At 39.7% G+C, this 66,176-nt stretch overlaps 2 pseudogenes; one reads left to right on the top strand and one right to left on the bottom strand.

Annotated features, from left to right (window-relative positions):
- Positions 1-20,110: 20,110 nt before the first annotated feature.
- LOC108424414 lies at positions 20,111-27,109 on the bottom strand (annotated as a pseudogene).
- Positions 27,110-51,344: 24,235 nt separating this feature from the next.
- LOC119262586 lies at positions 51,345-53,431 on the top strand (annotated as a pseudogene).
- The last annotated feature ends 12,745 nt before the right edge of the window (positions 53,432-66,176 follow it).

Genomic DNA, 66,176 nt, shown 5'->3' with positions numbered 1-66,176 from the left:
CGTGCAGTGAAACACCCACATACATGAACACTAGTGAACACACACTAGGGGGCAGGGAGCACACTTGCCTGGAGCAGTGGGCAGCCCTAGCACCCGGGGAGCAATTGGGAGTTAGGTGCACTCAAGGGCGCTCAGTCACGTACTGCCAGCCGACAGGATTGAACCGGCAACCTTCCGTTCACAGGGCTGGTTCCCTAACCTCCAGCCCACGACTGCCCCGTACTGTAGCTAACAAACACTGGAAGTCAGGAGTGACCTCAACCACATCAACTAAAATTGATTTTACAAACTGATTTAGTAAAATCAAATGAGCAGACCTTATTTACACATTGAAGCTAACACTGAAACTACATCATCATCCACATAACATCCTCTTTCTTATACTATTCTGCTATCAAACTCTGGGATGCTGCAGTGCAGGGGTGTCACTACTCAGGTATGTAGTATTACCACAGGTTTGCTGACTGTAACAGAGTCAGAGTTGAATATGGATTAATGATTAGCTTACATACAGTGGTGTGAAAAAGTGTTTGCCCCCTTCCTCATTTCCTGCTTTTTGCATGTTTGTCACACTTAAGAACATCAAACCAATTTAAACAATAGTCAAGGACAACACAAGTAAACACAAAATGCAATTTGTAAATGAAGGTGTTTATTATTAAAGGAGAAAAAAAATCCAAACCATCATGGCCCTGTGTGAAAAAGTGATTGCCCCCTAAACCTAATAACTGGTTGGGCCACCCTTAGCAGCAACAACTGCAACCAAGCGTTTGCGATAACTTGCAATGAGTCTTTTACAGCGTTCTGGAGGAATTTTGGCCCACTCATCTTTGCAGAATTGTTCTAATTCAGTTACATTAGAGGGTTTTTTGAGCATGAACGGCCTTTTTAAGGTCATACCACAACATCTCAATAGGATTCAGGTCAGGACTTTGGCTAGGCCACTCCAAAGTCTTCTTTTTGTTTTGCTTGCTGGTGTGTTTAGGATCATTGTCCTGCTGCAGAACCCAAGTTCGTTTCAGCTTGAGTTCACGAACAGATGGTCGGACATTCTCCTTCAGGATCTTTTGGTAGACAGCAGAATTCATAGTTCCATTTATCACAGCAAGTCTTCCAGGTCCTGATGCAGCAAAACAGCCCCAGACCATCACACTACCACCACCATATTTTACTGTTGGTATAATGTTCTTTTTCTGAAATGCAGTGTTCCTTTTACGCCAGATGTAATGGGACACACACCTTCCAAAGAGTTCCACTTTTGTCTCATCGGTCCACAGAATGTTTTCCCAAAAGTGTTGGGGATCATCAAGATGTGTTTTGGAAAAATTGAGACGAGCTTTAATGTTCTATTTGCTCAGCAGTGGTTTTCTTCTTGGAACTCTGCCATGCAGGCCATTTTTGCCCAGTCTTTTTCTGATGATGGAGGCATGAACGCTGACCTTAACTGAGGCAAGTGAGGCCTGCAGTTCTTTGGACGTTGTTGTGGGGTCTTTTGTGACCTCTTGGATGAGTCGTCGCTGCGCTCTTGGGGTAATTTTGGGCGGCCGGCCACTCCTGGGAAGGTTCACCACTGTTCCATGTCTTCGCCATTTGTGGATAATGGCTCTCACTGTGGTTCGCTGGATTCCCAAAGCTTTGGAAATGGCTTTATAACCCTTTCCAGACTGATAGATCTCAATTACTTTCTTTCTCAATTGTTCCTGAATTTCTTTGGATCTCGGCATGATGTGTAGCTTTTAAGGATCTTTTGGTGGACTTTACTGTGTCAGGCGGCTCCTATTTAAGTGATGTCTTGATTGAGAACAGGTGTGGCAATAATCAGGCCTGGGTGTGGCTGGAGAAATTGAACTCAGGTGTTAAAAACCACGGTTATAGTATGTTTTAACGAGGGGGGCAATCACTTTTTCACACAGGGCCATGATGGTTTGGATTTTTTTCTCCTTTAATAATAAACACCTTCATTTACAAATAGCATTTTGTGTTTACTTGTTGTCCTTGACTATTGTTTAAATTGGTTTGATGTTCCGAAACACTTAAGTGTGACAAACATGCAAAAAAACAGGAAATGAGGAAGGGGGCAAACACTTTTTCACACCACTGTATATGAGGTGTTGTGTTTTATTTTGAACACCTTGAGCAATAGACTTATGGCACATTTGGCTACCATGCCAAAAACAACCACACACAGGCTGTGAGTGACATGTCCGCAAGGAAAACAAGGCCACCTGGTTTAACGGCTGTCTGTGATTACTCACTTACTTGGTTTTAAACTAAATTCTTGAAAAACTTTTAAAAACGGGATAACATTGATATTTTTCAGGCTAGTAACTCTAGCTAAGAATCTCACAGGTGAAGAGATATTTAAATGGCTTACTACAATCACCTAGTGTGGTACACAATAATCTGTTTCCCACCAGTCTGATTAAACCCATATACAAAGCACAAATAGCCAAAAGAGGCCAGATTGTTAGAGCTGTGGTGATTTTAGCCAAATGTTGTAGATATCAGACCCTCTGTTTTTTCTTTTAATGTGATCAGACCCTCTATTTTAATGTAATCTCTGTGAGCAAATTGTCTGAGCTTATCTGAAACACAACAAAAGCTCTTTTGCAATGCTCATCTTATACCTCAGAATCCAAGATCTGTGACTCGTAGCAATTTGCTGACAGAATACTTTTCACTGGTGCCTAGAACAGTGTCTCTCTTTTTTTTACTCTAATAATAACAAGTTGACTTCTTTTTTGAATGACTAGTTGAACAGTTGTACAACCCCTAGAAGTAAAATAGAGAAATCAGGAATGCCTTTTGAGCTAAACATTTTACAGCTTAACATTTTTTGCTCCACAAGCTGGTAGTCCCATGGAGATAGATGTAATTTTGTAATGACAATACATGTCTCAGTACAACATATTAAACATTTGGAGATTATATTTATTATTCATCATCTACATGATCAAATAGGGGCCACACTTTTCCGCCACAATAATTACCTTTACATCTGTGGGCTGATGAAAGGCTCGTTGTCTTGCAGACAATGTTGTTGAGTGCACCATCAGTCCACCTTCAACCTTCATGAAGCAAGTGGATTGTTTTAGAAAGTTCACACTTAGTTTGTTCCCACCCTGACAAGTGTTATGCCCCCCTCCCCTTTTTAGTATTCCCTTCATGAGCCTTGTGCCCTGATTGGCCACATTGAGACACCCTCCTGTATAAAAGAGGTTACAAAGCCACCGCCTGAGAGATGTCCAGGGCTCTCTCCCCTCTGACCTGACCTGAAGGTACACCTGTCCAGACCAGCTCAACACTCTTCATTCCATTCTGCTTCACTTCACTTTGCATCACTTTACTTCGATTGTTACATTTGTGATAGCTCTACTGGACTCTGTGAACATCTGGGAAGTAGAGGAGGAGTGCTGTTTTTGTTTTGGGTAGTTTTACCTGGTTTTAAGTAGCCCCTTTGTGTTTTTGTTTCATTTTGGTTTCAGGATTAGTTAGCAGTCCCCTAAGCCAACATCCCTTACCGCTGAGCTTTTGAAGAAAATAAACCTGCAGTTTTCTGGTTTAATGGTGTCCGATGTCTGGTCTGGCAGCAGGTCTGGGAAGAGAGCCCACTCTCATTTTCTGTTATGGCCTGACCCTAGACGTCGTAACAGCCAACGTTTAGCCCAAAATTTCTCAGGGCTGGTACCAGATGTCTGGGCCCTTCGAGACTAGCAAGTTGGATGCTGAGAGAAAATCATTCAAATCAGAACCAAACACAGATCCACTGGTATACTTGAACTATATTTTAAGTGGCTATGAGCAGGTCAGCCGAGGGAAACAACAGCATTTCTTCATCATGGTCTTTATAGTTTATGCTACTGTGTGTGGAAAGACATGACCACACATTCCACAATCCGCAGCAAATACTGTGAAAATCACCAGACAATTGAACGGCTGAGCAAGACACATTTTCTTCTGTTTCATGTCAGTAGCCTAGATTTAACCTTGCTCCCCTACACTGACTCTGCTGCTTTCAGCTGTTGAGCCCAGCAATCAGAGCAGCTTTAATGATGCTTGTGCCCAGGAGAAGTGTTCCATAGCTGGGCTGTGAGATGAGGCTTACCGTGAAGATTTATCCACACAGTGGTTGAGTGTTTATGGGTGGTCTCTGCTCATCCATGTCCAAGCAGCTCACAACTGACTTCTGCTGGCAGGCTGTTTGCCAAAATGTCAAAATATTTAGAACACTGTGGAAAATGTGAGTACTTGGACCGAAAGCTCAGTCCTTATTGTCACAAAGGGTCAGGCTTGCGTTTGCATTGCTCTAACCTGATGTGAACCCAGTGTGGTGGGATTGTAAATTCAGCTGTTGCAGTGTGAAGAAGAAAAATACAAAAACCTCCCACTTTGATATCACCTGTGACAGACATTCTTCTTAGCCTTCTGAAACGAAACCTCTAAAATAAGCAAAGGAATACTAACATTCATGTATTTGACTTTGTTTACAGATTTCCTACAGCTTCCAGTTGAACTGATGTATCAAAATATATAATATGTCCAAAAATACTCAGACAGCCCTTCTAATTTGTGAACTTTAAGGTGCACCCATTGCTGATAGTTGTCCACACAGCTTGTATAATCTCCATAAAAAAACATGGCTTATTTAAATGGACATTCTAGAGAAGCTACACACAAGGTCAACATGCTTAATGCCAGGCATTGGCTAGAGGGGTATAAAGCCCCCTAGCACTGAGCTGTGTAGCAGTGGAACTGCATTCTCCCACCCAACTTCATCCTCATACCCAATACCAAAAAAAGTACTGCTAGTGTTACAAGTTCGTATCATAACAACAGCAGAACCCTTTTTGGTATTGGGTGGAGTTTGATCTGAAGAACATTTTCACAATGCAAAGAACCCTTTAATCATCCAAATCATTCTTTGAACATTTATGGTTCTATATAGAAAGATTTTCTTTACTAAATAACCCTTGAAAAACATCTTTCTTAAGTGTGTATGGTATTTAGAACCGTTTCAAGCTTAACAGGGTCTTTGCATGGTGAAATGGTTCTTCAGATTGATGGAGACTGTGTTGTATATGGTTCTACATAGAACCTTTTTGAAAACCATTTACAACACATTCTCCATCAATTCGAAGAACCCTTTCATGATGCAAAGATCCCTTTAATCATGTAAAGGGTTCTTTGAGTGTTCATATGTTTTCATATAGAACAATTTTCTTTACCAAAGAATCCTTGAAGGGCCATCTTTTTGGTTCTTTTGTAGTTCTAAATAGAACCAATCTCTTTACGAAAGAACCCTGAAGAACCATTGCTTTAGTAACCCATAAAACTGGAACCTTTTGGACTGATGGCCAATACAAAAAGCATAGTTCCAGTTTTTTGGTGCCAAAACTTCTGATACTTTGTGCAGTGGAAAAGCAGCCTTTGTGACCTCAGAACCGCCTCTTCTTATCATTCACTTTTAATGTAATGCACTAGGGCTGATTTAACACAACTCATTAAAGAACTCATTCAAAAGTCTAGCAGAATATGATATTAAAAGAATGTGTCAGGAAAATATTGGGGATATTTTCTTAATCCAATCCAGTGTTTCTGCTTTAGACCTCTTTGAAACGAATTCACACGGAAGATCTTTTGTATTCTGCTACGTGTTGGCTTGTTCAAATGAGATCTTTTATGTTCAAGAATGTCTCATGTTTCTGTGAGTCTAGCTTGACTCTTCTTCACTTATGCTGGATACTTTATTAATTAAAAATGATAAAAAATGATAAAATCCTTGCCATCTGTGTAGCCCCATGTACACATGACATAGGAGGTGGTCATGTCTTGTGCCATGTTACTTTAGCATGCCCTTATTACCGCTGCATGTTGTGCAACCATGGCAGTGTGACTTACTAAAGCCATGCTTCTCTCCCTCTCTCTTCTTTCTGATTAAAGTTCCTCTGAAGAAACTCTGTGAGAAATGGAGTCATGTAACTCAAATTTAAAAGAAAGCCCAAATTTCTTTCTTCTCCACCTGTAATGAACCATGCATACTCTTGTCACTACTTGTTTTTATTCCATTTAGTAGGAGCTCTCATCATCTCGCCTCCTCCCTGTTCTCGCTTTCTTTTTATCTTCTTTCACAGAAGCCATAAAATGCAATTTCCCCTTGTTTTGGAGATATCATGGTTGAACTATGAAAGAATTTTGTCCTTCAATAATGTTTATAGAATATATTTCAGTGGAAACACGCATGATTTACAAAACTGGAAGCAAAGCAGATTTTTGTCTTCATAGGTTAGTGAGCCAGTCAACATTTATTAAACATTTTATTGTGTTTAAACGCTGTTATTGTAGCAGTCATGCAGGATTGCAGGAAGCTGCAGCTATGCTTTCTGTTTTGTCTCAGCATTGCGGTCTTTGTGAAGAGGTGTGATTTGTTTTCACAGAAGAGGGTTCTCAGCCCTCCCATCATTGCTCACTAGCAGCTCAACGCACACTATTTTACACTTATGCCGGCCTTACACCAAATGACATTTCACGCGATTTCACTGTTGCAGACAAATATCCAACGTCTTGATGCCATGATGAAATCAACTGTGTTTAATATTATCGTACGTTTTAAGTCTTGGCTCATGCAAATAGTGACACGCCAAGGGCGCCCAAGTGCTTACAGGTGAGCATACGCCCGCTGCACAGTAGAAAGAGTGTGTGTGTGTGTGAGAGAGAGAGAGAGAGACAGAGAAAATGTAATGTGCATGCCTGAAATCTCTGTAAAAACAGCAAATCTGCTCCAGCGTAACAGTGATGTAAGGTAATGCACAGAGGACTTTAAGAATGACTTTATTAAAGAATCATCAATGTTTTTATTTTCCTTTTTTCTTCTTTGCTTCCTGTTACACTTTCTTTTTGTGGATTAGTTCATTATATCCACTCAGCAATGCTGAATCGCTGCATGTTGTGTTGATGTGTAAATCTTTATATCAAATTTAAGAAGTAACTACACATTTTACAGGTTAATTCAAATTCTCGGTGATGATCTGACAGAGTATACAGTTCTACAGGGACCTACGCTGAGCCTTAGATCGTCACATGCCCAGCCAGCGTGTCTTCCCATCTGTACCACGATATACTGGAAGGAAAAGTGTTTATCTGCTTAGAAATTTTCACCAGGTGCAGGAAGCGGAATAATCTCAAAAATCTAGTCGCAGTCTTAGAAATAGTGACACTGCAAGATTCCTAGTGTTTGCAAAATCATTGTCTGTGACTAAAAACCGTGACACTGTCTTTAGATCTGAGGGGGTGTAAGACTTTAGTCTTTCAAAAGTCTTTTCAGTCTTCTAGTGTGTGGTTAGCATTAGACAGCCAACAGTATCCTAGATTATATGACAGAGTTAGAGGAAAAATATTTTATTTCATTATATCAATTAAAAATATTCAGGTTTATTTCCATTCCACCAGCAGAATGACCACTATAGGGGCTACAGAAAGAGGGTAAAAAGAATTTTCTTCAATGTTCTTTTTGAATAAGAGCTTGATGTAGTATGTAAACACAGCATCGCTGTCGAAAACATGTATCTCCATTTTTTGTGGTTTTTACTTTTTTGCATCATTTGAACATGGCAGCTGTCCTGTGGGAAAATTTCATGATAGAAATTCCAATAGAAATGCTCCAAAATTACTTAATAAAAACACTTTCCATTAACTTACACTGTACAAAGTACATTTTTGCCCTCTCCTATGAAGTTACTGTTTTGGAGATGCTTGTTTTAATTTGGACAGCGATGAAATGTATGCTCCATATATGGAAATTAATCTACAAAAACATCCCATTTTGAATTAATTGTTAGCTGAAAGCTAGTACATTTACATATATTTGCCTATTCAGCCTACAGCAGGTTAGCCCCACTCATACACAGTTTCTCCCTTGACTGCTTTTTGAGTGAGACACAGTGAAGGGCAGCCAATCAAAACAGAGGTCATTTACATGCAGTAGATGCAGTAACACAACAGCCTGTGTAATTCTAAGGGATAAAGATAAGTTGGAAAATAAACCCATGAAAATGAGCCATGACCTCAGGGAAAATATAAAATCCAATAAAAATGGTAGGACATGGGCCCTTTGAGGCCTTAAAGAGGGAATCTTCAGCCTCTGTCATTTCAGAAAAGCTCTGCCCAAGTTTGAATCATTATGACTCTGCCCTGGCTCTTTGTCCCTCATCACTGCTCATCACTGTCATAATTTTTCATCTGTGTCCTGTTGATTCTGTCATTAGGGTTTATGTATAAATAGCCCTGTGTCTCCTAGTGCACCTCTGTTTGACCTTGTATCAGCAGAGATGTGAGTCAGTAGGGCCTGATGCATACTTGGAATATTATGCTAGATGTCCATGGCAGCAGGTTCAATTTCCTCCACTATCTGAGTTTAAGCATTTCAGTCCGATTCTAATCCCTGGAACTATTTCAATTGAAAGGAGATCTGATCCTGTGCCCCCCTGCTCTGGAAATCTCTACACTCATCCCTGCTCCATGCTCTCCACTGTACAGCAGTCTCAGGTACCTACAATCCTGCTTTAACTAACTAACTAGAACTAAACTCTACAGGAAGGCTTCAAGACCAGGGTTGGAGACCACTGCTTTAGGGTTTTGTCCAGCCCAGCACCAGAATCCTGTTGTGGAATTTTGTTTTTCTTGGTAATGCATTCTGTTTCCAACCTACATCTCCAACCAATCTATTGTCCTGGTCTTATCAGTCACAGGTTCTGTGAAGTCAACCTATTCAGCCTCCAATGTGGATCCAGCTCCCTGCTCCTGACCCATCTTCTGTCATGATCAAGCTTCTCTTGCTTCTAGTAATAATATAATAATAATAAGTTGAACTTATATAGCGCCTTTACACAAAACCCAAGGTCGCTTTACAAAATGCATATCACCTTACACAAGGCCCGGGAAGATTCAGGAGAAAAATGAAGGAGAAAATGATGAGATTTCAATAAAGATTTGAAATGAGAAAGAGAAGAGGTAGAGCGAAGAGAGAGAGGAAGAGAGTTCCAGAGCAAGGGGGCCGCAACACTGAAGGAACGACCACCCATAGAGCTGAGCCTGAACCTAGGGACCACTAGAAGGCCTGCTTCCGAAGACCTGAGGTTACGAGTGGGCTTGTAGGGTATTAGAAGTTCGAGTAAGTATGCAGGAGCCAGGCCATGAAGTGCCTTGAATGTGAGAAGTAGAATTTTATAGCGAATACGTAAAGTAATGGGCAGCCAATGAAGTCTCTGAAGAACAGGAGTAATGTGCTCAGATTTTTTAGTGTATGTGAGAATCCGTGCTGCAGAATTTTGCACTAATTGTAACAACCTAAGTGACTTAGCGGGGAGCCCATAGAGCAATGAGTTACAATAGTCCAGGCGAGAAGTAACAAAAGCATGGACCAGAGACTCAGCTGCAGCCGGGGACAGTAAAGGACGGATACGTGAAATATTGCGAAGGTGGAAAAATGCCGACCTAGACAGAGACTTGATGTGCAGTTCAAAAGACAAAGAAGGGTCAAAAAGAACACCTAGGTTTCGGACAGTGACAGATGGAGTGATTGTAATATCATTTACAGTGAGAGCAAGATTTTTGAGAGCGTTAACAGTTGACTTGGAGCCAGTAACTATAAACTCGGTTTTGTGTGCATTTAGAGAAAGAAAATTTGCCCTAAGCCAGGAGTTCAGGTCAGTAAGACATCTATTTAACTGGGGTGGGGGAAACAGTGCTGCTGGTTTGAAGCTGAGATAGATCTGAGTATCATCAGCATAGCAATGAAAGTGTAAATTGTGACTACGAAAAATATAACCGAGGGGGAGAATATAGATTATAAAAAGAAGGGGACCAAGGACGGAACCCTGAGGGACACCATGTTCAATGGGCACTGTGTCAGACGAATGGTTCCCAATTGAAATAAACTGAAGCCTGTTAGTCAGATACGAGTGGAACCAGGATAGTACGGTTCCAGAGAGACCAATCTCAGTGAGCCTAGTTAAGAGAACATTGTGATTTACTGTGTCGAAAGCAGCAGTGAGATCAAGAAGCAAAAGAATGGAGATGCAACCTGTATGCGCGGAAAGGAGAAGGTCATTTAGGACACAGAGAAGAGCAGTCTCGGTGCTATGATGCAAACGAAAACCAGATTGAAATTTTTCAAATAGATCATCATGCTTCTAGTGACTCTACCCCTCTGATTCTAGTTTCTGACAATGGCAGATGGTGTTCCTGAGAGTACAGTACTACTGCTACGAATTCTACTCCTGTCGCCTTGTGGCCCGGAGTATACAAACAGGTCATCGCCAGAAGCTACAGCTGCCTTCAGTCTTTAGCGACCAATATTTCAGCAAACACTGTGAAATCTAATCTTTTGAAACTACTGGTCATGCTGGTAATGTCATTGGCCAGCTCAACATGCTTGGAGGAGAACACTATCATGCGAATTCTATTCTATCAGCTCACAACCACCCACACTGGCTGGCTTCACACTGAGCGACAAAGAGAGCGTGGGGCCTCCTACACACCCAGAGCGAGTGAGACCAATTATGCCCTCTTAAACTCTCTGCCATGGAGGGCTGTGGAATTGCCAGGGATCCTAATGATAAGGGCAATGCCTCGAGTCTTGTGCCTTTTATGTACTTTCAACTACATGCACTAATGACTCTAATGTTTCTTTCATAAGATGTTACACTAACGAAGTGTAAAAGAGAGAGGCAATGTTCCTGCTTTATTTTTTCCTCATTTATGTACTTACTGCCATGAGAGTAGTTGTTGCTATTGTTGCTGTTGATGTTTTTTTCCTGGATATCGTTGTGAGAAAGCCCCAAACGATAGTATTTCCACCTGAGCACTGAATTTAACATGTATTCACAATGAAGCATTTCATGACATATTTTAGCTCTTTACTTTGATTTGTTAATTAGGCTGTCTTTGCTTTTCTGTTGATATTCCAGTGCTAACAGTTCGGAGCAAGGAGACATTGCCCTGTAGGAAATGTTGTAATGGATGATATTTATAAGTCATAAACATCATGTAAAATGTTTCACTTATTATAATATATTACAACTCAAAGTGCTGCACAAGCAAATCAAGGCAAACATTTTACAAAGCACTGCAGACACTGCAGGAAAGTCAAGGGTTTCAATTGCCAGGTAAATCTGACTTTTTTGCACAGTCAATGATGTTTACAAAGCAGATCTTTTCCGTTGTTATTAAACACATTTTTGTCACATATACTAGGGGCATTGTAAAGATCTGGGACTCAGCCCAGGTCATTGTAGAATTCCTTTGTGATATTGTCCCACAGTTTTCATTAATGTGTAAAATGGATGGTTCCTACTTTTTATTTAATATGAGGATTTACACATCAATGAAAGGTGCAGTGATTCAGGAATGTGGATTGGTGTGTCTTATAAGCAAAATCACAAAAATATAGGGAATAAACTGAAACAGACAATGGAAGAACATGTTTTTCCCAATAATGTCATATTATATATTATAATGTTATATATTATATTAGTGGTGGGAATCTTTAAGCACCTCAGGATTTGATTCGATTACGATTCAGAGGGCTGCGATGCGATTATGAAACGATTATCGATGCATCTTTTTTTTCTACACAGGATTTCTATTTTCCTAATGGCTGAGGACATGGTAGTTTTACAGCAAAGTATTTGTAATGATCCATAATGTAAAAGCATTATGGATCATTACAAATACTTTCCTTTAAATATCTAAATTCTTTGATTAATAAATCAAATGGAAGTGATGTGGCAAGACTAGAAGGGTCTCTCACTGAGACGCTGCTGCCATTCATCTGCGATAAAATGGGCTGTTTGGGTGAAGATCTATCGGCAGTGAGTGTCCAGCACATTACAGCCGTTCTGTCCGTTTATTTTAGTGATTTTATAACTTTGGTTGTGGTCTTGTTATAGAGAGTGGTAGTAAAATATTTTCCTGACTAGACGCTGAATCTCCGCTCCAATGTGTGCAACATAGCGCAAAAGCCCTGGTTCTCAACGACTGAGAAACAGACTGCAGGTCACATGGCAGCGAAGTCTTGCCTCATCAGTAGCGGATGAATGGACTTATTCTCATTTATAAGTGTAGTTGATTTCCTGGTACGTTAAATCTGCAACGAGAGACTGTCTCTCTCCAAAAAGTTGAGAAGAGGAAGTTGATTCTCTTTCGAATTTTCCAGTTCCACCTTAAATGGTGCAGAAGTTATATTCGGCACCTCATGCAGAATTTAAGCTGGAACGGGAAAATTTGAACGAGAAGCTGGAGAATGAGAAGCGACTTTAGCCTCATAAATCAGTTGAACGTTGAGAGACATTTTACAATATGCTGCTCTACTTTTGAGGAAAAGTTTTCTGGTGGAGACGTAAGAAAAACAATAGCTGAGCAAAACCTTAAAGCAGAGCAAAGTAAGTCTGCGCTCTCGTTTATATTTTTTAGCATATATTAGGACGCTAGCACATACTGAGACATACTGGACATTAAATGTTGTGGCTCCCAAGGTGGTTTGCCTTTGTTGAAAGGACAAAATGTCTCTTCTTAAGATTTGTTTTATGACTCCTGACCTAACCAGGCTTTTAATGCAGAGGGAGCTGGAGGGATTTCTCACTCATCCGTGTGTGTTTTTGTGCCACCAGAGACTGTGCAGGTGCTGCACTTACCCAAGTTCCGACTTTTTACGTTCCGTCAACATTACGTTATTAATTAAATACTTAGAAAATCGATTTTTGACAATTATGACTCGATTCAGAATCATTCCCATCCTGGATCGTTCATCGTGATGCATCGAAGAATCAACTTTTTCCCGCACCCCTAAATTATATATTTAAAACGTAAATAGTGATTGCAGTAAAACTATTCTTGCCTAAAACTGCGCCAAAAAACCCAAGCCTGCCGGGCTGTAATAAAAATATCGGGTAAACAGTTTTAAACACAGGACTTGGCTCAGGCATAAAGAAATGATTTTTTTATGTACACTATAAAAACTAATCTGGCTTTTTTATTGTTCTTCAAATAATGACTGAACAGAAGTGAACACATGTTGTTCTGTTAACTTACTGTTTGGTAGTCAAACAACCAAATTTTTAAAACCTTAAAATGATTATTTTTATCGAGCATAGTAGATGGGCTCATGCATTTTTTCTCTTTTATTCTCTTTCTCTCTCTGTCTCTTTATCTTGTGCTAGCACACTCTCTCCTTCTTTCTGTATTATGCTGTTCTCTCTCTATATATATTTTTTGTCTCTATGTACACAATATCACCATTATACATCCCATTCTCTATCCCTTTGCAACCATAACATCCTCCACTCTTTTGAGAAGGCTTTCCTTCTCAAAACATTCTTGACCATTCAGTCAAAAGATAATTTGTGAGGCCAGGCACTGATGGACAAGAAGGCCTGGCTTCCAATCAATGCTCCAATTCACCCCGGAAGCGTTCAGTAGGGTTGAGGTCAGGGCTCTGTGCAGGCCATTGGAGTTCACAGGAAATTCTTCAAGCCAGATCTTTATGGATCTCACTTTGCACAGGGGCCAGTTGTGCTGGAACAGGAAAGGTCTTTTCCAAACTATTGCCACGAAGTTAGAAGCATATAAATGTCTTTGTATGCTGTAGCATTAACATTACCTTTCACAGAAACTAAGGAGCTGAGCCCTGACCCTGAACAAAAGCCCACTCGACAAAAGATTAGTGGTAGCACTATGTAATTCTGCACCATACATTCACCCAACAATAAATATTGTTGAAATATTACTGAATTATAATTTTTTAAATTTAAAGTTCAGTTATTGTTGACATAAGATGTTGATATACCTACTAGGCTACTTCAGTACTGTTCAGTTGCTTGTTAACACAAATAGCTAATCAGCCAATCACACGGCCACAACTCAGTGCATTTAGGCATGTAGAGGTGATCAAGACAACTTGCTGAAGTGCAGACCGAGCATCAGAACGGGGAAGAAAGGTGATTTCAGTGACTTTGAACGTGGCGTGGTTGTTGGTGCCCCTTGTTGAAAGTATGCCATGAAGAATTAAAGCAGTTCTGAAGGTAAAAGGTGGTCCAACCTTTTACTAGCAAGGTGTACCTAATGATGAGTGTATATGCACTTAATACTAGACAGACTCCAACAAAAAGCACGAGTATCACTGGTCCTCTGTTGTACGCAGTCATTGGTGTAGAGAAAATGAAGAGCAGTAGGGATATTAAACATCCTTGAGGATCACCAGTGCTAACTGTCTGTATACCAGAAGTTACTTCCCTCAGCAATACCTGCTGTCTCCTGTCTTTCAGTTGATATGGCATTTGCCCCTGGGCAGTGTTGCAGGATGTAGTGCAGTCCCATGTTGACTACATCATTCACTGACCTGTTTGTCTAGTAGGCAAACTGCAGGGGGTCCAGCAGATGTCCTGTGGCATCCTCCATGTGAGCCAACACCCATCATTCAAAGGACTTCAGGACCACATATGTCAGAGTGACAGGCCTGTAATCATTCAGTCCTGTGCTGAAGGGTTCCATGGGGACCAGGATGATGGTGGAGTGTTTGAAGTAGCAGTGGACTTCACACTGCTCCAAGGTTCTACTGAAGATCTGTGTGAAGACTGCAGCCAGTTGGATAGCCCAGGCTTAGACAGGAGGGTGAAACACCTCCTGCACCTGGTGTTTCCTGGTCTTATGTCTCTGGAGGAGCCGGCTCATATCCATTTCACAATCTTATGTGGAGCCTGAGTGTCTTGGGGGAGGGGAGGGGGTTGCCAGAGGTATGATGGAAGCTGATGATTTTGGGCTGGAATAATTAAGGAATATGAATTTGTCTCTCTCAAATCCGCAATAGAAGGTTTCTTTTTGTAGTTTGTAATGTCTGCAGGGCCTTGTCACACTGATGCAGAGTCATTGGATGAAAACCCATTTTTCAGCATAAATTCTTTTAGCCACTTTGAATTCATTTCTAGCCTGTTTGTATAATAGTATATAATAGTTTGTATATAGTTTGTATAATAGCACTTACAGTTGACTGGGGCAGATCTAGCAGGGCAGAAATTTTACAAACTTATATGTGACAAAGGTGGCAAACTCTGCTACATTTTGTATGACCAATTCTACTGGAAGTATTTGTCTATGGAGATGGCATGGCTATGTGTTTGAGTTCATACAGTGGTTAGCAATAGGTGTGTCTGAAACTCCTGAACTCAATAACTAGGAAGGCCATCAGCTTGCTTTTGGCCACAGAGTGCATCTGTTTCTGTTGTCCCCTACTTCTCTCTACATGGCTTCAATATGAAGATGATATGTTTCCTGGTCCAACAGACAGTTTTTCCCCTGATGAAGTTGGGGGAAGAAATCCTGAGAAATAAATGAATTAACAGAGGCCCACTAAAAAGAAATTAATCATGGAATGGCAAAGCAGGATGCCTTTGTAGTCTTTACAAAGAACCACTGACAGATAAAACACAAACAACAGTGGGTTCATTAAACAGTGCAAACATGTTATGATGGAGGATGATGGCTAATCCCCAGTCATTTTCTGGCCTTGTTTGCAGGATCTTCAGAAGGACTTTTCAGTCTGGACCAAAGGCATGCTTCGCTTTAACATCTCTTTACCTCTAGCGTATACTCTCTGTATAATCAAGCATGAAAGACTTCATTCAAATGAATAAATACATAAAGGTGCCAAACTGGAATCAAATATGGTTTTCATTCTTATACATGTAAGTTCTTAATTTTTTTTGACTCATTCATTCAAAGGCATCCATTCATCCTTCACATCGCCTGTGTAGCCTCATATACATCTAACAAAGGACAGAAGTGTAACAGCGCTCTTCCACTCGCAGATCTTTTCATCCAGAAGGGCCTTCACTGAACCAGCATCAAAGTTGCTCTGCACTTTGATATGAGCATAGAGTCAGCAAACACTACTTGGTTCTAGAGTCTATTCCTCTGTCCACTGAGGCCTTTTTGAACTTCCCTTCATCCATTAATCAGAACCTGCCTTACATGTGTATGTCCACTTCTGTTTGAAAAGTTCAAGCTGGCCTTGCTCCTGTTGGTTAGAGACCCTTCCTGTATTTTCCTATCATTCCATCCTCCATGTTTTCCCGACAGGTCTTGTTGACCTCAGGTCAAGAACAGGCAAGACGTTAAATATTAGGATTCGTGTCTCATGATGTGAATAATCTAAAAGTGGGGAGCCGAATGTGGAACTGCCACTTTTAGAACTGGCATAAAACTTCAGTTTTTAACTTTTCCGAAAGGTTTTTAAGGGGGCTGCAGGTCTTTTAGGCAGTTTTTCTACCTCAAAATACTTTGTTCAAAAGCTACATTGTACTGCTTAGCTATGGATTTATGCGAACAAACAGCGCTGTTTGCATAAATGTGTGTGCACACTGTATATGCTAATTCAACCATTAAAGAGCGATGTAGGCCTCGGTGGGAGTTTCAGTGTAATAAAAAGTAAGAAATAATATGAAATGCAGAGATGATGAACTGGCACACCGATGAAAATGGTTGGCTGATTCAATAAGTCACAAGTGTTCTACTACTGTGACCACCATCTTGCAATTTGCAGGAGAGTCTTGGGAATTCCAGGTTTGTGCTACATTGTCAATTTCAATTGTCTTTACTCATATTGTTTGTTTAGATAATGATCATTAAAATATGTATAAAATGATCATTTAAAGAACTGATGAAAATGTCTGATGGAAACTGTCGTTACTGAGAAGGGTGGATGCAGATGGGGTCGACCTTGAAGTGTAGCAGAAACACTGCAGTTATCTCCTGAATAAAACACGACGCATTCTGGAAGAAAAAGATCAAGTGTTTTTTAAGAGAAGTTGTTGGATTACACAGTAATTAGATGTTATTTGCAGAGCATTTTGGGAAAGTGAGTAGTGGTTTGTGCAGGCTTGGGCAGCGGTCCTCTGAATATTGTAGTGATGGGGGCAGAGCTTCCCATTGTTCCATGAGGTTGTGTTAGTTCTTGTTCATTTTTATTTTTCTAATGAATGTTGCTTATTTTGGTTATTTGTACCACAAAGACACACAAATAATGCATTTTGGAATCCCCACCATGATCCACTGTGGTGTTTTGGGTTTCAGTTACTCAGTTCATCCAGTGATGGTTTGTGATTAGCACATTTGGTTGCGGCTGTATTTGTAGTTTTATTGGCTATCACAAGTGCAGGTACTTAATTGATGTAATGCGATGTTCTGTTCAAGGAGTGATTGATGGCACAGAAAGAAGGGTTAAATTCCCTGGCTGGGTGCCCAGCGTCCCCTCTGTGTTGAGATGGCATGTTCTCCAGGTGTCTGTGTGGGGGTCAAAACAAGCCCAACTGATAGTGTGAACAAGACACTGCATTTAATCCTGTGCCAGAAAGAAACTCACAATTGAAAAGCTGCAAATATACAAAAAGATCACCAAAAAGTGCAGCCAACAATCAAACTTACACACCCAAAGACATGATATCCAAGAAAAATTCAGAGTAAGTAAAGGCAAAGTCAATCATTCCAGGTTTTTCCTAACAAAAATCAACAAAACTAACTGGATACAAAACACATAACTTTGTGCAAAGCATGACAAAGCATTGTGAACTGCTGAAATAAAACTGCTCCAGTTTGAACATTTCAGTAAGATACAGACATGACATTCAGTCATCTGTTAAACTTCAGCAGCACTTCAGCCTCAAAATCCTCATCAGTGACTCTGGCTCTGTTTGGGGTGAGTATCAGGCCTGAATAATCTCTCCACTGCTGCAGCTCCACAGCAGAACTAGATTTCTAGGTAAAATAATAATAATCGTCCTTTCCTATAAAATCATTATAACACACAGCTCTAACACATTTCTCCTGCTTCTCGTTTGAATTCCCCTGTTCCACCTTAAATGGTGCAGCAGTACAATCTGGCGCCTCAGGCACCATTTAAGGTGGAACAGGACAATTCGAACGAGAAGCAGGAGATTGAAAAGTGACTTCAGCCTCTGAAAAAGTTGAATATTGAGAAACATTTTACAAGAAACTGGACTTCAGCCTCAGATTTTGAGCGGATTGCCTGTAGCCGCTACAGCCGTTAGCTACATTTCATAAACCTGTAATCGCTACAGCTGTTAGCTACAAAAACTGTAGCTAACTATAAAAAGTAGCATGTTACTAAGGTACTCCCCCATGGTGACCTGTCAAGGGTGTTTCCTGTGTGTGTGCGTGTTTCATTCTGCTTGATTTCCTTACACGTTTATGAATAAATGTGTACAGTAAACGATGAGGAAAAGCAAATGGAAAATTGTTTTACCTATTTTAAATGTGTCAGTCAGGCCATTTATGCAATTCAAGTTTATTTGCATAGCACTTTTTACAACAATGTTGTCACAAAGCAGCTTTACAGAAGTTTGAAAACATACCGTTACAAAATATATCCCCCAGTGAGCAAGCCAGAGGCGACAGTGGCAAGGAAAAACTCCCTCAGACTGGAGGAAGAAACCTTGGGAGGAACCTCACAAGGGGAGACCCATCCTCCTCTGGTCAATCAGTGTTTACAATTTAATAAGGTAAATATTAAATAAAAGCTAAGAGGATCTCTGTTTGAAGTCTGGATGGTAAAACCTTAGAAACTGCAGACTCTGACTGAGGCAGTCTCTAGAGGCAGTCTCTGACTGAGGCCCTGGCCCTAACCCTAACCCTAAGCCTAGAGTCTTTATGAAAAGTGGGAGTGAGCTGAAACGGTCCCATCCTATCTAAATGCTGGTACATCTGGATGGCACAGTGATGTAACTGAGGGTGTTGCAGTTGGCACAAATGAACAGCAGAGTGGGTTGGTGATGGTGAGGAGGAGGCCCTGATGGTCAGTCTTCCAACAGCATTCAGCAGGATGGGAGGGCAGTCATTATCTCAGGAAGAATAAAGAGACAAAATTAGTTCTGCTCAGGAGTATGACTGCAGAAAATATTTTCTTTCTCCCAGAGTGTGGCTGGTGACCGTGGCAGATCTAATTATAACAGCATAAACTAAAAGGAGAGAACCAGAAGGTGACATGGAAATGAGTGTACCCTGAGACACTGGGACCCCACTCCACTGTCAACAAACCTGTGTGATCGCGTGAAGTGGTGGGTCAACATCTCAGTTTACCATAAGCCTCTGTGTCCATGAACCCCTGGATCTCCTGCCTTTGTCTAAAGGGGAAGGCTAATTATTATCAAAAGCTAAACTAAACAAGTATGTTTAGTTTGTGAAATGTCAAAAACACGTTGCTTTTCCACATCAACAACATTTTCCAGCCATTATACAGAGAAATGCAAATGGAAAAAATTGCATTTGAATTTGTATGTTAGTAATGCATATTCACAACTGTAAATATTAGGGGTCGAGCAATTATCGGCCTAACTGATCAGAGCTGATATACATTATTTTTCTGATTATCAGATTATTCATAGTTTTTATTCTGAATCTGGGTTTTCTTCTTTACCTCCATATACTGAAAAGGCAAACTCCGCTCCTAATGTGTGCCTCGTCAATGCGGTCATTGACGTTAATTGTGTAGGTAAAATGTATTTGTATAAATTTCTGGATTAAACGTTTTTGAGCCCTTTTTTGAGCTTCCAAGTTTCCAAATATCAATGACTGCTGAAGTCATTGTGAGATATTCAACTAATTTAATCTGTTTATCTAGAATATACTGCCAGATTTTTAACTGTTGTGTTCTTTCAGTGTTATTGTCTTTTTTGTGTCATTGTTTTTTCTCGCGCCCTGTGATTGACTGGCGACCTGTTCAGTGTGTGTGTGTGTGTGTTTTTCTTGCTGTCAAATGTCATGGCGTTGTCCTTTTTTGTCACTGCTGTTTGCTTGTTTGCTTGTCTGGGGTCACATGGTGAAGTGTTTTGTTGCTGTTGTGATCTCCTCTTAACTGCCCCTCACAACCTGAAACATAAGCCAAGATTTGCAATAGTCAGAGGCACTTCTGAGGCTGTTTTGAAATACATCTTCATTTTAAAAATCTTAATCCATAATTTTCACTACACTGTCTATTTATTTGTCACTAGATATTTTAGGCTTACTGCTTCTTCTCCTAGCCTCCCTGGCTAACCTCATCCTAGGCTTAGACGGTGCGCTGGAACCACTCATGCTGCCTGATCTGCTCTAAACTGGGCCTCCTGGATTGGTCATGCTGGAGGCACCATTCAATCAGATTACAGCATTCTGTGCAGAGTGAGGAGACTGGATGTGAGAGAGAAGCTTAACCACAACATTAACCACAACAGAAGGACTACCGGTGAAAGGGTGGGATGTAACAACAACATGAAAAATACACTAATTTAAACATACATGTTTAAGGACATTTATCCATACCATACTGCAAACTCTTCAGCTTTTACCCTGCATATTCCCCTCTAACTATAGGTTAAGTTTTCAGTTTCTGTTCCTCTGTACTCAGTTACTAGATATGCCTCATCTACCTGGATGCTTCCATTTATCTTACCCTGAGATAGGCCACGTCTGGATTTCAGACGCCCTTGAACGATGTCCATTTTATCAAAAAAGGCAAAGTATCCACAAACCATCCTGAATAGCAGGACACCAAGTGACCAAACTGTAGCAGGATCAGCGTGATACCTGTGCTCCAGATAAAACTCAGGAGGGCAGTACAGGAATGTGCCTGAGAATATAAAGTAAAGAAAGAAGCACAGGTGAGCACAAAAATCCATTTTACAACTTGTGCTGAAACACACAATTCTCCATGGGACTATTTGGTAACTCAATCACTCTCTCACTTTTACCAGGCTAGAGATTCTCAATAAGGGGGAGCTATTAGCATTTCTATTTACCTTTAATTTGAGTGTACCCCATTCTCTTGATCTTTTCACCACACCCAAAGTCAATCAATTTACCTCTGGGGTGTCTGTGTTGATCAGAAGGTTTGCCAGTTTAATGTCCCGCAGGCTGCACTGGCTCGCTGCCTCCACGGCCTGGAGCATTATGGTTCGGGCCGTCTCTTCATCAGCGTAACCTGCTAAGGTGGCCAGAAAGCTCCTCAAGTCCACACAAGGGTCAGGGCGCTCCAGGGCCAGGATGTACTGGTCTGGCTCATCAAACCACTCGATGAGCCGGATGATGATCTTGCAGACAGGTGGCTGGTTCACCATTTGCATCAGAGCCACTTCTGCAGGCACGGCCCTTGAGTCAACAGGCTGCAGTAAAGTAGAGTTTGATGGTGAGGTGAAGAACATGGGGAGAAACTCATGGGGCTGTTTGTGACCATCACATGTTACTATAAGTAGGTGCACTTACACTTCTGAGATTTTCGGTACTGGTTTCCTGTTTTGACACAACTTTGATGGCCACCTACACATAAAGAAAAAAGATATTGATATTTCTAGCAATGAAAAGAGAGGAGGAGAAATAATGACTGTTAAAATTAAATTTGAGGAGTGAGCAGAACCTGTAGGCCATCGGAATTGTGTCTTCCCTTGAAGACAGACCCAAAGCCTCCTTGGTCCAATTTTTCTCCAATCACATAGTTGGAGGCAAAGGCATCTATGGAAAAAAAAATAATGCTACAAATGAAGGACAGACATCTTTAGATAATGTATCAGGAGTGTACAAATCAACATTACTGGCTATAAAGGATGCAGTGGAATCTACTTTGTGTCAACTTAATCTAGACTCTCTTAGAGCGAAGTGAAATGAAATATTTACAATTTACAGTTGTAAGACCAGTGAATGGGCCTGGCTCGGGGGCTGTCCTTTCTCCCCGAGACTTTCCTTTGTGTGGGTTCCCTGCCCCCTTCTTTCCTGGATTGTTAGAGTTGGGATTGTTGTGTGTTCTCTTTGCAACATTCTGGCTGCATCCCTCCTCATTTCTCTTTCCTTGTGGAGCATCTGAGCACAGAATGATCATTTGAATATTTAATGTTCTGGTCACTTTACCTACCTTTTCTACTCCACTGCCAACACTTTTGGCTGCATTTTAAGTCTATTTGTCCAATCATATTTCCTCAATGACAGCATTTAGATTTACAATACGGAGGCAGGTGGACTGACCAGGCTTAGTCGTTCTCCTGGGCTGGTTCACTGCTCGCTTCATCCTCTTCCCTGCCGGAGCTTCCATGTTGAGAACCTCACTTGTTCCCTCAGGGAACAGTCCAGAATTCCTCCTCCACTCTCTTTCTCTTTCTCTTTCCTCATGGAGCATCTGAGCACAGAATGATCATTTGAGTATTGAACGTTCTTTCATAAAACATGGGCTGAATATATCTGGTGTAATATTTTATTTGGCTACTATGGAATAATGTTTAAATGTGCTCGTATTGTTCTGGTCACAAAAAGAACCTGACAAACTGACAAAGGGCTATCCCAAATAAATAAACAAACAAATTAATAAACAAACCCAAATAAGAATGTATGGAACCTCTACCTGCTGCGTGCTGCTCCATCATCTCCTAAGTATGAAATTTCTTCTTCTAAACTTGATTACAACGTACACAACTCAGACGTGTGATAGTTGTTTGTCTCTCATCAAACTGATCAGAAATGACCAAATTCTGAGTGCATGAGGTTTTTAACATCACTCAGCCATTGAGACATCATAATAAAGGTGTTCTACTTGGACATGTTGCCATGGTGCTGTTTGTGCACACACACACACACGCACACACACACATACGCACACACACACACACATATATATGGCAGTTATACGCAAAGGTTTGGGCACACCTGGTGAAGTCCATGTTTTGTTCATTTTCTACATGAAATAACTGAACAGATCATCTACAGAACACACCTGTACAATTTAATACACTATTTTTGTTTATTTGCTACCAATTCTTGCTTTGGTTCAGATAAAAGGAACTGAAGTACAAGTATAAACACGCCCTAAAAAGCTCATATAGAACGTCTAAAACTTTTTTCATTCAGAAATAAATTGTCTTAGCTTGATATTCAGTGCAGGCGTACACATCAAATTACTGAATATAACAAACAGAAAAAAAATCTGCAAATCATGTTTACGTTACTCACAGCATGGAAATCGCTTAGTTACTCGACATTACAACTGCAGGTTTTAGAGTCGGAAGCCACACCATCAGATGAGCTAAAGCTAAAGCTAACACTGGAGCTAGTCAATGTTAGGAGTTCTTGTAATTTTTTTTTTTACACAAGATTTTTAAAAACACTTAAATTAAACAGTAGAAAGAACGTCGTGTGTTGGAGTGTGTTAATATTTATCTTTACACAAACAGACGATGCTGAAGTTGGCTGCTTATTTGTCAGCTTCTTCCAGTCCACCTTTAATCAACACAATAGCAATATTCAAATTTTACAGGTTAATATACAAAAGATTCATAAAACCAAACTGTGTAAAACTGACAAAGAGTGATTGCATGTTGGGCTCCTTTGCTGGAGATCTGGATCTAAACCACCAGATTGTCTGCATTGTAAAAAAAAATTAGCTTGTGCAGAAAAAAACAAAAACAAACTTGGTACAGAATTTTTTTTCCCAACTTTTGTAAATTCTTAGTTACACTGACATTTTTGTTAACACTAAATAATTCGTTGTATCAACGGAACATCATAAAGTTAACAATTCTTAAAGCTCACCTGTGTTCAACGGTATGTGGAAATGACCAGATTAAACCAGAAAGCTTAAAGCCATGGTTTAAACTGTCTAAACAACATATACAGAACTTACAATTCAGAAAAAAATGAGTAAAGAAACAAAATGAATAAAGAAAGAAACAGCCAAAGTGGCGTTTACCTAAAAATTACAAACCAAGTACTATATTGGTATGTGCAGTACACCACTGTACTTAATTATACGCCCATCAGGCACAACATTCATACCCAGCCATTACCATGTCTTGGGATGTCTTAAGACATGTCTAAAGACACATTATGAAGACATCTTAGAACATCATGAGGCATGTCTTAAGAAATGAAAACATGTCTTTAAGACATGGCTATAGACACAGATCTTAAGATGTCTTGGCTATAGTAACATCCCAAGATGTCTCAAGATGTAGGATGCATAATATGTATTTTTAAATCTTAGCTAATTATTTGTAAATAAATATTTTACTTTTAAATATTTTTAAGGGAATTTTAAAATGTAACATTATTTATAGCAAAAATTCTAGTAAATATATATTTTTTTCAATTATTTCATTTTTGTTCTATGTAGGATGCATAATGGTATTATTTATTATATATCTATAATATATATATATATATATATATATTATATATCATATATTATTTTATAAACATACAAACTCCTCTTAACTGCCCCTCACAACCTGAAACATAAGCCAAGATTTGCAATAGTCAGCTAGAGGCACTTCTGAGGCTTTTTTGAAATACATCTTCATTTTTTAAATCTTAATCCATAATTTTCACTACACTGTCTATTTATTTGTCACTAGATATTTTAGGCTTACTGCTTCTTCTCCTAGCCTCCCTGGCTAACCTCATCCTAGGCTTAGACAGTGCGCTGGAACCACTCATGCTGCCTGATCTGCTCTAAACTGGGCCTCCTGGATTGGTCGTGCTGGAGGCACCATTCAATCAGATTACAGCATTCTGTGCAGAGTGAGGAGACTGGATGTGAGAGAGAAGCTTAACCACAACATTAACCACAACAGAAGGACTACCGGTGAAAGGGTGGGATGTAACAACAACATGAAAAATACACTAATTTAAACATACATGTTTAAGGACATTTATCCGTACCATACTGCAAACTCTTCAGCTTTTACCCTGCATATTCCCCTCTAACTATAGGTTAAGTTTTCAGTTTCTGTTCCTCTGTACTCAGTTACTAGATATGCCTCATCTACCTGGATGCTTCCATTTATCTTACCCTGAAATAGGCCACGTCTGGATTTCAGACGCCCTTGAACGATGTCCATTTTATCAAAAAAGGGATAGTATCCACAAACCATCCTGAACAGCAGGACACCAAGTGACCAAACTGTCGGAGGACTGGCATGATACCTGCGCTCCAGAAGAAAATATTTTTAAGGGAATATTAAAATAAGTAAATATATTTTTTTCAATTATTTCATCTTTGTTCTATGTAGGATGCATAATGGTATTATTTATGTGAACACATATGGTTGCATATTATTTTATAAACATACAAACATTATATATATTAATACATGATACAGTCATAAATTTCAGAACAAATTTAACAACAATTGTAATAATAACAGGCACATGGTTCCAAGTCTGCAACTTTCTCTACAATGAGCCCTTTTATATGAAACCACTAAATGACTTTGTTTACATTGCCATGAAAGAAGTTTAGAAAAATGTGGAATTCCCCTAATAGTAATTTGCTTTTTTTACAATTACTAATTTACAGTTGCTTGCTGTTTTTTAACTAAAGTATCATTTTATCAACTTTTAAAATAAGAATAAGAAGGAGAACAAGAATAATATGTAATGTAATTTAAAGGGGTATGGAAAATTTTATATTTCCTTGTTAATGTGTTAAAAATGTAGATTGCTCCTTATTCAAATAATTTACTCTGCAATCCAAAGCATAACCCATGAAAAAGCAGCCACATAGCTTTCAAAAAATATTAATTACAATTATTGTTTATTGTTTTTACAACTTGTATATGCGTAATGAGGCCTAAAGAGAGGATGTTCCTTTGGAAGGATTGAAAACAACAAAGTTGATTAGATAATTCTCAATTCTATTGTCTTCATCCTCTAACATGCCTCAGTCAACACATGACAGAAATGATAATTAGCTGTTGAGGCAGGTATGAGATTAATACTGATATCCGTATATGTTAAAAGAGAATTCCACAATTTCATCATTTCATCAAGCACAATGTCATCATTAAGATGCAAAAAAGTAGTTTGATACAAAATGTTCCATTGTGGAAAAACTTAAAAGTCAGCGTATAATATAATAGTTCAGCATATAATAGTTCAATGCCTCTAAACTCTCTAACAATTATTGCATGACATGATTATTAATAAGAGCTAAACTCTTACAGCAAGTTTACCACATGCTGTGTGCTATAAATTGTAGCGCTCTGAGACTTGCAGTATTACAAATTAAAGTGCCATGAAGAAGTACATTTATAAACATTGATACAGTTCTGGTAATATTGCCATATCTATATTTTGAACACAGCTGTAATAGCAAATATGATATTAATAAATTGCATGAATAACGCACAGATATTTGAGTACTGTAACCCAGCTTTTCCCTAAATATTCTGCTCTACCATAAATACTTCATGAAATATTAGTTTGAAATACCCACCAAATCTAAACATCTGCCTGATATTCATATAGTTTTATTAAAAAAATTAAACTTGAGTCTCACCAGCTGCTCAGCTTCAGATGATTTAGATGAGAAACATCTAAAACAGAACAACACATGAGGTGAATGCAGCAAGACAATAATAACAGCAAAGCATAACAACAAACTTTAACACAATACAAACGTCATTATATATTACTGACTAAAATGTAGCAGAGTAAATGTAGATTATTAATATAAAGCGCAAATATCTTTTTAAAATACTTTCGAATGTACAAATCCAGAGTGTTACTAGAGTAAATGTAACTGAGCGAATTCAAATGATTAGCTTTACTGCCCCTCTCTGAGCTACACAAACTGACAGACTATGCTGAGTTTCATTGTTGTGTATTTCAGTGAGCTAGCCTTGCTGCGCTGTGATCAGTCTTAGGTTTCATTCTGAGGCAGCCTTTCATTTGTTCCAGCTACCTAAATGTTTCAACCAGAGGTGGCAAATCCAGGTTCAGAAAGTAAAATTCCTTCCCAGGATTTTGTTCCAACAGGCTGGACAGCTCTGCTGGTGGTGTGATCTAACTAGAGAAGCCAGCCTGTTGGAACAAAATCCTGGGAAGGACATTTACTTTCTGGACCTGAGTTTGACACCTCTGGTTTCAACTGACTGATTCTGCTGCACACTAGCACAGCATCTCACCTGTCTATACTGTCTGTACTATTATGAGCTTCCATGGCTGCACTGCTGAGATGAGACAGCTGTACAGCGCTGAAGCTGGGCGCTGTGTTTACTGGGCGCTGCTGCGAGCGGTTGCTAAGCGACATCTGACACAGTCGCGAGGCATAAACCGACAAGCCGCATAGCCGCTAGCTAGTTAACTAGCTACATACGCTAAACTACCGCTGGTGCCTTCCTTCGGCAGAAATATAGAAAAAAAATGACTCCAACTATCTGTTAGTGAGGTTGCTTATCTCATTCGGTCACTACTCACCTTTTAATAGCAGATTCTGACCCTTGCAGTCATAACTCCAATCGCCATTCCACTCGATCCAGTCGGTTAATGTTAGCTAACCTACAGAGCTGAAAAACCCGCGTTTCAGGGGAGCTGAAAAACGTCTCCAGGCAGGCGGCGTTGTCTTAATGAGGGATGTAAAAAACTGTCTGGACGAGGTTTAACCCTTGCTAAACAAACACGATAAAACTGCCGGCATTAGCGACATGACTGGGTCACTCACTGTAAACGGCTCGTAACGGTCGCGTTTAGCGTCAGAGAGGCGGAGTCCCGCGCTCTGATTGGTCTAAACTCCCGCCAGTCTTTCGTTAGATAGATAGATAGATAGATAGATAGATAGATAGATAGATAGATAGATAGATAGATTAGCCATTAGGGGTGTACTTTGTGTACTTCTGGTGCCGGTCATCTATCTATCTATCTATAAATCAATCAATCTATCTATCTATCTATCTATCTATCTATCTATCTATCTATCTATCTATCTATAAATCAGTCAATCTATCCATCAACCCTGACACCCGTCTCCACGTCATGAAGGGCATCCAGCATAAAACTTGTGCCAAAACTATCATGTGGATCACAAATATGTTTGCCATACCTCCGGTGCTGTTGACCAGCAGGGTGCCAGTGGAAATTGGACTACTGTAGGTCAAAGACCATCAAAGAGGAGAGGAGGAAGGCGGGTTAGAAGGCAGCGAGAGAGAAGGAAAGGCAGGAGTGTGGAGGTTAGATTAGGGACTCTGAACATAGGGACAATGGCTGGTAAAGGCAGAGAGCTTGCAGACATGATGGAGAGAAGGAAGGTAGATATTCTGTGTGTCCAGGAGACCAGATGGAAAGGAAGCAAGGCCAGGAACATTGGAGATGGATTCAAACTGTTCTATCATGGTGTAGAGAGGAAGAGAAATGGAGTAGGGATAATCCTAAAGGAACAGCTTGTGAAAAGTGTTCTGGATGTAAAGAGAGTGTCAGGCAGGATCATGAGCCTGAAGTTGGAGGTTGATGGTGTAATTTTGAATGTGGTCAGTTCATATGCACCACAGGTTGGTTGTCAGTTAGAGGAGAAAGAGGGATTTTGGAGTAAGATGGATGAAGTGGTAGATGTGGTCCCTAGAGAGGAGAGATTAGTGATTGGTGCAGACTTCAATGGACATGTTGGTGAAGGGAACAGAGGGGATGAAGAGGTGCTGGGTATGTATGGTGTGAAAGACAGAAATGCGGAAGGTCAGATGGTTGTAGATTTTGCTAAGAGAATGGAAATGGCTGTGGTGAACACGTATTTTCAGAAGAGGTAAGAACACAGGGTGACATACAAGAGTGGAGGGAGGTGCACACAGGTGGATTATATCCTTAGCAGAAGATGCCACCTAAAGGAAATTGGAGATTGTAAAGTGGTGCCAGGGGAAAGTGTAGCAAGGCAACATAGGGTGGTTGTCTGTAGAATGAGATTAAAAACAAAGAAGAGGAAGAGAGTGAAGACAGAGCCAAAGATTAGATGGTGGAAGCTGAAGGAGGAGGATGGTTGCAGGCAGTTCAGGGAAAAATTGCAACAGGCCCTTGGGGGCAGTGAGGAACTACCTGAGGACTGGGAAACTACAGCTAAGGTGGTGAGAGAAACTGGCAAAAATGTTTTGGGTGTTTCGTCTGGTCAGAGGAAAGAAGACAAGGAAAGTTGGTGGTGGAATGAGGAAGTCCAGGAGAGTATTCAGAAGAAGAAGGCAGCTAAGAAAAAGTGGGATAACCAGAGAGATGAAGGAAATAGGCAGGAGTACTGTGAGGCTAGTCGCACAGCGAAAAGGATGGTGGCAAAGGCAAAGGCTCAGGCCTATGATGAGCTGTATGAGAGGCTGGACAGTAAAGAAGGAGTAAAGGACTTGTATCGTTTGGCTAACAGAGAGATAGAACTGGAAGGGATGTACAGCAGGTTAGGCTGATAAAGGATAGAGAGGGAAATGTACTAGTGAGTGAACAGAGAGTGTTGAATAGATGGAAGGAGTACTTTGAAGAACTAATGAATGAGGAAAATGAGAGAGAGAGGACAATGATGGGGGGAGAGATAGTGGATCAGGAAGTGTAGAGAATTAGTAAGGTGGAAGTGAGGGCAGCTTTAAAAAGGATGAAGAATGGAAAGGCAATTGGTCCAGATGACATACCTGTGGAGGACTTTTTAACCAGGTTGTTTAACAAAATCCTGGAGAGTAGAGGATGTCTGATGAGTGGAGAAGCAGTGTACTGGTCCCCATTTTTAAGAACAAGGGTGATGTACAGAGCTGTAGTAACTACAGAGGTAAGTTTATGAGCCACACCATGAAGGTGTGGGAAAGAGTTGTTGAAGCAAGGCTAAGGCGAGAGGTTCAGATCACTGAGCAGCAGTTTGGTTTCATGCCCAGAAAGAGTACCACAGATGCAATTTTTGCATTGAGAGTGTTGGTAGAGAAGTACAGAGAAGGTCAGAAGGAACTGCATTGTGTCTTTGTGGATCTAGAGAAGGCATATTATAGGGTGCCAAGACAGGAACTGTGGTACTGTATGAGGAAGTCAGGTGTAGCTGAAAAGTATGTTAGGATGGTGCAGAACATGTATGAGGATAGTACGACAGTGGTGAGGTGTGCAGTTGGAGTGACAAATGGTTTCAAGGTGAAGGTAGGGTTACATCAGGGATCAGCTTTGAGCCCCTTCTTGTTTGCAATGGTGATGGAAAGGTTGACAGATGAGGTCAGGCAGGAGGCTCCATGGACCATGATGTTTGCAGATGACATTGTAATCTGTGGTGAGAGTAGAGAGCAGGTGGAAGAGAATCTGGAGAGGTGGAGGTTTGCACTGGAGAGGACAGGAATGAAGGTCAGTAGAGACAAGACGGAATACATGTGTGTGAATGAGAGGGAGGCAGGTGGAAAGGTGAAGATTCAAGGAGTAGAGGTCGTAAAGGTGGATGACTTCAAATATCTTGGGTCAACCATCCAGAGCAATGGACAGTGTAGAAAAGAGGTGAAGAAGTGGGTGCAGGCAGGATGGAGTGGGTGGAGACGGGTGTCAGGGTTGATGGATAGATTGATTGATTGATTTATAGATAGATAGATAGATAGATAGATAGATAGATAGATAGATAGATAGATTTATTCATTGATTGATTGATTGATTTATAGATAGATAGATTTATTGATTGATGGATAGATTGATTGATTTATAGATAGATTTATTGATTGATGGATAGATAGATAGATAGATAGATAGATAGATAGATAGATAGATAGATAGATAAATAGATAGATAGATTTATTGATTGATTGATTGATTTATAGATAGATAGATAGATTTATTGATTGATGGATAGATAGATAGATAGATAGATAGATAGATAGATAGATAGATAGATAGATAGATAGATTTATTGATTGATGGATAGATTGATTGATTTATAGATAGATAGATAGATAGATAGATAGATAGATAGATAGATAGATAGATAGATAGATAGATAGATAGATAGATAGATAGATAGATACTTTATTGATCCCGAAGGAAATTTAGCAGCCAGTAAAGCTACTTTAAGACAAAGTGATGTCTTAAGTCATACCTCATCTCCAACACACACAAAATAATGACTTCTTTGTCTTAACACGTTAACTTTCATGTCTCAAGACAGAGACAGTGTCTTCACTCAGTCTTCTTAAGACGTTCTTTAGATGTCTTGACATAAGAAAATGTCTCAAGGCATCTTATAAATACTGTCAAGACATCTTAACACACAGTGACAGCTGGGTATGTTATGACCCCCTCCTTGTTTCAGTGCTCTGTGTCCATTCTATCAGTTCTACTAACTATATAGGTGCACTTTGCAGTTCTACAATTACAGACTGTAGTCCATCTGTTTCTCTGCATACTTTGTTAGCTCTCTTTTACCCTGTTCTTCCGTTCTCCCATGGACTCTCACAGAGCAGCTACTATTTGGGTGGTAGGTCATTCTCAGCACTGCAATAACACTGATGTGGTGGTGGTGTGTTAGTGTATGTTATGCTGGTACGAGTGGATGAGACACAGCAGTGCAGCTGGAGTTTTTAAACACTGTCCACTCACTTTGCAGGAATCTGCCCACAGGATGCTTTTGGCTGGTGGACTACTCTCAGTCCAGCAGTGACACTGAGGTGTTTAAAAACTCCCAAGACCCCCCATAGGACCACAGTCTGTTAGGAGTACCTTTAAAAAGGCTAGTGACTGTATTTGTAAGTGTGGGAAAGAGAGACAGCAAGACAATAAACATCTGAAGCCCACCCTACTGTGCTAAACATACTCATCCCCTAACAGATGTGAAGGTCTCTGCTCAGTTTCTTTGCCACTTGCAGTTTGAGAGGGAGGATTCTTCATGGCTGCATTGAAATTGTCCAAAATCACTTGGTCTGCTGAAGCATTAAGAGTTCCCATCACTGAAACTAAGGGGTTGAGCCCAAATCCTGAAAAATAACCTCACACTATAATCCCCTCCACCAAACTTTACACTTGGTACAAAGCAGTCAGACAAGTACCGTTCTCCTGGCAACTGCCAAACCCAGACTCATCCACTGGATTGCTAGATGGAGAAGCGTGATTTCTCACTCCAGAGAACACGTCTCCACTGCTCTAGAGTCCAGTGGTGACGCTTTACACCACTGCGTTTGACGATTTACATTGCACTTGATGATATAAGGTTTGGATGCAGCTGCTCGGCCATGGAAACCCATTCCATGAAGATCTCTACACATTGTTCTTGAGCTAATCTGAAGGCCACATGAAGTCTGGAAGTTTCAAGCGATCGACTCTACAGAAAGTTGGCGAACTCTGTGCACTATGTGCCTCAGCGTCCGCTGACCCTGCTCTGTCATTTTACGTGGACTGACCATTCTTGGCTGAGTTGCTTTGATTCCCAATTGCTTCCACTTTGTTATAATACCACTGACAGTTGACTGTGGAATATTTAGTAGCGAGGAAATTTCACCAAAACTCTTGCTGTACCAACCCATTTTAGGTGAGAATACTCCAGTATCGCTCTTGTAATACAAATATTTTTATAGAATGTCATGAATTATTCTGACACTGATGTCTATTAAAATGATCATAAACACAAAACACTGAAGGCAAACAGTTTCCATCAGGTAGAACCGAGTGGCTCTGAAATCACTTTTTGCAAACAAGCATAATTTCAGTTTAAGATTTATTTACAACATAGTTACAAGTTTAAGTTTAATAAAAACTTGCCTTTAACTCAGGATCACAAATAAGTTTCCTTTACTATACTGCATCTGTAGGTCTCTGTTTGTAAACATAAACTAGCCGAACTAATTTACTATAAAATGAAATAGTGTTTGTAAAAAGTCAGTAAAGACACATGACAGTTATGACTGCATATGTGTACATATTTCCATATTGTGGTCTATTTACACAAAGTTAGGTTAGAGTCAGGAGTTTCTTCCATCGTTTATGTAGGAATAAGTGCTCCCAAACTTGACGTTGAACCATATGCTTGCACTGGGTCAGTATGTCCAACAGGCCAAAACAAAGTGTCCGCAGTGCCCTGATTGGTGTTCTTGCTTTGTGCTTGTTTCGTTTTGACATTACATTTTTATACACACATAAGCCAAAAAGAACGACAAATTGTAGTGGAGAAAAAAGTAATGTAGTGGAGTGAAAGTAAAAAGTCACCCAAAATGGAAATACTTCAGAAAACTACAGATACAGGAAAAAACTACTTTAGTACAGTATCAAATTACATTTTCTTTGTTGAAATTTACTGTTCACAATTGGTTTAAAGCCTAGGTTTGGTTTGGTATTGTACTTAGTGTTTCTCCTAGTTTGTTTTTGTTTATTACCGTTTGCTTGTGCTTACATCCAGCCTTATTACTCCCCACACACGACATATGCCCAGAGTGTTCCCTGTTCAAGTATGCAGAGAAAAAGATGGACTACTGCCAGTAATTGTATAACTACAAAGTGCACCTATAGAGTAAGTGGAGCTGATAAAATGGACAATAAACATGGAAACAAGGAGGTGGTCATATCGCTGTGTATATATACATAGACACACACACACACACACACACACACACACATGTATACACACACACATACATACATATATATACTCACCGGCCAGTTTATTAGGTACCTGTTCCGTTGCTAGTTAACACAAATAGCTATTTGTGTTATTGCAACTCAATGTATTTAGGCATGTAGAGGTGGTCAAGACAACTTGCTGAAGTGCAGACCCAGCATCAGAACGGGGAAGAAAGGGGATTTAAGGGACTTTGAACGTGGCGTGGTTGTTGGTGCCAGACGGGCTGGTCTGAGTATTTCAGAAACTGCTGATCTACTGGGATTTTCATGCACAACCATCTCTAGGGTTTACAGAGAACGGTCCGAAAAAGATGAAATATCCAGTGAGCGGTCAGTTGTGTGGACAAAAATGCCTTGTTGATGTGAGAGGTCAGAGGAGAATGGGCAGACTGGTTTGAGATGATAGAAAGGCAACAGTAACTCAAATAACCAACCAAAATCTCTGAGGAACGTTTCCAACACCTTGTTGAAAGTCTGCCACAAAGAATTAAGGCAGTTCTGAAGGCAAAAAGGGGGTCCAACCTTTTACTAGCAAGGTGTACCTAATATATATGCTATGGACAGTTCTGTTCTGTTCAGTTTCTTAGCTCTAACTAAAGACACTAAAGATGCTCAAGATTTTCTTGTACATTTCTGTTGCTTGCCTTGAGCACTGGAGGTGACCCTGCCATAGATCAGCAACTCTAATTAGATGCAAAATGCGGCCTGGGAGATGGCCTAGTGGACTGAGTGCCCTCTAGGCCTCGATTGCTATATATCATCTCATCAGTTATGATATGGCACAGGAGCATAATGTTGCAGCAAACACCTATGCCAAGAACATTAAGCCAAGCTTTCAAAAGACTGATTAAACGGCATCCTGGATTCCTTTTGAAACAGAATGAATGGTGCATAAACATTACAGACTGGGCCCAGCATGGGTTTAATTAGCCCTAATCAGATACACCTTTGAAAGAAATTATGGACACTGAATGCCAAGTCAACATTTTGCTCGTTCTTTAGCATACTACTTAATGCAATTAAGCATTTAAGCTGCATTTCCTCGCAGTATTTTAACAAAAGAAAAATAAGTGTCTCCAAAATGGTAAGCTTAAAGGAGAGGGCAATTTTTTTTTACTTTTGATGTAAGTTAACTGGTTCATTCATCGTGAAATTTTCACTCAATCTAAAGGGCCACTCAAACACTCAAATGATGTAGAAAACTAAAAGTCTGAAAAAAAAATGGAGATACATGTTTTTCTTTGGATAGCAATGATTTAAATGTTGATGTTGAAAATAAAATGTTGTTTCATGCCTCAAAGCAGAATAGCTACTATTACTGATGGAGACTGGAATAGCAGTTGCCACTGCCATGAGGGATAATCAGGAATTCCTGGTAGGTTGGTTTAATTTTGAGCTGGTCACTGTGGGCTGACAGCATATATAAATACATGAATACACAAATACATGATTAACATCTTCACTAAGTTTATTTTGGTAGTGATTTAGAGAGCCAGAGACGTCCATCCACAAATACTACAACCCTGGTTTGCTGATTGAAATTGGTCCTCTGTGAGTCTCAGAGAGGAAGAGATTAGCCTGTCCATAATCAGTGCAGCGTTATGACTGTGGTGGTGTTTAACACAACAGGCGAGTTCTACAGTTTTAATTTCAGCACTGCTAAACACTGTAGCTTCACACACGAATCAAATGTAGAGGGACAACAGTTTAAAAGCAACCAAACAAAGGTGGCGCACACGGGCAGGAAGAAGGAAAAAGCCCTTGAGGGAGATGCAGCGAAGTGCTCTAAAATATAGGATATAGCTGAGCAGATGAGCAGTAAGAATGCTGACAGAAGCTAAGACAGCAAATACTAGTTTGTAGTACTATGTCAGGATTATGTTATGTTATGTCATATTCCTATTTTTGCAATATAGCAAATTAAAAACGATAGTAGGCAATGAAGGACATCATGAAGAATTTTGAAAGAGTGGTTAGCTGGCCCATTCTGTGCTAAATTTAATTAAATTGAGCACCCCTGGGAAAATGACATGTTTTATTGATTTTCTAGGAGAAGAGTTAAAATATCCTCTATAGAAAACTTAAATATAGAATTTCTCTTCTACTTTCAGAGCACAGTTTTTATTTATTTGCTCAGCTTAACATATTGCAAAAAATAAAAATAGCATAAATATGCCATCATGTTAGTTCATGCTACATTTTGTTTTATTGTCCCCCCAGTATGTTAAGTGCTACTTTTTTTTTTTGATCCCAGAACCGGGGAAATTCCACCTCTGCATTTAACCCATCCATGAAGTGAAACACCACATACACACTAGTGAACACACACACTAGGGGGCAGTGAGCACACTTGCCCGGAGCGGTGGGCAGCCCTATCCACGGCACCCGGGGAGCAGTTGGGGGTTAGGTGTCTTGCTCAAGGACACCTCAGTCATGGACTGTCGGTCCTGGGGATCGAACTGGCAACCTTCTGGTTACAGGGGCAGATCCCTAACCTCCACGACTGCCCCCAAAAATTTAAATTTAGCAAATAAACAGCAGTGGTGCATTAAAATGTGCAGAGGTGTGTTCTTAATAGAGGGTGTTTTAACTTACTTCTATTCAGAAAGAATAGTCAAGAAAACATGTCAAACTGTTGCAAATGGCTACTTTTAAGGTGATGGGGTAACTCCTTGTCTGAAAACAAGGTCCATTTGCAGCTTCGCTCCTGTCAGCTTGTGTAAAGATGGTGTACAATTTAATCCTAAAAAGTGTTTTGATTGTGGTAACATTTTAATTGTTTGAGTGTTTGTTGGACATGAGCAGATACTCCTGGACTTGAACTGTGAGAATGACATCTGCTTTTTTTTCATGCAGTCCGACTGCCTGCAAAAGTTGGAAAAAGTAACCTGCAGCACTCTGTAGTGCTATGCTGACCACTGCAGTACATTGACCACTGAGGTAAGCTTTCCATCACTGCTCCATTGAAAGACATGTAATATCCATTTTGCCCTTGTCTGTCTACCATCAAAATGTAAATGCAGAATTATATTACGATGATATTATCAGCAATAAGCAAAACAAGTTGCAGTATTATTTTAGTCACTTTTTACTCATTTTAATCTGTATCACATTTGTTTTCAAAAAGTAGAAGAGATGTTTCAGTATGATTTGAATTTGTGAAATGTTATGATTGTGCATGAGATCTTGTTTCATTGGAACATTGAAACAAAGGAAAAAGTCACAACTGCAGAACGTCGTGCTGGATGCAAATGCAATTTATTACATAATAATGTAGTTTATTATGTAATTGAGAGATTATTAGGTCTCATATCCTACATGTCTTTACAACTTGTCGTTTGTAATATTTTTTTCCCCAAAATACAATTTTAAGAATTGTGGTTTATGTATCAATTCATAAACAGTCACAATTCATTTTGACATCACCATTTCTAACCTCTCTTTATCTCTTAAGGTTTGTCACTGTGCCTTTAAGACTGATGTATGCAAATAGACTCTGTTCTGAGTGGCTGCCCTGTATTGCAACTCATTCCAAAACAAGTCTAGCCTAAAAAACATCTCCTTATAAACTCAACATGAATGGGTGGAGCTAAACTGATTGTGACATTACAGAAACAAAGAATTCAAAACGGTATGTTTTTGCAGCACACATAGACTGTATGGACTGGAAAGTGAAACTTTCTTTACATGTTACATCAAACTATTTTATTTCAAGAAAGTAATGAAAAGTAATTTTTCTATGATATGGGCCCTTTAACCCCTTATGTGGTTAGGGCCTGCCGGCGGGCCCAGATTTTAGAATAGCTCAACCAGCTTGCACTGAAGTCCCTGTAGTTACTGACCAATAAACCTTAATATGTAATAAGCCTGAGATCTTAAGGGGTTGAGTAGAAGTGCAAAACAGCAGTAATAACCTCTTAATATAATACATCCAACCAGCCCCATAGAGCTCCCACCTGGAGTGCTTGATCTTCTAGAGCTACCACTTCTGTTGTTACAGACCTTCATGCTCTCGACCTTCTTTTTTCACAGACATTAACATACTTTTGATCGCTCTTGGCCCTCCTCCTCTGCCTCATAAATGCATCTCCCCTTAAAATTGTCTTAGCCCTAGTCAGCAGTTAGCGGTGTTCATTTCATAATTACTTTAGATGGAATTCTAAATAAAAGAAGACTTTGATATGCTAATATGAAGCGCATGGGGTCCTCATGAGAGAGAGCTACTTTTGACTTTCCTGATGAATAGGTGAGATTCCTAGACGTGACAGTGGGGCAGAACCAAACGCACGGTTCACACGTGCTCATCCGTGCTCAGGCACCACAAACAGAACTCTCAGTCCCCGAGGGCCTTCAGAAAGATCCTCCAACTCTACGCTTCCCTTTATAACTCCTACACTGCTTGAGATGTTGAGGTGTCATTTTGTTCTTCTCTTGTGCCAGCTCTCTCTCTCTCTCTCTCTCTCTCTCTCTCTGTCTCTCTCTCTCTGTCTGTAGAGCAATTATTTACCATTCATTAATTTCAAAGGAAATTGCATCTGTCACAGCCTTGATGGCACCATTGTCATTGAGGCAGACGTAACAGCGGCAGTTGCAGCGCAACTCTGGATCATTCTGCAGCTGTACATTCTTAAAAAACAGAGGTTCCTAGATGGTTTCTGACTAGGACCTTCAGGTTCATAAACATTCACTGGTATGAAACATTTACATTATATGGAGATTCTTTAAACCTTGAGTAGTATTTTTCTGTGTAACCAAATGACGGAGACATAATACAAGACACATTACATGTAATATAAAACGGATTACACATAACGCTGGTGATATTGAATTATTCTTCACCTCTGCGCCACACAAGCGTGGGCATGTACTTTAATTGTTTCTGGGAGTGCGGTCATGTTTTGTGATTTTGAAAATATAGGGCTCAGGATATTGATTTCTTAACATAAAATAAAAAGAGAACCCGTGTTATTTCTACTGGGTCTCCTGCTGACTAGAAACTGTATTCTTAACAACTGGCTGAGGGAATTGAACCCTTCTGTTATTCTTTGATATAAGATAATATTTAGGAGACTTCCTCATGAAGGACTAATAATCTGTTATTTATGAAAATCTGAAGCCCATTCATAGAGCATCTTCATCCTCATAAATACTGTAATAAAAGGTCAACCCTTTTTAGAATGGGAGTCAACCCATAATGTCAGATCAGCAGGCTACATGGTGAAACTCACTAGATTCGCAGCAGTGTTACAATTAGGATTAGGATTAGGACCAAGATAAGGTTAGATTTATGATATAAATGTAAGGTCACTGCAGTATAGGAATCTACAAAGCATATACAGTGGACTAGCCAAATAAAATGTTACTGAATTAGCTTTAAGACGCATTAAAAGGTTTAGTCCTCTGGTTCATATCACCATGACTGTGGTAAAATTAGTGGAGTTTCCTTTAAAAAAAAGTGCCAGAAAAGTTTTTTGTATTGTCATAGAAGAAGAAGAAGCACATTTAAGTCTCATGTGCTTTATGACCTCCTGCCCATCATCTATCTATCTATCTATATATATATATATATATATATATATATATATATATATATATATATATATATATATATAAAACCAAAGACCTGCTCCCATTTGCTAACTATGCCATCCAGGTTGCGTCAACATTATGAACCCTAACAAAGTTTAAATTACTAAAATTTTGGTATGACATGAGCCACAGAGAACTTACTCTTTTTCATATTTACAATTACTTTAATATCAAAGTTACATATCAAAACGCTGAAGACACGTGTAGGTTTACTGTTCATTTTAAAATAGTAAAAAAAAAACATGGCTCTATTTGTATTATAAACATGGAACCCTCGGCTCCTGTCAAAACTACTGTGAAGACAAAGTCAGTAAGTTTCTGTACAATGAACCATTTGAACATCATATCACACTCAGTGACTTGTTTGTATCTTAGACACTGAATTAAAAAAATCTGTGGAATTCCCCTTTAAGAGTGCTGTGTAGGCTCTAGGCTATAGAGTATCATTACTCATACTTTAGTGGGGAGAGCCTGGATCACACCCAGAGAGAGATGAGTTTAAATGACCTTGTCCATATAACTTAAACGGGCAGGCTGGACTGGTTGAAATTATACACAAATATAAAAATGGAATCGTGCCCCTGACTTGCATCTCAAGTGAGGGATGAGGTGAGACCCTTCTATCCCCACCTTTAACCCATCCACATCAGCTGAACTCCCCTGATTAAGTTTGATTTGACAATCAAACCATTTTACATGCCCCCCTCGCCACTCACCCTGTCTTAGCTAATGAGAGTTTGTTAATTAGGCCACTTGGCACTCAATTTAGGCACTGACCTAAATCTGAAGCCCAACACATTTAGATGCCATTGAGAGCAATAGTCATCCTGATCTTTCAGTAATTATCACAACGACGTTAATTAATCTCTCATGGTCAATCAGGCCCGTAATGATAGAAGAACATACAGAACTCATGCTCTTGACGGGTAATTCATTATAATTGGTCATACTTACTACAAAACCTCTAATGCTAATGAATCTTTAATGAAGTAATAAAGGATAACTGTCTTATCTCTTAATGTGCAAACATTCATTTTGCACTTAAAAACATGTCTTATAAACTTTAATATTTCAGAACTACTTTCCACAGTTTTAAGGATTTTTCTCTTTCTGTTAAGCTCTGTTTTAAAAATGGGATAATCCACTGAAAATCACTGAGACTGCTTTAGAGGGCTCATGTTGAAATAAAAGAGTTTTCTTGGTGGTCCAGTCCAATCTGCCAAAACAGCCCATTTGGAATTTGTTGTGTTTGTGATGTCACAAAAAACAACATATTTGCATATATCCATCTATTCAGCCTACAGCAGTTTAGCCTATCCATTCATCTTAGGTTATAAGGAGTGTTTCTGTTTTTTTTTCGAATAAAGCACAATACAAGCTAATCAGTGAGAGATCATTCAGGCTTGTCTGTCATGTAAAAATGAACTATAACTTTTTATCATAGATTAACACATGCCTGTGAAAATGCCAAAGACACCCTTCAGTTATTAAATATCCAGTCAGAATGGCCATTAAGTACAAGTTATTCATTTTAGGATATATTTCTAAGGAGAAATAAGGATTAGATGTAAAATAACCCATTTGCAGAGCAATGTGATAAATTAAAGTGAAAAGGATCAGACAAAATCCACATGAGTTTCTGTCCATCCTTCCACTGTGAGAAGACAACACAACATTATCGGTCTGAAAGGATGTGTTGCTGTCTAGAAGCCTTCACTGAGAAAAGGAAATAAACAAAAAAGAATACAATTGCAAATACAAGTACAAAGAAGCTGCTGATGTTCTTAGAACAATGGACTGACCACCCCAGATTCCAGAGCTCAACATCACCAAATATGTTTGGGATTTAGATTGTGAGAAGCAGAAAAAAAACAACCAACTTCTAAGACTGAACTTGTGGAAGTGTGGAAAAATATCCCCACATCATTTCTTCAAAAAACTGAAAGTCTCCTGAAAACACAAAAAGACGCTGCCAAAAAGTTAATATTGAGGCTTCTATACATGAAATGAACACTGGGGGGACTAGGACAAATTAACATTATCCATCCATTTTCTAAGCCGCTTCTCCGTCGGGGTGCTGGAGCCTATCCCAGCGGTCATCGGGCGGAAGGCAGGATACACCCTGGACAGGTCGCCAGTCCATCACAGGGCAGACAAACAGACACAGACAGTCACTCACACCCCATGTCCAATCAGCCTGACTGCATGTCTTTGGACTGTGGGAGGAGCCCGGAGAACCCAGAGGTAAACCAACACAGACAGAACATGCAAACTCCACACAGAGAGGACCCTGGTCACCCAGGCCCTCCTTGCTGTGAGGCGACAGCACTAGCCACTGTGCTGCCCCAAATGAACATAAGTGGTTATAAAATATCTGTATTTATCAACATACCAATATTTATCAGCCACTCCCAATATATTCTTTCCAGACAACTACTATGTAAACATACTGGCTACTTTATTAGAACCCCTCCTTATAAGCTCTATCTGGTGTTTGTTGATGCTCATTTGTTAATGCACAGTTTATCTTAGACATTAAACATCCTGAGCTGGCCATATTTGTCCTGATGCTGAAAAATAAGTAACTTGTGCTTACTGGCCATTTTGACTGGAAATTAAATAAACAAGTACAGAACACAGCAGTGCAACACTCTTTCTGTATCACTTTGTGGTGGCTGTGTGTGTGGGTCCACAGAGGTAAAGTAAGATTATAAATCCCTTTTTGAGGTAGAAGTGATGGAGAGATACTTCTATCTCTCTATAGGGAACACTGATGTTACCTGGCTCCATAATTAAGGTAAACTCCAGGTCATCTTTGCCTTCTCCCTGCAGTATCACAAACTCCTAAATAAAACTTTATCACTGAGACAGAGTCTTTTGATTAATTGTTCCCTTTGCACACAGCGTTAAATCACAAAGTTCGCCCAAACTCTGCGCAACTTCATTCAACCTTTTCTCGGCTTTACTTACGCTGCACTCACAGTCTGGAAACAGACCAACATGCATGAGGAAAAACACTGAGTTCAAAACTGCAGGCGATAACATTTAATTGCGGCGTATTTTATTCTGCTTGTTCATGTGGTGAGAAAGGTATTGTCTATGAACTTCTTCATGCCATTAGCAAGTTATTGATCAAAAACTACTTGATAATACATAAAACAAGATCCTTAGTCTTGTCACTTGGGCTGTAGTATAAATTCAGCCACAGATTTTCAATTAGAGAGTGCCAGAGGCTCTGTTTGTTTGGTCTAAAGGTAGTTGTCACTGTGGAATGGATTGGACAGCATCCAATAACGATAAGACCATTGTGCTATATTGGATTTATCCAACAGACACAAAGAGGGATGATCAATTATATGACTGCAAACAGTGGCTGAGAACAGTGAATTACCACAGTGCATGAAACCACACCAGAGTGGCCCTCTTATTATATTCTCTAACAGAAATGTTCACATTGATTAGTTCACACCAGTGTGATACAGTAGTGTCAAAATCAATGTAAAACAACTGTTGATCTATGGCATGTCTTTACTAAATTATTTTTTGGAGAGAAATAATATACTTGGGCACAAAAAATGCACATAATGTCACAGTATGTGTTTTCCTGATATTTTTCTCCATTTTGACCCTTCACAAGCTCATTCTCCAAACACTTTCCTATCTATTTATTAATTGCTTATTGCATTTGTTTAATAGCTTCCCCTTAAACACCCCAACGGCAGCACTCCATGGTTCATTTCGACATGACTTTGTCCATAGTGTGGGTATTTCACTGGCTTTAAAGGCTTCTAAATATGATACATACATCTGAGAGTACAGCAGTGACAGTGTTTTGGATGTGGAACAAGAGATGCACTGTTTGCTATGTAAATAATGGCAGTAAGCTGCATTATTGAGCATCACAGCATTGCTGTCTGAAGAATCATAAGAATCATATTATCTTACTCTTTTACCACATTTTACAGGCTTTTCACTTTAAACATACTGGCTTATTAATATTCCTTAGACATATGACTGACTACGAGGCCATTAGAATAAGAGGAAACATGAAAACTTTATAGCAAATGCTACCACAAAGCCACTTTATTTTACTGTACGTCTGTCACATTGGTTCATTTATGCAGTTGTATTGCCTGCTTGCAGCTTAACTCAAACTTGGTTGCTTTTCTCTGACAGCAAAATGAGGAAAAAACCAGAATACAAAGTAGCTTTTAATACATTCCCCACTCTAAAAATATTTACTCCTCTTGATCTGGGAAGAGCTATTATTTCTTAAGTGACAACAATCTATGGAAGTGAGGCCTAATAACTTACAATTCGTATGGTACCTCCATCCCTATCCGGGAAGAATTAGAGTCCAATTACTTTGGCAAGAGGAGAGAGAGAAGGCAGCTCTCTGAGATTTGTTGACTTTGTGGAGTGTGTGTATGAGTGCATGCTTTTACCAGAGTAAATATTTGACATAGAGAAAATGAGAAGTCATTTTGCATGACAGTGTGAATAATCTATGGCCCTTGCTCAGGATCTGCTTGCAGTGGCAGATGAAGTACACAAACCATGTACTTCAGTTAAAGTAGAGATACTCAAGGTAAAATATTACTCCAGTAAAAGTAGAAGGTCCTCCCATTAGACCTCCACTTAAGTAAAGTTTTAGATTTAATGTACTTAATTACATTAAAATGTACTTAAGTACTTTACCTAAGTAAAGTGAAGTTACTTAAAGATTAATTATTATTTTAATGTCCCATTATCCCATTATCAAGACTCTTGCTTTATCATTTTACTGAGATTGAGAATACTACAGCGTAACACTCTTGGTAAACCAGTCTTTTAATAGAATGTCATTAATTAATGACGCTGATGTCTATTAAAATTATCATAAGCATAAAACACTAAAAGCAAACAATTTCCATTAGGTAGGACTGAGTGGCTATGAAATAACTTTTTTTGCGAACAAGCAAAGTTTAAATAAAAATTTGTTTAAATTTAAACAAGTTTAAGTTTAATAAAAACTTGCTTAAAACACAGGTTCACAAATGAGTTTTCCTTTACTATGTTGCATCTGTAGGATTCTGTTCATAAACACAAACTAACCAAACATGTTGTATTAACAAATTTAGTAGAAAATGAAAGTGGTTGTATAAACTCTGAAAAAAGAAACATGCTTATGTGTACATATTTCTATATTGTGGTCTATTTACATGAAGTTAGATTAGTTCCATCATTTATGTTGGCATAGGCACTCCCAAACTTTTACGCTGCTGCACTGACGTTGAACCATATGTTTGCAATGAGTAGGTTTGTCCAACAGGTCAAAACATGCTCAAACCTCTGACTGGTGTTCATGCTTTACACTTCTTTTGTTTTGACATTAATTAAGATATTTGACTTTGAAATGTAATTGAATGAAAGCAAAGTCACCAAAAATGGAAATACTTCAGTAAAGTACAAACACACAAAAAAACTACTTAAGTACAGTAACGAATTTCATTTACTTGTTACTGTCCAACACCAGGGATGGGGGAGTAGCTAAGTAACATGCTACTTTTTGTAGTTAGCTACAAATTTCTCTAGCTAGTAGCTGTAGCCACTACAGTTTTATGAAATGAAGCAAATAGCTGTAGCGTAACAAATTTTTGTGTAGCTATAGCAGTAATTTTCACTGCAATTGTGCTACAGGCTTCAGACAATCTCCACAAAATCTGAACCACAGAACCCGGCTGTTAACTGAGCTGGTGGTGATTGTACAATCCTGACTGAGCAGTTTGAGCAAACGAGCTGATCACCCCTTACTATTTTTATATGAAATTTGATTTGTTGTCTGTGAGCGATGTCACTGAATGGCCAGTCAAAATCTGCCCAGCTCCACGTTATGTTCTCAACCCTTCAATCACCACATTAATTGTTGCTGTCTGCAATTACTTTAGTAATCAGTGCCTTGTGTTAGGACTCCGAGCTCCTCAGAAATGTCTCAGGGTTTTATGAGATTCAAAAAGTGATGAAACTACACAGTGAGCTAGGAGAGGTTCTCAGCTAGCCTCAGTACAGCTGAGACTGAACTGCCCACTCTGTTTATCTCTGTATGAGACGCTACACAGTCCAGGGAACCAGAGTAACTTTGACTTCTTGAGATATTCAAGTATGCAGCACACATGCTACAAGCTACAACACATAACATCGCTATGGCAAAAACATGGCTAGCTGAGAGTTTATGAGCACAATTAACACATTAAGATTGTAAGATGAAAACCCTATATTTCATTTTTTGGCTTGGGCTGCTCGTAATGTGGCTAGCCAAATCAGCTGCTTTAGTCCAGCTCTAGTAACTGCTCGGTTCAGGCTACAGGCTCCATAGTCTGCAAATTAGAGATTAGATGTGAAATTAAAGTTATACTGTGGATAACAGTTATAGACGGGTAAAAAAGGATCAGTGACTGAATAAGAAAAAACAAAAGCAGGTAACTTGTTGTTGCCGTAATTCTCATATTTGGTAGTTATTTTAATCACAGTCAGATGTTAGCTGTTACAGCCCTGTTAGCTGTTACACATTAGCTAAGAATAAATGGTTTAAGACCATTTATTGTTAAAACTGTGTTGAATGATCATCAGAGCTGATTATGTTATTTACCTAGTTCTGCTGTGGAGCTGTAACAGGGCAGTAAAAAAGCCATGTGTTGCCGACCCCTGACTTAGCTAAAGTGGAGAAAACATTTTCATAATTGACTATTACTAATAGTACTCTGCAGAGTCAGAGTCACTGATGAGAATTTTGAGGCTGAAGTGTTGCTGAAGTTTAACAAAGGACTATGAATGTCATGCCTGTACATTTCTTGCTGAAATGTTTAAATTGGAGCAGTTTTATTTTTAACAGTTGACAATGCTTTACGCAAAATTGTGTGGTTTATATTTGGTCATTTTTGTTGATTTTTGTTGCTTTTATTTAATCTACATTTTTGCTGGATATCACGCCTTTGGTTGTGTAAGTTTGATTGTTGGCCACACTTTTTGTATATTTTGCAGCTTTTCAATTGTTTCCTTCTGGCACATGATAAAATGCAGTGTGTGACGGAGCTGCCCTCCGCCACAATGTACATATGTTTGAACTTTCTAGGTAATGGGGACATTTCATACTCAGAGACACAAACTGTTTTTAAATAGCATTTATTGATTGAGTGGTTATGCAGGAGAATAAGAGCAAGCCTGCAGAGAGAGAGGAAAGAAACAAAACTTAATGGTGAATGTGAATGTTTTATTATTTGTAAATTTAGATTGATTTAGTGATGTAATGAAACATATATTATAAACTAATATTATTGAAACACTTGGGGAAGGCAACAAGTACTTACCTGTGAATAGACTCCAGAGGAAGGTAGCCGTGTTTTCAGTCAGGGAGGAAAACAGGACCCTTTGTTTGCTGCGTTTTTATAGTGAACTATGCCCCCCCCCCCCCCCCCCCCGCACGTCATAGCACTTCCTGTTTAGCTCTATAAAAGCCCTATATGGACCAGAATGACCTAGTCTTGTGGGAGAGGTAATGGAATGTGGTTGAAGCCTGAAACCCTCTCAAGTTGTGATTGAATAACTGACTATTCATATTAAGCTGTATATATTTGTAAATATTTTTCTTTTTGGCATTGGATAAATTGCATTTTTGTTTTTTGTTTGGTTTTTCACTGGGATTTAATAAACACTGATTTTTGCACCCCAAACTGGAACGTACCCACGTGTCTTTTCCGTCGGACCATCACACAGTGTCTTGTTCACACTATCAGTTGGGCTTGTTTGGTGTGTCAGGTGGAGATCCACAAACATTCTGACAATCGCGCTGTAAAAGTAATGCACTACTTTTCAAAAAGTAGCTAAATAGTAGCCATTATTCTTTCTATTTACGGTTTTCTTCGTTCTTTTATAATGATTCTGTTTAGTAAGCTTGAAATCTGCTACGTATATTTTATTTGTGTCTGTCAGTTACTTTAGTTCACAGGTGTTGCCCACAACCTACAGTTTACCATTTATACAGCCTAGTTTAGCTGCTGTTCTGGAGATTAACGGCTGTGAACGGCAAAAAAAATCTAGTCTACTACAGGTTCTTTGTCAACTCTGGACAGTCCTTCTGTCAGTGCTTTCGACTGGCCTGATTTGATCCCTTCCCACATCCCTGCCCTCTCTCTTTCTCTCTTCCTCTCTGTCTTCCATTCTCATCTTCTGCCTCTCTCTTCCTCTAACTGTCTCTCTGCCATTTCCTCTCTCTCTCTGTCTGTCTGTCTGTCTGTCTGTCTGTCTCTGCCTTGGTGTTTGTCTTTAACTGTGAGAGGCTGTGTAGTTGTTTGACTCTAAAATGAAGTAATTATGTCTGGTACTGTTTAAAGTGGCTAAATTGCTGATGTTACTGCTGATTGTAATGATGTAAATGTTCTAAACTGATATTGGTGAAAATATACAGTGTGAAGGCTGTGTATGTGTTTACTGTCTGTAGAGGTTCACACCTGTTAACGCAGAGTCCAGGGCGCTGATGGGCAGCAGGACTTTTTCTCTAAAGTAAAGTTAATGAAACAGTAACATCCTCTGCCCAGTCTCTCAGGGACTCTAAAATACTTTATTAGAAACAGATAAATTAGTATATCTTATACAATCATGTGTCAATGTGTGCTAGCAGAGCGAACTGTGGTCAGTCTCAGCGCTCAAAACTTTAGCTTTAATGTTTTCCAATGCAGATTATTTCTGATGATGTAGCCGCGTTAGTGTAGAAATATTTTCAGGTTGTGACAGCGGAAATACGGAAAGTTACTTAGTACTTAAGTAGTTTTTTAAGGAACTACTCATTTACTCTTAATGAGTAATTTTATTTACTAACACGTTTACTTGTACTTGAGTAAATTGTCACTATAGTAACAGTACTTGTACTTGAGAAGGGATTTTCAGTTCTCTTTACACCCCTGTATATTTATTTTTAAAAGTAATTGTAGTTGAAGATAATGGTAAAACAAGAATCTAGTATTTTATGCATAATTAATTGTGTTTAATATGATTGTGGACATTAGCGAACTACTTCAGTTATATTATTTTGATGAATACTTTTTCTGAAAAGGAGGTCTGAGGGGCTGGAGACCTCCGATTTACCAGTTCATGTGTGTAGCAAAGTCTCCTTAACAGGAAGTATTTATCAGAATTAACATATTTTTATAAAAACTTTTACTTCCGATAGTTATATAATTTAAAAGCGAGTATTCAGGCGCAAATGTTAACTGACAATTTCTAAACAGGTAATATTTAACTAGAGTGTTTCTCAAGACTCTAACTCTTTTCATCAAGAACAATCAAGAAGTTGTTTTCTTTGTCCTCCCAAATGAGGTCAGGAACTAAAAGTATTTTTCAGCAACATCTTTACTGGATTTGAGAGGCTTGACTATTTGTACAAGTTTAGTTAGTCAACAGAAATCTGCCTGCATCTGTTTCAGTCGTTTAGCATTTTAAAGCTTTATGAAATGTTCTGTCTTCCTACAGAGATCCATCTCGACTGGTTAGCACTTACAGCTTGTCCCAGGTGCTTTCACTTATAGTATTGTTTATAGAATTGCTCTTCATATTAGTATATATTTCATTATATATTTAGCTTTTTTAGCACTAGGTGTTGCCAATATTAATCAATTTTAAGATGAATTTAGAACTATGCAACAAACTTCACTTTGCACCACTCTTGCATAGCTTTCAAGGTTGTGTGCTGTTGTAAAAAACATAGCACACTATGTTTAGCTATGGCGAATGTCTTTTCTTTTTCGTGTTCATTTGTATTATTTATGTTTTATACTGTCTACCTTTTGCATTATTCTCATTCTTATGTTTTGTCTGCTGAGTGTTTATTGTGAACTTTTATTTTATTTTAATGCAGCCATGGAGAATCCACCCTCCCAAACTACAAGTGGCAAAGAAATTGACCAGAGACCTTCACATCTGTTAGAGGATGAGTATATTTTGCACAGTAGGGTGGGCTTCAGATGTTCACTGTCTTGCTGTCTCTCTTTCCCACACTTACATATACAGTCACTAGCCTTTTTAAAGGTACTCCTAACAGACTGCAGTCTATCTGTTTATTTGACTTTTAGCCCCCTTTCACCCTGATCTTCAGCGGTCAGAACCCCCACAGGACCACCACAGAGCAGGTGTTATTTGGGTGTTGTATTGTACACAGCAGTGATGTTGGAGTTTTCCACTCAGTCTCCACTCTGTTAGACACTCCTACCTTGTTGGTTCACTTTGTAGATGCAAAGCCAAAGATGACAGCTCATCTGCAGCTGCTCAGTTTGTGTTGGTGATCCTCTAGTCCTTCATCAGTGGTCACAGGACACTGCCCACAGGAAACTTTTGGCTTTTTTTTTTTTTTGGTATTCTCATTCAGCAGTGATACTCATACACTAGTACCAGTACCACACATACTATTATGCCAGTTTTCACTGCATTGCTGAGAATTAAATAATAATAAGACCTGCTCGGTGGTGGTCCTGTGGGGGGTCCTGGGAGTTTTTAAACACCTCAGTGTCACTGCTAGACTGAGAATAGTCCACCAGCCAGATGTGTCCTGTGGGCAGCTTTCTGTAACCACTGATGAAAGACTAGAAGATGACCAACACAAACTGTGCAGCAGCAGATGAGCTATCGTCTCTGACTTTACATCTACAAGGTGTATGTATAGTCTTATTTTCTTAGAACTGTGGCAGATCATTGATTGTTCAGCTGTGTTCACCTGTGTTGTACTACCTCTACGATTTCTTTACACATTCACAGTTTAACTGTAGACCTGGACATTCACTGTCTTCTTAAAGTTTAGTGACACAACTTACATGCCTTAGTACCGATTTCCAATGAGTAGGTTTAGGTAACTTCAGAAGGTTTTGTTTAGTGAAGGAGAATGTAATGGTTACATAATCTACATATTCTTTGTTTAAAAAAGGAAAATATTCATATAACTCAAAGAGCTTTAGTCAAGACTAATTTTACTTCTTAGTACAACCAATGTTCTCATGTTAGCACAACAAATTATTTGGTGTTAACAAAAAATGTCAGTGTAACTAAGAATTACAAAAGTTGAGTGAACAAGGAAAAAATTGGGGAAATTCTGAAAGAACAATGCAGACAATCTGGTTGTTTAGATCCAGATCTCCAGCAAAGGAGCCCAACATGCAATCACTCTGTCAGTTTTACACAGTTTGGTTTTATGAATCTTTTGTATATTAACCTGTAAAATTTGAACATTGCTATTGTGTTGATTAAAGGTGGACTGGAAGAAGCTGACAAATAAGCAGCCAACTTCAGCATCATCTGTTTGTGTAAAGATAAATATTAACACACTCCAACACACGATGTTCTTTCTACTGTTTAATTAAAGTGTTTTTAAAAATCTTGTGTAAAAAAAAAAATTACAAGAACTCCTAACATTGACTAGCTCCAGTGTTAGCTTTAGCTTTAGCTCATCTGATGGGGTGGCTTCCGACTCTAAAACCTGCAGTTGTAATGTCGAGTAACTAAGCGATTTCCATGCTGTGAGTAACGTAAACATGATTTGCAGATTTTTTTTCTGTTTGTTATATTCAGTAATTTGATGTGTACGCCTGCACTGAATATCATGCTAAGACAATTTATTTCTGAATGAAAAAAGTTTTAGACGTTCTATATGAGCTTTTTAGGGCATGTTTATACTTGTACTTCAGTTCCTTTTATCTGAACCAAAGTAAAAATTGGTAGCAAATAAACAAAAATAGTGTATTAAATTGTACAGGTGTGTTCTGTAGATGATCTGTTCAGTTATTTCATGTAGAAAATGAACAAAACATGGACTTCACCAGGTGTGCCCAAACCTTTGCGTATAACTGCCATATATATGTGTGTGTGTGTGTGTGCGTATGTGTGTGTGTGCGTGTGTGTGTGTGTGCACAAACAGCACCATGGCAACGTGTCCAAGTAGAACACCTTTATTATGATGTCTCAATGGCTGAGTGATGTTAAAAACCTCATGCACTCAGAATTTGGTCATTTCTGATCAGTTTGATGAGAGACAAACAACTATCACACGTCTGAGTTGTGTACGTTGTAATCAAGTTTAGAAGAAGAAATTTCATACTTAGGAGATGATGGAGCAGCACGCAGCAGGTAGAGGTTCCATACATTCTTATTTGGGTTTGTTTATTAATTTGTTTGTTTATTTATTTGGGATAGCACTTTGTCAGTTTGTCAGGTTTTTTTTTTGTCACCAGAACAATACGAGCACATTTAAATATTATTCCATAGTAGCCAAATAAAAGATTACACCAGATATATTCAGCCCATGTTTTATGAAAGAACGTTCAATACTCAAATGATCATTCTGTGCTCAGATGCTCCATGAGGAAAGAGAAAGAGAAAGAGAGTGGAGGAGGAATTCTGGACTGTTCCCTGAGGGAACAAGTGAGGTTCTCAACATGGAAGCTCCGGCAGGGAAGAGGATGAAGCGAGCAGTGAACCAGCCCAGGAGAACGACTAAGCCTGGTCAGTCCACCTGCCTCCGTATTGTAAATCTAAATGCTGTCATTGAGGAAATATGATTGGACAAATAGACTTAAAATGCAGCCAAAAGTGTTGGCAGGGGAGTAGAAAAGGTAGGTAAAGTGACCAGAACATTAAATATTCAAATGATCATTCTGTGCTCAGATGCTCCACAAGGAAAGAGAAATGAGGAGGGATGCAGCCAGAATGTTGCAAAGAGAACACACAACAATCCCAACTCTAACAATCCAGGAAAGAAGGGGGCAGGGAACCCACACAAAGGAAAGTCTCGGGGAGAAAGGACAGCCCCCGAGCCAGGCCCATTCACTGGTCTTACAACTGTAAACTGTAAATATTTCATTTCACTTCGTTCTAAGAGAGTCTAGATTAAGTTGACACAAAGTAGATTCCACTGCATCCTTTATAGCCAGTAATGTTGATTTGTACACTCCTGATACATTATCTAAAGATGTCTGTCCTTCATTTGTAGCATTATTTTATTTTCCATAGATGCCTTTGCCTCCAACTATGTGATTGGAGAAAAATTGGACGAAGGAGGCTTTGGGTCTGTCTTCAAGGGAAGACGCATTTCCGATGGCCTACAGGTTCTGCTCACTCCTCAAATTTAATTTTAACAGTCATTATTTCTCCTCCTCTCTTTTCATTGCTAGAAATATCAATATCTTTTTTCTTTATGTGTAGGTGGCCATCAAAGTTGTGTCAAAACAGGAAACCAGTACCGAAAATCTCAGAAGTGTAAGTCTACCTACTTATAGTAACATGTGATGGTCACAAACAGCCCCATGAGTTTCTCCCCATGTTCTTCACCTCACCATCAAACTCTACTTTACTGCAGCCTGTTGACTCAAGGGCCGTGCCTGCAGAAGTGGCTCTGATGCAAATGGTGAACCAGCCACCTGTCTGCAAGAACATCATCCGGCTCATCGAGTGGTTTGATGAGCCAGACCAGTACATCCTGGTCCTGGAGCGCCCTGACCCTTGTGTGGACTTGAGGAGCTTTCTGGCCACCTTAGCAGGTTACGCTGATGAAAAGACGGCCCGAACCATAATGCTCCAGGCCGTGGAGGCAGCGAGCCAGTGCAGCCTGCGGGACATTAAACTGGCAAACCTTCTGATCAACACAGACACCCCAGAGGTCAATTGATTGACTTTGGGTGTGGTGAAAAGATCAAGAGAATGGGGTACACTCAAATTAAAGGTAAATAGAAATGCTAATAGCTCCCCCTTATTGAGAATCTCTAGCCTGGTAAAAGTGAGAGAGTGATTGAGTTACCAAACAGTCCCATGGAGAATTGTGTGTTTCAGCACAAGTTGTAAAATGGATTTTTGTGCTCACCTGTGCTTCTTTCTTTACTTTATATTCTCAGGCACATTCCTGTACTGCCCTCCTGAGTTTTATCTGGAGCACAGGTATCACGCTGATCCTGCTACAGTTTGGTCACTTGGTGTCCTGCTGTTCAGGATGGTTTGTGGATACTTTGCCTTTTTTGATAAAATGGACATCGTTCAAGGGCGTCTGAAATCCAGACGTGGCCTATCTCAGGGTAAGATAAATGGAAGCATCCAGGTAGATGAGGCATATCTAGTAACTGAGTACAGAGGAACAGAAACTGAAAACTTAACCTATAGTTAGAGGGGAATATGCAGGGTAAAAGCTGAAGAGTTTGCAGTATGGTACGGATAAATGTCCTTAAACATGTATGTTTAAAATAGTGTAGTTTTCATGTTGTTGTTACATCCCACCCTTTCACCGGTAGTCCTTCTGAAATGTTGAGGTTAAGCTTCTCTCTCACATCCAGTCTCCTCACTCTGCACAGAATGCTGTAATCTGATTGAATGGTGCCTCCAGCACGACCAATCCAGGAGGCCCAGTTTAGAGCAGATCAGGCAGCATGAGTGGTTCCAGCGCACCGTCTAAGCCTAGGATGAGGTTAGCCAGGGAGGCTAGGAGAAGAAGCAGTAAGCCTAAAATATCTAGTGACAAATAAATAGACAGTGTAGTGAAAATTATGGATTAAGCAAATCTTGGCTTATGTTTCAGGTTGTGAGGGGCAGTTAAGAGGAGATCACAACAGCAACAAAACACTTCACCATGTGACCCCAGACAAGCAAACAAGCAAACAGCAGTGACAAAAAAGGACAACGCCATGACATTTGACAGCAAGAAAAACACACACATACACACACACTGAACAGGTCGCCAGTCAATCACAGGGCGCGAGAAAAAACAATGACACAAAAAAGACAATAACACTGAAAGAACACAACAGTTAAAAATCTGGCAGTATATTCTAGATAAACAGATTAAATTAGTTGAATATCTCACAATGACTTCAGCAGTCATTGATATTTGGAAATATGATGAAGCTCAAAAAAGGGCTCAAAAACGTTTAATCCAGAAATTTATACAAATACATTTTACCTACACAATTAACGTCAATGACCGCATTGACGAGGCACACATTAGGAGCGGAGTTTGCCTTTTCAGTATATGGAGGTAAAGAAGAAAACCCAGATTCAGAATAAAAACTGTATGAATAATCTGATAATCAGAAAAATAATGTATATCAGCTCTGATCAGTTAGGCCGATAATTGCTCGACCCCTAATATTTACAGTTGTGAATATGCATTACTAACATACAAATTCAAATGCAATTTTTTCCATTTGCATTTCTCTGTATAATGGCTGGAAAATGTTGTTGATGTGGAAAAGCAACGTGTTTTTGACATTTCACAAACTAAACATACTTGTTTAGTTTAGCTTTTGATAATAATTAGCCTTCCCCTTTAGACAAAGGCAGGAGATCCAGGGGTTCATGGACACAGAGGCTTATGGTAAACTGAGATGTTGACCCACCACTTCACGCGATCACACAGGTTTGTTGACAGTGGAGTGGGGTCCCAGTGTCTCAGGGTACACTCATTTCCATGTCACCTTCTGGTTCTCTCCTTTTAGTTTATGCTGTTATAATTAGATCTGCCACGGTCACCAGCCACACTCTGGGAGAAAGAAAATATTTTCTGCAGTCATACTCCTGAGCAGAACTAATTTTGTCTCTTTATTCTTCCTGAGATAATGACTGCCCTCCCATCCTGCTGAATGCTGTTGGAAGACTGACCATCAGGGCCTCCTCCTCACCATCACCAACCCACTCTGCTGTTCATTTGTGCCAACTGCAACACCCTCAGTTACATCACTGTGCCATCCAGATGTACCAGCATTTAGATAGGATGGGACCGTTTCAGCTCACTCCCACTTTTCATAAAGACTCTAGGCTTAGGGTTAGGGTTAGGGCCAGGGCCTCAGTCAGAGACTGCCTCTAGAGACTGCCTCAGTCAGAGTCTGCAGTTTCTAAGGTTTTACCATCCAGACTTCAAACAGAGATCCTCTTAGCTTTTATTTAATATTTACCTTATTAAATTGTAAACACTGATTGACCAGAGGAGGATGGGTCTCCCCTTGTGAGTCTTGGTTCCTCCCAACGTTTCTTCCTCCAGACTGAGGGAGTTTTTCCTTGCCACTGTCGCCTCTGGCTTGCTCACTGAGGGATATATTTTGTAACTGTATGTTTTCAAACTTCTGTAAAGCTGCTTTGTGACAACATTGTTGTAAAAAGTGCTATGTAAATAAACATGAATTGCCTAAATGGCCTGACTGACACATTTAAAATAGGTAAAACAATTTTCCATTTGCTTTTCCTCATCGTGGCGCTACAGCTCTGCCAAAATGAAAATGCAGTCTTGTTGGAATGTATATTTTTACCGTCTCTGGGGCTTCCTGATGATCAAAGGCTGTGGGTTGGACGTAGGGAGGGACTTTTTGAAATGGCGTGTCTCAAAGACGTGATGAAAATTTCTCAATTCTAGTGGTTCTGGAGCTGTAGAAACCACTTCTAGTGACATTTTAACACTCACTAACCAGGCCAAGCAGAATTCTGTCTAAAGGGATTTTAGTGTGGAAGTGATTCTCTACCGACCAGGAGAGCTTGTGGATCTACCAGCACCAATGTTAGTGACGCTGTGACCAGCCCCTGGGTAGAGGCTCTAAGGACTGTTGGAGGACCAGTGGATTAATTTTGTGCCTTCACTTCTTTAACACTTCCATTATAAGTAGTCAGCGCTGGGCAGCCTGCTTTTCCATTATATTGTTCAGTTTCTCCAGGAGCAGGGTTGGAAAACACCAGAGTAAACTCCAAAACTTCACCTTTCAATAGAAACAACTGGGAGACATAAGAGGACGTCCTCCAAGAACCACACAACGTTCTTCTGACCAGAACAAACCCTCAGAAACCCAAACACTGCAGCACTGCAGCTCTGGCCATTATGTGTTAAATTCAACACGTCATTAATGGTTAGTTGTCCCTTTGATGTTAACAGTAATGGTGCAATGTCAACAGAATCATTCATTTATTCATAAATGTGTAAGGAAATCAAGCAGAATGAAACACACACACACACACACACACACACACACACACACACCAGCAGGGATGGGGGAGTACCTTAGTAACATGCTACTTTTTATAGTTAGCTACAATTTTTGTAGCTAACGGCTGTAGCAGCTACAAGTTTGTGAAATGTAGCTAACGGCTGTAGCGGCTACAGGTTTATGAAATGTAGCTAACGGCTGTAGCGGCTACAGGTTTATGAAATGTAGCTAACGGCTGTAGCGGCTACAGGTTTGTGAAATGTAGCTAACGGCTGTAGCGGCTACAGGTTTGTGAAATGTAGCTAACGGCTGTAGCGGCTACAGGTTTATGAAATGTAGCTAACGGCTGTAGCGGCTACAGGTTTATGAAATGTAGCTAACGGCTGTAGCGGCTACAGGTTTATGAAATGTAGCTAACGGCTGTAGCGGCTACAGGTTTGTGAAATGTAGCTAACGGCTGTAGCGGCTACAGGTTTGTGAAATGTAGCTAACGGCTGTAGCGGCTACAGGTTTATGAAATGTAGCTAACGGCTGTAGCGGCTACAGGTTTGTGAAATGTAGCTAACGGCTGTAGCGGCTACAGGTTTGTGAAATGTAGCTAACGGCTGTAGCGGCTACAGGTTTATGAAATGTAGCTAACGGCTGTAGCGGCTACAGGTTTATGAAATGTAGCTAACGGCTGTAGCGGCTACAGGTTTGTGAAATGTAGCTAACGGCTGTAGCGGCTACAGGTTTATGAAATGTAGCTAACGGCTGTAGCGGCTACAGGTTTGTGAAATGTAGCTAACGGCTGTAGCGGCTACAGGTTTGTGAAATGTAGCTAACGGCTGTAGCGGCTACAGGTTTGTGAAATGTAGCTAACGGCTGTAGCGGCTACAGGTTTATGAAATGTAGCTAACGGCTGTAGCGGCTACAGGTTTGTGAAATGTAGCTAACGGCTGTAGCGGCTACAGGTTTATGAAATGTAGCTAACGGCTGTAGCGGCTACAGGTTTATGAAATGTAGCTAACGGCTGTAGCGGCTACAGGTTTGTGAAATGTAGCTAACGGCTGTAGCGGCTACAGGTTTGTGAAATGTAGCTAACGGCTGTAGCGGCTACAGGTTTGTGAAATGTAGCTAACGGCTGTAGCGGCTACAGGTTTATGAAATGTAGCTAACGGCTGTAGCGGCTACAGGTTTATGAAATGTAGCTAACGGCTGTAGCGGCTACAGGTTTATGAAATGTAGCTAACGGCTGTAGCGGCTACAGGTTTGTGAAATGTAGCTAACGGCTGTAGCGGCTACAGGTTTATGAAATGTAGCTAACGGCTGTAGCGGCTACAGGTTTATGAAATGTAGCTAACGGCTGTAGCGGCTACAGGTTTGTGAAATGTAGCTAACGGCTGTAGCGGCTACAGGTTTGTGAAATGTAGCTAACGGCTGTAGCGGCTACAGGTTTATGAAATGTAGCTAACGGCTGTAGCGGCTACAGGTTTGTGAAATGTAGCTAACGGCTGTAGCGGCTACAGGTTTATGAAATGTAGCTAACGGCTGTAGCGGCTACAGGTTTATGAAATGTAGCTAACGGCTGTAGCGGCTACAGGTTTATGAAATGTAGCTAACGGCTGTAGCGGCTACAGGTTTATGAAATGTAGCTAACGGCTGTAGCGGCTACAGGTTTATGAAATGTAGCTAACGGCTGTAGCGGCTACAGGTTTATGAAATGTAGCTAACGGCTGTAGCGGCTACAGGTTTATGAAATGTAGCTAACGGCTGTAGCGGCTACAGGTTTATGAAATGTAGCTAATGGCTGTAGCGGCTACAGGTTTATGAAATGTAGCCGAGGCAATCTGGGCTGAAGTCCCATTTCTTGTAAAATGTTTCTCAATATTCGACTTTTTCCGTGGCTGAAGTCACTCCTCATTCTCCTGCTTCTTCTTCAGATTGTCCCGTTCCACCTTAGATTATGCCTGAGGTGCCAGATTGTACTGCTCAGCTCAGGAGCTCAAGCTGCGCTTAATGAGAGCTGATGCTGATCTGGCTGGCAGCGTGAGCACCCGATTCAAGAGGGAACAAGAGCTCGCCAATCTGCCTCTCCGTTACTGCCCCCAACTGGCAGCTAGCTGTGTAACAGGGGGCAGGTTTCTGGGCGGAGGAGTTCAGTATTCACTCCTCCCTCTGGTGCCTTTCGTTAACGGTAGCAGCGTCCTCCTCCTCCGTCACTCTCAGGCTTTGCGCTCTGCCTCCTCCACACTCGCCGAGGTTCATCGCCGGTGGCTGTTTGGGCCCCGCCTTCCTGCCGGCTCTCGCGGCCGTCATCGTTGGGGCCTGGGGGGCAGAGATGCCACAGATTGACTTTGCCTTTACTTATTCTTATTTTTTGATGGACATCACTTCTTTGGTTGTGTAAGTTTGATTGTTGGCTGCACTTTTTGGTGATCTTTTTGTATATTTGCAGCTTTTCCATTGTGTGTTTCTTTCTGGCACAAGATTAAATGCAGTGTGTTGTTCACACTGTCAGTTGGGCTTGTTTGGTGCGTCAGGTGGAAGTTCACAAACATTATGATAGTCGCGCTAAAACATACTGCATTACTTTTCAAAGAGTAGCTAAAAAGTAGCATCTACTTTTATTGGAAAAGTAGCTAAACTGCAGCTTCTCCAAATTTTGGGAAAGTAGCTACAAACAAGCTAACTACAAATTTTTCAGTATCTATCCCAACTTTCTGCTTGTCGCATTGACAAGTACTTGTAGCCAGGGGCGTTGCCTGGGTATGTAAAGATCCGGGGCTCTGCCCAATTAATTATATATATATATATATATATATATATATATATATATATATATATATATATATATATATATATATATATATAATTTTTTTTTTTTTAACAATACGTACCCTGATATATAATGTTTCACACTATAATATGGAGTTATATTTTTTTATTCAACAGATTTAAAATTTAACAAAGGGTGCACAAATTCTGCAGAATGACTGTTGGTGACCTAAAGATAGTGAGCTTTTACTAAAGGACATGGACCAGGTATATTCCATCAGTAAATCCATTCCTCAATAAAGTATGCAAAACAGTATGTAAACAATGGATTTCATGCAACTGTAATAATGTAAACAATTCACTTGTTTCTAAATTGTTCTTTTACCTATGACACATTGAAACAAATTATTGAAAGAAATATTAATAATTATTAGTGCTAAGGGGTCTACACAATTAACACTCTTTAAGAATGACTTATTATCTATCCTGTATGTTTTTGCACAGTCTTTCTTCTCCTAACCTGTTCTTTCTTTAGATCAGTCCAGTCCTGATCAGTTCAGTTCATTTCAGGTCTCTCCACCCTCTCTTCTACCCTGTTAAATAGTAATTCAGGAAAGCATGCTTAAAATAAAGCTGGAAACAAGATTTTAAATACAAAAGACTGTGCTAAAACAAACTACATCTGGCATTATTTTGCTAGTCTTCATACTAAAAACATGTGTATTTTATTAATAATGTGTTTATTAGGCATTGTTTTCCATACCGCTTGTATTGTCTTCTCCCATCTCCTCTCCTCTCCACTCCTACTCTGTTCTCCTGTCCTGTTCTCTCCTCTTTCCTCTCCTGTTCTCTGCTCTCCTCTCCTGTTGTCTGTTCTCTTCTCCTCTGCTCTCCTTTCCTGTTGTCTGTTCTCCTCTCCTCTCCTCTCCTGTTCTCTCCTCTCCTCTCCAGGTCTCTGTTCTCCTGTCCTCTGCTCTGCTCTCCTCTCCTGTTGTCTGTTCTCCTCTCCAGTTCTCTCCTCTCAAGTTCTCTTTGTTCTCCTCCCTTCACTTGTTTTCTTCTCAATAGTTCATTCTGCTGCTCTCATCTCTTCTGTACTCCCTTTCTTGTCTGTGGTATTAGGAAATAAATTACACCACAATACTTGAGATTTGAACAAACTCTAACAAACCCTAACCCTCAACTATTAAAAGTAAATTATTTTTTGCAACATTCATTCATTTATGCATATTCTAAAGTTTTCTTTTAAAAGCACTTGATAAAGTAAGTGGTGATATGCTGTGCTGTGTAAACTCAATAAAGGATTGTTTATTAGCTGATCAGTTGGCTCCAGTGGAAAACACACAATTTTAGGGCAGTGACCAGGGTTAAGAAACTGCTTTAAACTACCATCATAAAGTATTGTACTAAATTCTGGCTATCCACAACGTCCACCTTCTAGCTAACTAGTTAACTGCTAGTTAGCTAAATGGATTTTCATTCATTATAGCTTACAGTCCTACAATCCCAAATTATTAAACACAATTTGAAAATGAAATAGTTATTAGCTTATCAGGTACATCAGGGCATGTTGAACATACTAACTATAACTATAACTAGCTGTAACATAACTAGCTATATAAGTTTTTTTTTCTCAAACCTTCACTACCTAAGCTATCTAGGTTAACTAGCTAGATAGGTTAACTAACTAGGTTAGCTAACTAATTCCGAAGCTGACTAGTGACAAGCTGCATTTTATTAAGCACACAGTGGGTTTGATCTGTGTGTTTTGATTGGGAGACGTGTGTTTTTAACCAGCTATCAGAGCTCCACAAACAATGTCATCACAGTTTACATAGTTAACTACCGTTACCTTTCTCCTTGAAAAAACGCCGTATATCCATTTTCTTTCACCGTCAGCTTCCTGCAACCTGCGGCCAAAAATGGCTAGAGCACATGTGCGCTCCCCCACGGGGGTGGGGGTGGGCTCTCCTCCGCGCCCGCAAAACCAGCAAGCTGATTGGCTGATTCTCCTGAAAGGCGGAACTTTATCCTTGAAGCGGCACTATGATTGGCGTTAAGAGATTTCCTATTCTCACAGCAGCATTGGCCTCCTCATTAATAGTACAGCTGAGCGAAAAGGTTCGGGGCTACTGGATAATCATTCGGGGCTGAAGCCCCGGAAGCCCACCCCAGGCGACGCCCCTGCTTGTAGCCAGATTGAATATTACTATAAAGATATCAGGGAGTACAAGTACCAGTGCAGCAGGCATGTGCATGTTTTATTCTAATAGCGAAAGTCCATGTGAATATGTACAGGATAGTTATGTCTCTAACTTGTATGTAAATTTTGACTTGTGAGTGGAGGCTTTGTGAAGAGCAGAGCTGATGCTTTATGCACTTCTACCCACACTGAACTACATCCGTCTGTCCTCACCATAGATGAGATTCACCTGGACCTGGCGAAGCCGCTATTTTATTTTTATTCATTCTACCTATATTTTATATTTGCATAGAGTATTTATTTATGTGGACTTAATTTTGCATGCCTATTACTACTTGTTTTTATGTTGCACCTTCATGCCGAAGCAAATTCCTAGTCTGTGAATCCTGTTCATTGACAATGGCAATAAAACTTCTTCTGATTCTGATTCTGATTCCAGTAATTAAAATTCAGTCATTTTAGGGAAGCTTTTCCATTAATCTACACAATATAGCAGAATTATTACAACTGAAACATGGCTATGCTAATATAATACTTTATGTATGCTGAACAACAAGAATCTAAATGACTTCTGGGGCAAATATAGTGTTGAAATGGACTGTATGAGCATGAAAGTAGGCAGTCTGAGGGAGGGAGAGGAATGACCCAGGCGTGATTTTAACATTCTGCATCTATTTTATTTTTTTTTTACTTTGTCTCATGAGTAATATGTCATTCAGTTGCTGTATTTTTACATGGGAAATGTTACTGTTATCTCTGGTAGAAGCAATTTATAGAGGCACACTTTCCTATGCTTTTCAGTCTTTGGCCACACTTTACTGAAGGGTGACATTCATAATGCTGCATGATAACTACATAAGCCTTTCATGACAACTGACATACGTCATATAGACTTATTCTACCAAACAGGAGTTGTGAAAATACTGGCTGAAATGAAATAACATCAAAACTGGCCAAAACAGTCCGATAAATGTTGTATAAGACTTTATCAATGGTTATGTAGGCTTACATTATTGGTTCTGAACGCAGGGGTGGTCTTTGCACTAGACAAAGTAATAGGTAGTCACCTAGGGCCCCCATGAGCCAAGGAACTACATATACTATATATGTTGATATTCAGTAAACGATTCCAAAGTATATATATGCATTTTGTAAACAGCAATTGTATGTAATTGTAGCACATATTTTCAGTCATTTCAATGCAGTCCACCTCCTGGTCATAGGTATAATAGATTATTGCATGTTACATGATAATACAAGTGCCTAAAGACAGACTGGTAGGAAGAAGCTTATTTAGGTGATAAACTACTTTACGGACAGGAGATTCTTTTCTGTGGTTTTCTGGATGTTGAGAGAAAAAAAAGTCAAAGTCATTAAGTGAAGCAGAGAAATGCGAAAAGAAGAAGGAAAGCCAAAGAGTGTGAATGAATGCAGTTGTTATTTATGTAATATTAGCTAACCATGATTGAGGTTGTATTTCATATGTTTTGAATGTTAACAAGTATGTTAGTTAATGCTAACATATGTTAGCATATAATGTCAACAGTTCATATGAAAACATTAAAGAATGCAGTTGTCACGATTGGCCCCTCCCAGTCCTGTCCATGTGCGTTTGTTTTGGTTTAGCCCCCTCATTTTGTGACTCCGCCCCTGATTGTCTCCACCTGTTTTCCACCTGTCCCTCAGTTTCCATGTGTACTTAAGCCCTGTGTTTGCCCCTTGTGTTTGCTGGTCTTTGTGCTGATCTTTGTTGTTTGTTATATGCTGTGTTGGAGGTTCTGTTTGTTCTGTTCTGCTGTATTCTGGTTTATGTCATGTCTGCCCCCTGATCTATCTGTGTTGCCTCTATGACCCTGGACTGTCCCAACCCTGATTTTGGATTTGCCCTTAATAAATCTCAGCATGTGCGTCTGCCTCCTCGCTCCCCGTTACAGCAGTTGTTACTTGTTTAGTAAAATTAGCTAATTATTACTGATATAGTACATCATGTGTTGTTTATGATGGCAAATGCATTACTTAATATTAGTCAATGCTTATTGTGTACTGTAGTGTTACCAGGTCTTCTGTTTATGGAGCGCATGACTTTACACACCTGATACTCGGCCAGTTTTGTTGCATGTTCTCTTTTGGATGGTCACAGCATGGCAGGTACTCTTTCCTCAACTTTATACACTTTTTCCCCTTGATTTTGGAAAGAGCTTGGGATCTTCAGTGTATCTGTAATCTTTCTCAAAGGCATTGTAATATCAATATATATAAATATTGTCAGATGAACTGAACTTAGTATTCAAGTTTTCTTAATTTTCTAACATTCTCTATCTTTCAGAACATTAATTAACTTAGAATCAGATCTATTGGGTGGTATGTTGGAGATTTGCAGGTATGCATTTGGATTAGAATGTTTTTGAAGTAAAATTGGGGGTTAGGGGAATGTTTTCTAGCTTGCTATTGTTCAACTGGACTATTATAATATATATTAGAAAATAGCTAAAATTATATATTTTTGAATATGGTAAACTACAATCTCCATAATACATTAATGATTTAAACAGCTACTTTTGAGCACTGCGGGTGTCATGTAGCCCCTAAGTAAAATAATATCTGGCGCATTAAACATAACAGCGTTGGCCAAGCACCATCAAAAAATAATGCTTTTCAAAATATGTGAAGATGTGGACATTACACTGGGCAGAATGAATATTAATGTGGCCTCCAAATCCAGGGATAAAACGTGTGGAGCATTTCTAAGCGGTGTATAAATGCATTTATATTTGGGGCACTGAGGGCATAGATGCTAAAAATCTGTATGTTGTTATACAGTATATGATGCATTAATAGCTCTGAAAAGATGCATTAGGTTTGTGAAAAGCCTCCAACAAAGCAAGATCTGTCTGACAATCTGAAGACAAGGGCAAAGTTACAAAGTTTCAAGGCTCTTCTCTTCATCAATATGTTGCCTTCTTTACTGAACTCTCTCTGTCAAAGCAACCTCTACTCCACTCCTTAGCCCTTAGCTTAGCTGAATATTGCTTTTGATGTTAATGATGCATGATCATCTCTAGAAATGCAGCCTTGAGATTCTGAAAGGTAACAAAGGAGACAATGCAAATAAGAACATTCTACTACAACCACACTGCAGAGTTTCAGTACAGAGTAATCATAGCCTACAAGCAGCGCTGATCACCTCACTACAAAACGAGCAACCTTCACAGCTCAGAGATTAAAAGGGAATATTCTGTACTCTGAGGAAGCTGGTTTTGCAAGCAGTAGCAGCTTTGTGGCTTCTGGTGTGGTTGTGGATTCCGCTCAGGCAGAAAGTCGATGCTGCAGGGCGCTGGTCTAGTCGTGACTCTATTTGTGGAGGGCCCGCACCTCTGGGTGGGTGCTCGTTCTGCAAGGGGTTTAGTGCACGACAGGGCAGCTCCTCTGCACAGGGCTGCAGGGCAAGGCTGATATTTACTCCTAAATGCAGCTCTGCCTGGGAGACAGAGAAAGTCCCATAGGAACGCATTGCTATTACGCTCAGCACCAGAAGGGAGGAGTAGAGTCTGTGCTGCTGTATGAATATCATCAGGTGTTATGTTTAGAAACACCACAGATAAAATACAGATGCAATAGGAATAAAGAGGTAATGCATTCTAAACAGATATGAATACCGAACTAAATGAGGTAGAATGGCCACTGTTTATTTTTATTTTAACAAATTGTCCCCAGTGTGTATTCTCTTTACAGTGGAGTAAATTTGGTGGTTTGGAGTAAATAATGCATTTGCGAAACACAGACTGGAAAGGCGTGTTGTAAGTACTTCCACTCCCACCATGTCTTTGCTTGACCTTAGAAACTATGGAGGAGACAGGGTGAAACATAGACCTGTTGGGAGAGGAAACAGCTGAATGCGGAGCCAGGACAGGCAAATCCTAACAACCTTAAGATTCACCCTGAAATCTGTTTACTGCCATTTTATCCACTAACCTGATGTCTGTCCTCCAAAACTTAAAATAAAGACCTAAACATGACTGCTAAATTTGCTAAAATATTTCATAGTTCTAGACCAACTGGACTGAACTTCACAAAGTATATAGATAGCATAGCTCCATATTATGTGTCACATTTCATTGAAAGGAAACAGCAGCTTTTCATTTATTCACCGATGTCATAATTGACCAACCAAATTTTTACACCAGATACATAAAACAAAGAAAAGTTGCTAGTTTGGTGAAAACTTTGTTTTTATATACAGGTTTAGTATCATATTATATTTAAAATAGCTTGCTATCATTTCCTTGCAGGCCTGGCATTATATATACTGTGTACAGTACATGTACCACATCTCATCACTGTCACAATAAAAAAGCAACCTTACAAGCAAACAACACAGGGTTCAGATCCACAAAACCCAATAAAAATTCCATGACAACTCAATTTATGTCAGCGGTTAACAGGTTTCTCTGTTAACCCAGGTTTAGATGCTGAAGCTATGATTAATCCTCATTCACGTGAACATTAAAGCATAACATTTATAACAAATGGCCAATTGTGTAAAACATGAGGAAGAGTTGAGCAGCTTATAAAAGAAGCTTATGAAAGAAGGAAAAAGAAATTGCACAATGTAAACAAGTAGAAAGTAAAGCATTAGTAATGTTAAAATGCAACACTAGCACCGCTGCCACTATGTCAGTGCTTTTTGGAGTAATAATCGTTTTATATTCTTGATATCTAAGTGGTATGACCTGTTACCCCCCCAAAAAACTGTCCCCTGATTGATCTGATACTGTCCTGTGATTGGTCAGATTGGTCCAAAAGCTGTTTATGAGCCAAAATTTCAAATGTCAACCGCCCTGAAGCCGGTTAGGCATGCAGAGTAAGTTGCCATGGTGATGTCTCCTGGGGCAGTCGTGGGCTGGAGGTTAGGGAACTGGCCCTGTGACTGGAAGGTTGCCAGGTTCGATCCCCAGTGCCGACAGTCCATGACTGAGGTATCCTTGAGCAAGACACCTAACCCCCAATTGCTCCCCAGGCACCATGGATAGGGCTGCCCACTGCTCCGGGCAAGTGTTCTCACTGTCCCCTAGTGTGTGTGTATGTGGTGTTTCACTGCATGGATGGGTTAAATGCGGAGGTGGAATTTCCCCGTTTGTGGGATTAAAAAAGTGTCACTTAACATCCACTGGTTTTAAACAGAAAATCTTGGGTTATATCGGACTAAGACTAGTTAGCTGGCTAACCAAGAACTTCTGCCTTTTCCTCTTCAAATCCAAGTAAAGATTCAATTC

This window comes from Pygocentrus nattereri, chromosome 27 (assembly GCF_015220715.1).
Source record: "Pygocentrus nattereri isolate fPygNat1 chromosome 27, fPygNat1.pri, whole genome shotgun sequence".
NCBI lineage: Eukaryota > Metazoa > Chordata > Actinopteri > Characiformes > Serrasalmidae > Pygocentrus > Pygocentrus nattereri.
Note: the sequence above shows the minus strand (reverse complement) of the source record. Positions and strands in the feature narration are given on the sequence as shown.